The 60,948-nt window shown below is 51.3% G+C and overlaps 4 protein-coding genes across 13 annotated transcripts; 2 read left to right on the forward strand and 2 right to left on the reverse strand.

Moving 5' to 3' along the window:
* Positions 1-5,399: 5,399 nt before the first annotated feature.
* Positions 5,400-12,495, reverse strand: FBXO2 (F-box protein 2). Its single transcript, XM_050931896.1, has 6 exons — positions 12,423-12,495; positions 10,388-10,663; positions 9,090-9,216; positions 8,902-8,997; positions 8,328-8,463; positions 5,400-7,875 (listed from the first exon to the last, which is right to left on the reverse strand). Exons 1-6 carry the CDS (start codon positions 12,433-12,435, stop codon positions 7,741-7,743), a joined length of 783 nt encoding a protein of 260 aa, XP_050787853.1. The 5' UTR covers positions 12,436-12,495; the 3' UTR covers positions 5,400-7,740.
* A 2,485-nt stretch (positions 12,496-14,980) lies between these two features.
* On the forward strand, positions 14,981-24,602 carry FBXO44 (F-box protein 44). 8 transcript variants are annotated; one of them, XM_050931890.1, is made up of 7 exons: positions 15,020-15,114; positions 17,022-17,308; positions 18,140-18,266; positions 18,963-19,058; positions 19,594-19,729; positions 22,794-22,977; positions 23,203-24,602. In XM_050931890.1, the coding sequence occupies exons 2-6, from the start codon at positions 17,050-17,052 to the stop codon at positions 22,974-22,976; spliced, it is 801 nt and encodes a 266-aa protein (XP_050787847.1). In that variant the 5' UTR covers positions 15,020-15,114; positions 17,022-17,049; the 3' UTR covers position 22,977; positions 23,203-24,602. The 8 variants fall into 8 exon arrangements, with proteins under 8 accessions (XP_050787849.1, XP_050787851.1, XP_050787850.1 ...); XM_050931891.1 differs by lacking the exon at positions 23,203-24,602 and adding an exon at positions 23,058-23,120; XM_050931892.1 differs by lacking the exon at positions 22,794-22,977 and having other exon boundaries at positions 14,981-15,114; positions 23,058-24,602.
* A 1,024-nt stretch (positions 24,603-25,626) lies between these two features.
* MAD2L2 (mitotic arrest deficient 2 like 2) lies at positions 25,627-35,141 on the reverse strand. Its single transcript, XM_050931895.1, has 9 exons — positions 35,042-35,141; positions 32,974-33,025; positions 32,162-32,280; positions 31,446-31,517; positions 29,882-29,982; positions 29,645-29,739; positions 28,674-28,747; positions 27,001-27,093; positions 25,627-26,225 (listed from the first exon to the last, which is right to left on the reverse strand). The coding sequence occupies exons 2-9, from the start codon at positions 33,011-33,013 to the stop codon at positions 26,184-26,186; spliced, it is 636 nt and encodes a 211-aa protein (XP_050787852.1). The 5' UTR covers positions 33,014-33,025; positions 35,042-35,141; the 3' UTR covers positions 25,627-26,183.
* A 3,876-nt stretch (positions 35,142-39,017) lies between these two features.
* Positions 39,018-58,516, forward strand: DRAXIN (dorsal inhibitory axon guidance protein). Of its 3 annotated transcripts, none has more exons than XM_050931882.1 (7): positions 39,018-39,031; positions 49,536-50,017; positions 52,092-52,279; positions 53,022-53,133; positions 54,258-54,347; positions 54,672-54,761; positions 56,726-58,516. In XM_050931882.1, exons 2-7 carry the CDS (start codon positions 49,558-49,560, stop codon positions 56,836-56,838), a joined length of 1,053 nt encoding a protein of 350 aa, XP_050787839.1. In that variant the 5' UTR covers positions 39,018-39,031; positions 49,536-49,557; the 3' UTR covers positions 56,839-58,516. The 3 variants fall into 3 exon arrangements, with proteins under 3 accessions (XP_050787839.1, XP_050787837.1, XP_050787838.1); XM_050931880.1 differs by lacking the exon at positions 39,018-39,031 and adding an exon at positions 39,342-39,894; XM_050931881.1 differs by lacking the exon at positions 39,018-39,031 and adding an exon at positions 39,342-39,513.
* The last annotated feature ends 2,432 nt before the right edge of the window (positions 58,517-60,948 follow it).

A 60,948-nucleotide genomic window follows, 5' to 3' on the forward strand; every position in this document is an offset into this window, starting at 1 on the left:
GGTGGGGAAAGCAGCATTAGCCTCACTTCACAAATAGGGAAACTGAGGCACAGAGCGGGAAAAGTGACTTGCCCAATATTACAGGGAAAATCTGAGGCAGGGCTAGGGACAGAATCCAGGTCTCTTGACTCCCAGTACCCTGCTCTAACCAGCAGGCTACACAGTCCCCTTAAATGTCTTCATAAGAGATCCCCAGAAAGGACAGCAGGGGATGGACATGTCAGGGCTAGGGTGCGGAGGTCGGGGTAGCTTGGCATCGGAGCGGAAGCATATCCTGGCTAGCTGGGTGTGCTGATGCCCTGCTGCGGCCTCAGAAAGCCATTCCATTTAAAGGGAATCAATCTCCTCAGGAAACTGACTGAAGCAATTGAGCTCGAGAAATACCAGATCAATTTCCCCTCTCCTCCTCCTGTTTCTCCCCCCCACACACAGACAACCCGCCCAATCCTGAATCCAGGCAGGGGAGCAAACTCCTCCATCTGGCCACAGAACTCCCCTGTGGATGATAATAGCTGCTTCATGTAGGAAATTCAATTAGGCCCAACAAAGAGATGAATGTTAGTGCTTCCTTGGCATACCCCATCCGGTTCTGTTCTGTTCCTCTGCAAGTGACTAACTGCAGGGGCTGTTATGAAAGAACCCTTTCAATTCTCGTGGCATTTATAGCTAGGGCTGGCTGGAGAGGGCTTTTCAGAAAGGAAAACGACAGTGGGGCTCTAGCCTGGTGATTGGCCATTGTGTGCATCAGATACCACTTAGAGATGGGACACCAGCTGTTGTGGCTGGCTAGGGGTTGAATATAGGCTGTGTCTAGTGCTTTTCTCCTGGCATCTCCCTGAGCTGTTGATGGGTTCGTTAAAGATGAACTTTCTTGTCAGAGAAAGAAGGGGGTTAGTGCTGGTTTCCTGGCCACGTTTGGGGAAATGTTATTCTGCTTTCATAAAATTGCCCCCTCATTCATCCCCTTCTCCCACAGGTTCCAGCTAGAGACAGTAGATTTCTCCATTTCCTGACATTGTTGCTGAGGGCTTGTTCAATAGCAACCACGTTCCACCCCAGCGGTGGCTGCAGTGTAATTTGTGGGTTAAAGGCACTGTGTGAGTGTGAGCTGCCATTACTCCCCTGGCTGCTCTTGGCCCGGGTACAAGCAGTAGGTCTGTTCCAGGAGGGCAGATGGTGGGGTGCAATCAAGGCTGGGGAGGAAGATGTCGGTGTTTCTGAGTGTTGATGTTCCAGTAATTACAGGATTTTGTATTTATTTTACTGGGCGGGGGGGGGGGGCTAGTTTGTTTAAGGGGGAAAAAGCAGAAGACTGAAAGAAAGCATAAAAGTAAAACTGCGACGTCTTTAATACAATCACCTTAATTTAAGCATCCTTAGTAGACACATCCTTAAGTGAGGGGTCTTTAATCCAGCCATCCTTAACGTGCATGTCCTTACCTGAAGCATCCTTAGCCCTTCCATTTGGAATCATCCACCAGCATTTATTCAGTGGAAAAGGTGGGAGGGAGTTGCTGGAGGGGGTGCATTGATTTCCCGGGAGGCAGGGGCACAGTGTAGCAGCTGTGTGTGTGCGTAGGGCGGGGGTTCTTGGACCATGGAGGGAGGGGAGCTGAAGCAGCAAGCGGCGGAGTGGGAGAGGTGGGCAGTGGAAGAGGATGCAGGCATAGAAGGATCTGGCTGAGAGGGACTCAGGGAGGATGTTTGCTGGCTAGCACACTTCACTGCACCAGCTGGTTGAGGGGAGTAACTGCCATTGGATAAGCACTTGGGGTGAGGAGGAACTTATCAAAGCTGACTCTGCTGTGGGCATTGGGTAAGGCAGTGTGGTTGAGTTGATAGGGCACTGGACTGGGACTCAGGACACCTGGGTTCCATTTTCAGCTGGGCCACTGACCTCCAGGATGCCCTTGGGGAAGTCGTCTCTGTGCCTCAGTTTCCTTGTCTGTAAAATGGGCATTGCAACGTGCTTTGAGAGCTGCTGATGGAAAGTGCTATTGTAAGTGTCACAGAGTCACCAGGCGATGCTCTGGAACTGCTCCCCACCAAGCCAGTCAGGACTTTGGGGAGCCTCCTCTCCCTTGGAGAAGACTTGTTCAGGGCAAGAAGCTCACACGTCTTCACCTCCTGGGTCTCTCCTTGGAGCATTCAGCATCCTCTGCCCCTCCGTGCGCTTCCCACAGCGAGTCGCCCCAGCGGGGTCCTGAGGAAGCCACAGGGTCCTGCACCCCCACTTTGCAGTCAGACGTGACTCTCAGCCAACCAGTAAAACAGAGGTTTATTCGATGATAGGAACAGGGTCTAAAACAGAGCTTGTAGGTACAGAGAACGGGACCCCTCGGCCGGGTCCATTCTGGGGGTCAGTGAGCCAGACCCCCAGGTCTCCACTTCATTCCTCGTCCCCAGCCAGCTCCAGACTCGCCACCCCCTCCAGCCCCTCCTCTCTGCTCAGCCCCTTACCCGGGCCAGGAGATCACCTGATCCCTTTGTCTCCAACACCTTCAGCTGGCACCTTTGCAGGGGGGGCCCAGGCCATCAGTTGCTAGGAGACAGAGTGCCAGGCATTTAGGTGCACTGGCCCTTTGCTCTCCCAGATACTTAGGAACTGCCTAGGGGACACTGAGGCACCAGCACAGTATTCAGAGAAAACATTAAGAACATTCCTAGTTCATCACAGTAAGCTCTTTGGGGGCAGGGCCTGTCTTTGTATAACACTCAGCACCGTGGGGCCATGGCCCGTGACTGGGACAGCTGGCACTATGGTAATACAAGGAATAGGTAAATGCTAGAGGTGATGCTGCTATTTACAGAAAGGGGCAGGAGACCCTTTGGTTCACTGAAGCTGTCCATGATTCAGCACTTCAGTGGCACAGTGGTGTTTAAGGGTGAAGGCTCCTCTGTCATGGGTACATTAACTCCCAGTGGGTCCCATGTATGACACCGACGGTGGTCTGTTAGCACAAGGAAGTACACTGAAGTCTGTTACATGGGGCAGCCCAAGGCTCCAGCCATGCTCCATTGGCCTAGTAGATGTGAGTTGCGAACTGGGGGATACTTGGCTCTCTGAAGAGAGGGGTGGGGAGGGTCCTTGGGGCAGATTTCATTGTTGGCTGCAGGAGCAGGTGCGTGGGCTGGCTGCAAAGCAGTGGTGCTGGAACACTTCGTAGAGTGGGGGTGCTGCACCCCCCCCTTAGCCTTGTCTGGGCCCCATCCCCTCCCCGCCGCACCTTAGAGCTGGAGCCAGGAGCAGGGCCATGGCTCTGGGGGGCAGATGCGGACAAGGCTGGGGGGGGCAAGGCTGAGGTAATAGCTGGGGGTAGGGGCAGAGCCCTGGGCATAGGGCTGGCAGCCGGGACCCCGCATGCAGGGTCGGGAGCAGAGCCCCCAGGTGCAGGGCCAGCAGCCAGAGCCCTGCATAGAACCTGAGGGTGCTGCAGCACCCCCTGCCCCCCTGTTTCCTGCACCTGTGCTGCAAAGGAGGGGAGGTGCGTAGCATTTAGAACAGACACATGGGGCAGGATTTTCAAAAGTGCCTAAGGCCACGTTGGCGCCCACAGTGGCACTGCTCCGGTGAAGGGTGGGCACTCCTATATCGACAGATGGGTTTTCTCCGCCGATTCAGTTAACCACCTCGCCGAGAGACGGGAGCTGGGTCACTGGAAGATTTCTTCCATCGGCCTCGCTACGTCTATGCCTGGGCTCAGGTTGGCGTCACTACCTCGTGCAGGGTGTGAAATCGTTCCTAGTCCTGAGCGATGTAGCTAGGTTGATCTAATTTTTCAGTATGGATCAGGCCTAAGGGAGTCAGGCACGCAACTTCCATTGCCTTTCCATAGGAGTTAGGTGCCTAACGGGTGGCGGTGCTTTCGTACCCCCCCGCCCAGCAGCCTGGCCCTGGCAGACTGACGGGTGAGTTGCATTCCTACCCACCAAACCCGGATGTGTGGCGTGAGCAGCTAGAAAGACACCGGAGAGCAGCGGGGACAGCAGGTCATGGTGCTGTTGGGCACAGCGCTGGCAAAGCAGCTGCTGGGGTGTGTCCTGCAAGGGGCCCAGCTGTTGTTTACAGGCATTGGGGCTAGCTCAGAATATCCACATCATGGGCCTGTTGTGGTAGCACAGAGCCATCTGCTGGGCACAGGAGCTGCCTGCCAGCCAGCCAGTTATGGAAGGTGGGCCCCCTTCAGCTGATCCTTCTCCCTCAGAGCAGGAGACGCCTGGGCCTTTGTCTGAGCTCTTACACCAGGTGTAAATCAGGAGTGGCTCCCCGCTCTTCAGTGGCATGACACAGAGGTCAAGCTAGTGAGGGGGGAAATCCAGCCCCCTGTTTAAAGATGGCAGGGGGCTCTGGAGTGCAGGCATAAAGAATAGGCAGGACCCCACTGGGACGAGGTACTGCCAGGGTAACCCCCAACCTCGGATACAGGCCCAGGGCAGGCATGGTGGTGGCACAAGAATCCCACCCAGTGACTTCTCTGCTGTAGACATGCACTGTCACCCGGTGGAGAGATGGGGACACCCCATGCCTGAGGAGGTGAAGCTCAGGCCTGCACACGTTACGTGGGATGGGTGCCACGGGAATTGTATTGTGGCTGGTTGCACGGATCCCTCTGCCGCCTGTATCAATTCCCTAGGGATATTCCAGGCTCTTGTCTCTCTTCCCAGGGGGCAGGCAGCTGGCATGGAGCTGGATATGAATGAGCACCATGTGGAGCAGCTGTGAGAGCCTGGGTGTGCAGTAGGGATGGGTACTGCAAGCAGGGAGTTAACTCCAGGCTTCAGTCCCCCAACTAGGGCAGCATTGTGAAGCAAGGGAGGGGACTCAAGGGCCAGCCGGGGGCTCCAGGAAAGCCTGGGTTCCTGGGAGGCAGCAGCGAGAGGTCTCGGACTCTGAGCAGGCAGAGCCTCATCTCCCATTCGGCAGGGGGCGGCTCACAGCCCGCGTTGAGCTTTCCTACGACTGTGTCTCTTAGATCTTAGAGCCCCAAGTGAGGGGAGGGGACACGCGCTGGGTGAAAAGCTCTTGCTGGCGCTGACCTGGCTCCTGTGCTCTCCCAGCTCCCCAGGGATGCCTGCAAGAGGTCCCCAGATTTACTTCCGCCTCTTTGTACATTTGATTGGTGGGGCTGCCACCCTTGGTCTGCAGAGTAGGGGCAATGTGCCCCTTGGCCCAAGCATAGCCTGCTTGGCTCCGTAAGGAGATGAGTACAGCTGGGATGTTGGCGTGTGCCCTCCCCACAAGGGATCCAGCCCTGAGGAAGGAATCTTGGCCATGCACCCTTTGCCTGGAGGCAGCTGGCATAGCCCACCCACTCATGTATGGCAGGAGGAAAGCGAGCTGAGCCCAGAGAGACACAGACAGATCCTCCAGGCGGGGCTTGTACACACAGTGCTTTTATTTGTGGTCTTCAGCCAGTGAGACCCTCCGGCTTGGACAGTGGCTTAGAATTCAAGAGGGGCCCACGTGTCCCGGTGCAGCGACTCGCAGAGAGCCCGACAGAAGGCCAGACAAAGGCAGTGCGGCTCAGAAGCGCTTGCCCAGGGCTTCGTTTGTAATGACAGAGGGACCAGGGCTCAAGCAATGGTTTTACTTCCATAACTGACGCGGCAAGGCCAGAAGTGCTGGGGCTCTGAGCTGCCCCCGGTGCCTCTGGGCTCTGAGCTGCCAAGGCTAGAGGTGCCATCCTGTCACAAATTAAGCACTACTTTTGCCTTTTGCAAAAGAAACACGAGCATGTTGCATTGGGTAATGGCACAATTTGGTGTAAGGGGTTAAATTGGGTGCCCTACCCTGACAGCAGAGGCAAAGAGGACACTGACACTCACACTCTCTCTCTCAGCTCAGCCATGCAGTCAGCCTGTTTAAGGGCAGGGGTCGCCTAGGCTCTTTCACTAGGATTGGTTGCTGGGCGGTGGCGGGGGGTTAGTCTTGCTCAGCTAAGTTTAGGACGTTCTGTTCGGCGTTGTGGGCGTAGCCCTAAGCTGCGTCAAGGGGCATTAAGGGGGAGTCTGCACGTGTTTTCTGGCATATAGGCATGTGCGTTCATGGTGGATCTGTGGTTTCCAGAGGCCCTGTGTAAACAGCCAGGTATCCTTGGGCAGGTGACGCTTAGCAGTAGCTTCTCTAGGCTCCAAAAGCCTGACTAGCACAGGGCTAGCTGCAGGCCCTGGGCACATCCCTGGAGCATGTGGCTTTCTGTGTTGCCCGGCCTTCCCTTCCGCCTGTAGCATGCGACGTAAGAGCCTGAGCTACATCCCACAGATACAGTCCCCAGGAGCTTCAAGCCCAAGAAACGCTGGAGGCATCAAAGTCGGGAGTCCAAGAGAACGTCCCCCAGAAGAGGGGAGCGAGGGTGCTTGGGAAGGAAGCACTGGGGCTAACATGAAAAGCGGAGCAAGCAGAGCGGAGAGATGGGGAGGATGAAGGGGAGCAGGAAGAGATGGAGGTGGGGCAGAGGCTGATTTGCAGAAGATGTGAAGCTGTTACAGTCCTCCCCACCCAGGATCCCTGGGGCTATAGCTCAAGCAGGTAGCAGGTCACACCTTGAGCTCTGGAGGTCCCTGGATCAGTCCCTGGTGTGTCAGCCGAGAAGCGGCTCTCGTGCACGCCCTTCCCTGGTATGTGGGGTACAGCATGCAGAGGCGATTCAGAGGGAGAGCCACGGTTCCCAAGGGATGATGCAGAAGATGCTCTTTAGAAGAGGGTTTCTCTAAGGACCTCCCCCTTTCCTGCCTACAAAAAGCCACAGCTTGAGGTCAGGATTTAGCCCAGTCTAGAGGTCCATTGGGGCTGCTGGATCTGGTTCCATTCACTCTCTTTTTCTCTCCCATCTGGATTATTTCCAGCTGATTTGCCTGGGCCCAGGTCCTGGTTTCTCTCCAGACTTTGGCTTATACTAGCTAAGCTGCTTCATCTTTAACAAAACTAGACCAGGTTCCAGGGCAGACTCCACCTTTATCTTTTTGTTCCTTTCCTGGGCCCAGCCTAAGATGAAAGGCGCCCTCCTCTCCCTGATGCTTTGCATGATTATTAATAATAAAGAAACCAGCCACTTAGCACAGCAAACTTCAATGAGCTCTGTCCCCCAGGAGGCAGGCAACTGTTGTTATAGATGGGGAGAGAAGATAAGTGACTTGCTCCAGAGGGGCTCAGGGGCTCTGGGACTTGGGGCTTCCAGGTCCTGTGTTGAGACCATAGGACCATGCCTCTCTCTCAAAGCATCGAACAGACGAAGCCTGAAACCCTCTCTAAGTGGACTGTATCTGATGCTGGTAAGCGGCACTGTGAGAGTCACTGTTCAGCATGGCTGCTAGGGAGGGAGGTTTAGGGTCTGAGGTGACGTCAGCCCAAAGGAGAGGGAAGGTCCTGGAATTATTTATAGCCAGCTCTCTCGTTCCCCCTACTCCAGCCTTGGCACCATTCCAAAGTGACGCTGCAGCTGGCTGAAAGGGTGTTGGGCGAGTGGGGCAGGGGAGAGCGCTGAGATTTTTAAAAGCTTTCTAAGGGTTGGTGCATGAATGGACCTCAAACCAGCTAGTCCCAGGCTCTGCGTAACTCAGTGAGGAAAGATGGGCAGCTGCGCACATACACACACACACTCTCTCTCTCTCTCTCTGCCTGGAGCTCCCACCTCGTCTCTGGAAGCAGAACCACGCAGAAACTATCCGAAGCCCATGGAGGACCCAAGGGGTCAGCTGCGGTGAATGGGACCCGGTCTGGCTTGAGGGACCATGACCCAGCTAGGGCTCCACCGTCACGCTGCTGTTGGTCACGCGGACCCCATACCATCCCTTCCAGAAGAGCGTGTCCTGGCCACCATGTTCAAAGCGCACAAAGCGAGCCCCGGGGCCGTAGTTGGAGAAGGTGTGGGAGAGCTGAGGGGGGCAAAGAGAGAAAGAGAGAGAATGGCTTCCTGGAAGTCACAAGCCGTCCCTGAATTTCCCCTCCGGGGAGCGAGGCTTTGAACCCCGGCGTGCGGAGCTGGGGTCATCAGCCGCTGGTGGGAGATGGGCTAGCCGATGGTCTTCGGGCCCCACTACTACGCTGGAGCCATCAGCAACTTTCTCCTTCCATGCCACTTCCCTCTCCCCCACCCACTCACGAACTGCATGGAACCCAGCTTCATGGTCCTAGCTGCAGAAGAGGAGAGAGACATGATCCCAGGGTAAAGATCTCCCTCACCACCCAGCCTTCACCCCATCCTGCTCCTTTGGCAGCTGAGCTCACCAAGGGAAGTCCCTTCCCATCAGGCTTTGCTTGCAGCCCCAAGGCATGCGCTGCCCTGTCCTGTCACCCTGACTCTGCCCAGCTGTTCACCGTAACTCACCTCAGTCCAGTCGGTGGCGTTGTCCTGTGGAATGGCGATGGTGTCGCTCTGGTACTCGGCCAGGACGTCCTCGTGCTCCGACAGCAGCTTCACGTGCAGCTGGTAGAGGCAGCCGGCGTCGCTGCGACCTGCGTACCTGCAAAGAGACCCAAGCTGCCAGCCTTGCCCCTCGCGGCCGCTCAGCAAACAAGCCCGGTGCTGAGAGCAGTGCAGCTGGGCCCGGACTGGGCACCGTCCTACACCAAGCCATGTCCAGAAAGTAAAGCCCCCACGGCCTGGATTACAGTGAGCTTGTTCGAGTCTCCCACCGCTGCTGGCTGTGGGGGAGCGTTAGTGCAGAGCCAGGGCTGGTGTTCTCCCCAGTATGTCTGCAAGAGGCACGGAGCAGTGACCTGCTGCCTCTGCTCCCATTGATGGACCCCTGCCCACATAAGCAATGGTGGGAAATTATAGGGGTCAAAGAAGCCCAGTGTAGACACAACTCCAGCCTTTCCTCATCTCCCTCTCTCTGCTTCCCTTGGCCTTTTTCCTCTCTCCCTGCCAGCACAGCACAACCCCTCCCCCCGAAACTTACCAGTCCTTTACCACAATTTTAGGCTGGGTTGTGTCCAGCAATTCCTCCCAGTATCCCTCAGCCCTGAGGTCGATGACCTGAGACTTGCGGCACCACCTGGAAGACGAGAAGATACCAGTTGAGCGCGTCCTTGTTTCCTCACATGCCAGTGTAGGGTAGAACCCAGCCAGAGAAGAGGGCAGCCTTACTCGTAGGAAGTGACAAAATATTTGTGGACTCCATCGCTGGGAAATTCTTTTCCAAAGTCTCCCGGCAGGTCCTCAATCTTCCAGCCATCGCCTCCGTTCTCCACTTCCCCCCAGTGCTCTAAATCCTCTGCAGGTAGCAGAACAAGAGAGAGGCTCTGGGTTATAGTCACGTGGCTTCAAGCATCTTTCACCTTCCTCCGTGGAGATTTCTTTAATAGATCTAGGCAGGGAGTTCGATTTGAGTTATGCTTGACTTCGCAAGCGAGCCACTATGTGCAGTGCAAGGGACTGGTTGGTAGGACTATTGTAATCTGGCCCTCGATTCTCATCACCAACATTCTGATCATTGTCTTAGCAGCTTCCCTTCACTAGAGAGCCCTGCCCAGCATTTCAGCCTGGTCTAGGTACATATTGCAACAAATTAAATATCTGTTAAACTGATGTTAAATTGCTGTGACTTTATGTGTGGACAAGGCTTTAGAGAGCTGCTTTTGGGGTCAAATTTAGAGCAAAAGTGTCCGGTTGGTAAAAACAAGCTTTTACAAACCCCACCATTGATTGCAGTGGTTCCGTGATCATTTAAACAAGTCCAGAATTATATTGGAAAGTTGGAAGCAAAGCACTGTTGGTGAGTGATACAGCCAGAAGCAGCATGATCCAGTGGTCTATAGGCAGAGCAGGAACCAGGGGTTCTTGAGCTCTAAACTCTGCCACAAGCTCACCACATAGCCTTGGGTACATCATTTAAAAGCAGATTTTCAAACAAGTACTGCCCATGTTCTTCTTTGAAAATTCCCCTTGTTTTTTTGTTTTGTTGTGAGACCCCAGTAGTAGCCAAACTCTCTGCAGAATCCTGGCCCAACAGAGACCCTTTGAAACCAACCCTGTAAGTGAATTGCCACTGAATCCGTAGCAGAGCCAAAAGGTACCCAAATCTCAGGCCTTGCAGTCCTGTGCCTTGACCAGCACACAGTCCTTCCTCCTCTTTGGAAGCTGGAGCTGAAGCCCCCCAGGTTGTAGGGGAGGGTAGCCACTACCAACGTGGACCTGAGCACGTACCCCCCTCCTGGAAATCCCAGCAGGTGCTTGTGTAAAGAGGATCCAACACCTGGCCACCACCCCTGCTAATGGAACCCCAAGGCCAGCTGCTGTTGATTTAGTCTCACACACAGTGAGACGGGTGCTGCATCTCTTCCCCAACCCAGGGCCTCTTAAAGTGATCGGAGATGCACAATCCTCAGTAACCAGCCCGGTCCTCCCCCTGCCAGGCGAAGGTGTTATAAAGTTCAGTCACTTGCCTTCGCCGCAGGGGTTCTTGATTAAATTCCTCTTCCTCTTACTCAGGAAGTAGAACGTTTGCCAGTTCTCGGCCTCCTCTTTAGGCTCTGTCCCGGTGAAGCCCTCCTGCTGGCACTTCAGGATCCAGAGAGCTGCTCCATCCACAAGGTTCTTCCACTGGCAGCAGACCAGGCGGCACACCAGCACCAGCTCCACTGCAGGGATGGAGGCCAGGATCTGGATCAGGACAGCTTCAGGGAGAGTATCCATCCTCCGGCCAGGCTGGATGGAGCTTTCTGAGAACAAGGGGAGAGGATTTACACCCCTTGAGCAGGCAATTGGTCCATCGGAGCTGGTATCCCACCTCTGGCAGTAGCCAATGACTGCAGTCTGAGAGGAAGGGAAAAAAGACAACCCAGCCCATGTTGCACCAGGCTGTTGGGCACCAGTGTTCGAAGCGGAATTAAGTCCTCCTGACCCCTGGACACTTCATACGCGGAAACATGAGAGTAGGTTATTCCTATATTAAGTTATTACAGAACTGCAAGAACTTTCTTACTGAAGCCTCTGACTTCCGGTGGCAGTGAGGTAAGACAATTAAAATGTAACAGCCCAAGGGTGAAGCTTGAGGTTGGGCATTTTCACTAGCCAGCCTGTGCCTCTGGAATGCAATCCTTCCAGAAATGTGCTTATGCAGGAACCTGGCTGTTTGTAGCAAGAGCTACTGACACCTGGCCTTGCTATTGGATTCACTTCCAGATAAAAAGCTGCAGGCAGGGTGTTGGGTTTCCCTTAATAAGATGACTAATGTCTTGGTGTATGCCCTGTAATGGTGTCCAGATACCATGGTGATCGGCACCCTGTAAATCCTTGACAATGCGTCAGATTTAGTTGGGTGTGTTTGAAATTTGCAAGCCCTTCATATCACAGAGTGGCCCCTTTGCTCTCATGTGACAGGACAGTACAGAATGATGCACTTTGTGCAATGGCAAATATCTCAGTCGAGTCTCCTCTGACTCTCCTCCCTCCAAGGCCTAGGAATCCTGGCAACAGGGTCAGACGTGTCCCTTAGCACTTGCCCTACTTGAGTGTGCAGACTCAGAAACCTTCTGTGGCACTGAGCCAAGCCCACCCGCACCAGCCCAGCCTTTGGAGCCAACTGCGATGGAGTAACCGGAGCTGAGAGTGCAGATTCCAAACTGCACGTCATTAATATGGGATGCACCATGACAGTGCTTTTATCCCATCCGACTCCTGCTGTTGAGAAGCTGCTGAGGCTACACTAAGATGCAGTCTGGAGGGGACCTGACCAGACTCGCCAGGAGCCAATCATAGCTTTCATCTAGCACTAGGCTCTATTCGGTCCATCTTCTGTGTGCTGCCGGGAGCGAATGGAACCAAGTGGGCAAACCTGACATGCCAGTTGGAGAAACCTTGGCAGCATTAATACAGCCAGGCCAACAGGCAGGGCAGGATGCAGAGGTCACTGCTGTTGGTATTCTGAACCCAAAAGCTCTGAGCTCCAGGTGTCTCCCATCTGCCCTGCACTGGCATCAGGTGGCAAAATTCCACAGCTATGAGGGGTGGTATTAGCATCCTCCCACCCAACCAAGTTACAAGCTCAGTGTTTAATATGAAGGAAATTCCTGAAGGGCAGAACAGGCCAGACTCCGATCACGCAGGCTGCAGTCCCTGCTGACTTCATCGTCTGCAGCAGCTTTGCTGCACCTTCACCGACAAACTCACTGCGTCTCCAGACTAGCCAGACTCATCGGTCCTCCTTCAATTTCACCGCCTTGCCCGAGACTTGGCCCCCAGCCCTGCTTTCATGTCCTCCCCTGTCCCCTTCTGAAGAGTCTCCCCTTAACTTAACCTGAGCCCACAATGAACTGAACAACTTCTGATTCCAGCTCTTTCTCTATTTGGGGGCACACTCTGGTCTCCTCTCCCAGGTGCCCTGCCCTTCCCAAACCTTTCCTGTGCCCTGTTCCCCTATCTGCCCAAGCCTTAAAGGTGCACTCCTGCCTTGCAGGGAGCGCTGCAGGGTTAAAGCACCTGTCCTAACCATGCCCGTAATGCACCAAGGATGCTGCAGCGCAAGCAGAGGCTGCTGTGCAAAAGGCCTGCCTCTCTAGCAGCATCCCAGCCCGGCAGTGAGAGAGGAACAGGAGACACTGAGAAGCTCCTACCTCACTTGCTGCTCCTGAGACAGTGGCACCGTTCTGGATTGGTCTGTCGCAGGCAAGTAACTAATGCTGGCAGGGCTCTGCTAGAGCGGAGAGCAGGCAGAATGGGTTCCCTCTTAAAGGGACAGCGCCTCATCTGCTGCAATCCAGGAGGCGCTCGTGTATTGGCTCTTGTGATATTGCTGACCTGGCTAGAGAGTTACCTGGGGGGAGGGTGCGTGAGTCTGGGAGCCAGGGACTCCTGGTTTCTAATTCAGGCTCTGTGTGAGCTCGGGTAAGTCACTTGCTCCTCTCTGCCTCCTGCCCAGTCAAAGGAGGGAGGGGGCTGTTGACACTTACCTCCCAGGGTGTTGGGAGGATGAATGTGCCCTTTGCCACCCACTCTATATTTCCCCGGCTTTAGGAACTTGTGCCTGTTTCATGCAAGAGCCCCGAGCAAGGGAAGACCAAACTGTACATTAATGTGAGGGACCGAATAGGGCCTGCTGTGCAGGGCTCACTCCAGCTGTGTCCCGTATCTATCCCTGACGCGCTGCTCTCCACCTCTGGGTGGCGCTGCAGCATTGGAGGTGCCTGCCCACTCTGAGCACTGGCTGAGGGGCACCCAGTGGCCGTGAGATGCAGGTTCTTATGTACCACACTGGTGAGGGTGGTACAAACAGCTAGAAGGAGGATCCCGGAGGGGCTGGCTCCCCAGGGCCAAAGAGAAATCTCAGCTGGGGTGTAGGCTGATGCCACCTTCCATACTCAGCTAGGGAATGGGAGAGGCTAAGACCTGACAGCTCATCCTCACAAACTATGATGTTTTGTGTTCACAATGAAGTGCATGGGTAAATTCAGTCTTTAAGTGCAATTGACATTCCCTTCTCGAATCTGCCCCTGCCTTACTGTCATCTTCTACATCAGTTCTGGGGTTCTCCTCATCCCCTGGAGATCTGCATAACCATGCCTCTACTCCTGTTTCCTCCTCCTCCTACCGTCTCACGCCCATCTCTCCTCCCCAGCTACAGGCAGGCAGCTGCATTTTCAAAAGCGGCCTCTAACTTGTGGGCACCTCCACTTTTTGGATGCCCAAGTTGAGACACCTTGGGCCCGATTTTCAGAAAGTTCAGGTGCCTGCAACCCTCGTGAGCAGCTCTGACTGCAGAAAGAGCTTGCAGGAGCTGACCCTGAACTAGTTTTGTGGTCCGAGTAGAGTGACGTGCCAAAAGGGAACAGGCCCCATAAGGGTGGTAGTTCTGTATGCAGGGCTCGGGAAGGTGCTCGGCGCTTTGCAGAGTAAAGCCAGTGACAAGTGACAGTAATTATCCCCAGGGACACAGGAAGGACAAAGCTTACAGTAAGTGTATCATGTGGCTATTCAGTTTTGTTAGGAGCTGTAAAGATTTGCTCTTATGTACTTAGCATTTTGACTGGTTTTGGTATCGACAGTGAAAAGTACGGTTTGTAAAATGATTTCACTCCTAATCATCCAAGTGGGGAGGGAGAGGGGTTTGTTTATAAGGTGATTATTATTATTTTCCTAGACATCCCCTTACCCTCATTCTCTAAATCACATTTCTTGTTATTCAGTTGTGTGAATGCCCACTCTCTGCTTGGCGCTTTCCAAACACTTCTGCTCCAAGGAGCTCTCACTCCATGACAGAGGCTTGGGCAGGAACAGTAATTACTTGCCTGCATAATTCACGAAAATAGTTCCCTCTTTCTGAAGGTTTTTTTTTTTTTAACAATGAAACTTTTTCCTTTTCCTCAACTCGGTTTATTCTTCTGCCTCTTGTAACTTTAATTCCTCCCTGGTTCAGTACATTTTCCCTTAAGATGAAGCAGATTCCTAGAACAGAATAGTCAGATGCAAGTGATAACAGAAGCTGCGGTTAACATGAAGGGTGCCCCCCTCCGGCTGTCCACCCAGCTCAGGCCACGTCTACACAAGGAGTGATGTGCACCATGGTACAGCAATACTGGCAAAGCACTTGTTGTGCGGCTACAGCTTATACCAGCAACACTCCACTTCTGTCTGCAGAGCCGCCTCCGGTCAGCTCCCACTGCCCTGCAGGCCCCCTAACCTGTACCAGCAAATGTTAGCCAGTGTACCTGTAGCTACAGGAGAGGCTTTTGATGGAAGACAGGCTGGCCACTGCTCACACCTCATGGCTCCCTTGTCCTACCCAGCCAGAATGCCATGGTTCCTAGGGTGGCTGCAGCCTGGGTGCTCCTATGCTGTGCTTGTCCCTGGAGTACTCACCACCTATCCCCCTTTCTCACTCTTCAGTTTTATTATTTACTGGGGCTCTGGTAGCGCCCAGGCACCCCCGCCGTGGCCCTCGCCCCGGTGCGCTAGGCGCTGTACAAAGACCAGCCCCTGCCTCAGCGAGGTGACTGGGAGTAGAAACGAGCGCCCAGAGGTGGCTGCAGACCTGGCAGCAGGGGGAGCTCAGGGCTGGCGTGACGCTCCGCCCAGCTGGGTCAGTTTCCTTTTCCTTCTCTGCGGCCGCCCTGGGCAGCTGTCCCCGGCTCCGGGCGGTGAGCGGGGCTCCGGGCTGGGGAGCCAGGGGGCTGGGGTGAGCTCTGGGCCCCGGGGAGGGAGGGGCCGGTTCGCACTTCCTGGCCCTGCCCCGGGGGAGGAGAGGCAGGCGGCAGCGGGCCGAGCTGGCAGCCCGGGCTCGGCGGCCTGGATCTCGGCTGCAAGCGGCCGGGGCAGCCTCCCCGCGCCGGGGGCCAGGCCGGATTCCTCGGCCTGGTGGATTGGAAGGAGCCGCGGGGGGGCTTTGCATGGCAGGAGGGGGCCCATTGGGGTTGGCACTTCTCGGGTACATCCGGGGTGCAGCTGGCAGCGTCTGCTGGGCACCCTGACACATTTCCCAGGCCAGGACCGTCCTGGGAAAACCTTTGGCCGGGTGGCAACTAGTGTTACCAGCTTGGAAATGCAAAAACAAACAAAACAACAACAACAAAACAGATCTGCACCCTGGGTGACCAGACAGCAAGTGTGAAAAATCGGGATGGGGGTTGGGGGTAATAGGAGCCTATATAAGAAAAAGACCCAAAATCAGGACTGTCCGTATAAAATCGGGACATCTGGTCACGTTATCTGCACCCATCCCTAAGGCAAGCCTGCCACAGCCCCAACCACAAGGCAGCTTTGCACCCCCACCCTTCAGTAGCTCCCTATAGTGTCTGGAGAGAGATCCCATATAGATAACGTTGGATGTCTCCGTATGACGCAAACCCGCTTGCATGTTGGAGGGCAGACAGTTGCTGTATTTCAGTTGTTATCGCTTACTGCAGCATTCCCGCTCCTGCAAGTTATCGTCAGTTGGACGCAGAAACTTTTAACATTGGTGATCTCAGTGTGTTGTGAGAGTAATGCAAATCTTTAGACCCACATCAAAAAACCCCACAATGGCAGATTATTTTTCTGGCAACTGGCAAGTCCATTTGAAAAAAACATGGCCAGGCTGGTCAAATACCCACTAGGTGGTAACCTCAGTGGCAATCGTAGGGCCCATGCATGTGTAGATGGGGTGCAGGATCTCCTGTCTGGGCTGGGGAAATAAGCAGGATTTGTGGCATGGGAAAGGACAAAGTGAATCTGTTTGACTGGAGGATGTGGGTGGCTGGCATTGCGTATTGACTGATGCCCACACATGGGTGGGGCTAGCATGCCCCACGGGTAGGCAGAGGCAGCCCAGCTCAGGACCCATTTGCACAAAGTTTCTCCTGCACAGCTGTAAATCCCATCAGGGAAATGCCTGGCAATGTGTCTTGGGATGAGCTAGGCCCTGTCAACCTGCAGTTGGCCAACAGAAATTGGAAACGTGTTTGAATGGATCTGTGTCTGAATGGAGTTTAGCTTTCGCTTTAGCTAGGGTGACCAGATGTCCTGATTGTATAAGGACAGTCCTACTATTTGGGGCTTTGTTTTATATAGGTGCCTATTACCCCCCACCCTGTCCTGATTTTTCACACTTGCTGTCTGGTCGCCCTGGCTTTAGCACATGGCTCAAAATCCAATGGAAAGGTGGCCTAAGGGCCAGATTTTCAGAAATATTTAGGAGCCTAAAGATGTAAATAGATGCCTAGGTGGATTTTCAGAATCGCCTACGCAGGTTAGGTGCCTGACTCCCACAGGGACTCATGCATCCAGCTAAGCCTCATCTGCATTTTATACACGTAAACGTCTGGCTTTAAGAGCCTTGAATAAATGGGACCATAATTCACCCTTGGTGAGAGACATTGGTGGCTGTCGGGTCCCATTTTTGCCAGTGTAGCCACAGAGTGCTGCACTGAGGTGTCTCTCTAGTGCAGTGCTTTATAAATCTGACTTCCATGTCCTAACTCCCTTTCCTTCTCCTTCCATTCCCTCCCCTCCCACCACAATTCAATGGGAGACCTGCTTTGCGTATTGTGTTCCCACCCTTTCTGGGCAGAATGTGCCTGCTGAGTCTCTCCCTGGCCTGCATTACAGGCTGCTGGAGCCCTGGGCCCACAGAAAGATGGCAAACATCGGCGACCTTCCCGAAGATGTCCTGGTGGAACTCTTTTCCCTGGTCCCCGCCCGGGAGCTGATTTGTAACTGCCAGCTGGTCTGTGTCCTGTGGCGGGATGTGGTCAACTTAGCCACTGTGTGGAAACGCAAGTGTCAGCGGGAGGGCTTTAATCATGAGAAGTGGGACAAGACTATCCAGGACTGGAAGATCTTCTATTTCCTCTGCAGCCTGAAGAAGAACTTACTCAAAAATCCTTGTGCTGAAGGTTTGTTCCTTTTTATTGGAAAGTGGCAGCGGGAGGGAAGTTTCCCAGCAGCTAGGAGGATGGTCAGTTCATAGCCTTGCCCAGGGTCTAATCTTTCAGGCCTCGCCTACGCTGTGGATTTGCCCTGGATACAGTCATCTCTGTTTGGCTACTGATTTAGCTGTGCTGGCGCAACCATTGGCGTAGGCTGGTAAAGCTGCACCCATGGAGCCTTAAGGTAGCACTGGTGCAGCTACACCTATGGATGTAACCAGAACAAATCTCCAGCATCGGCAGGGCCTCGGCAGCATGAAAGTGTGTAGCCAGTTTAAATGACATGGTGATAAAATCACCAGCTGCTGCAGCCTGATGCACCCTTGGCCCCTCCATTCCCTACCCCCCAACTGCGGTGGCCCCGGTGCAGCTGAGCAGTGGGGAATTGTTACCTAGGTCGCCCTAGGGTAGGCAAGAGAGGTTGGGCACACGAGTTTGCTGGGGTGCTTGGTCTGTGCTGAATGCTGCTATGAAAGATAGTGCTGGCTGACAGCCAGGCTCACCCAGGGGAGAAATGGGTAGCGTAGATTAAGCCTGAGGAGACTCTGCAGTAGGGAAACTAGATACACCTTGAAATCACTGGGAATGGATTCCCAGGCTGCTGCAATTATCCCTGGACAAAGCTGCCACCTCCCATCCCGCAACTCACTTTTTAAAGTGAAAACTAGATTCTTGCGGAAAATTGAGGTGAGGGCTGAAAACTTCAGGTTCTCAGACCCTTCTGCTCTCCCTTTTGGGGATTAGCCCTCTGTGTGCTGGTTGAGTGGCCTCACTGTCCCCTTCATGATTTCTTCCTAGAGAGCTTTCAGTTCTGGACTCTGAAATCGAACAAGGGAGATAAATGGAAAGTCGAGGATCTGCCTGGGCAACATGGGAGAGACTTTCCCAGCCCACACGTGTGCAAATACTTTGTCACCTCTTACGGGTAAGAATCAGATTCTCGTGCTCTGAAGCTGGGCCTGGAGGGAAGAGGGCACCCTGGCTGTTTGAGAACACACCGGACTCCATGCAGGCGGGTGGAGCTGGGTCCAGGAATAGAAAAGAAGAAGTAACTAGTTACCTTGTGGAGATACAGAGGGAGCGTCCTCTCTGCCCTCTTATGGGACATACTGCCACCCAGGCAACGTCTCCAGGGCACCCAATGGCCACAAAACCAGTAGAGCTTTTTAGCGGAGACAGGAAGCTCCTCACAGCTCAGATTTGTTTCTCTTCTAATATAAAGCAGTGGCCAAACAGCTTGTGTAAAGGTTTGGTAAATGGGGTATAACCTACACAGAAGCTTTTCTCGCGGTCCTTTGCCAGTAAAGCTGAACAGAGTTTGTTCCAAACCTGTGGGATAGTCAGATTCAAGCTCTAAGTGTGTGTGTCTGGTTCCAGTGACCCACAATGAAAGCAGCTGAGTAGGGGTCAAAGGTGAGGATTAGCTGCTGCTGCAGCATCCCTGACACCATGTGCTGTCTGGGATAGTGGCATGTGCCGCACAGCACCGGGGTGTTACTAATCTAGGGAGGAGCCCTTGGCTTTAACTAAAAGGAACCACTAAACTCCAGTGGAGAGATGAGGAAATAGGCACATATACATGTTGCATGTGATGCGAAAAACTTATGTGATCTGTTCCCAGGCAGTGTCTAAAGTTTCAGCTCATTGACCTAAAGAAAGAGGGTTACTGGGACCAGCTGATGGATGAAATACGGCCTGATATTGTAGTCAAGGACTGGTGAGCATGCACATTAAAAACTAGACTCTCTGCATATGCGAGGATGACTGGATTTCAGCTGGGACTACATCAGTGGAGTTCTCTGACTCTGGCGACTGTGATGATTTAATAAGGAACAAGTCAGACTTGGGTTCTGTTCCTGAGTCCGGAAGGGATCATGATCTAGTGTTGAAAGTCACAGAGCTGGGACTCCAGAATTCTGTCACTGGCTCACGAGTCAGTTTCCCCGCCAGGGCATGATGATACTCCCCATCTATCCAGCTCTTTGAGGTACTCTGAAGAAGAATGCTAGGTAATAGTAATACCACCTTTGGGTTACGACAGAACTGGAGATGCCATTACAGATAAGAGGCGCAAGCTGGCTTTCCCATCCCACTGGCAGGCTTCAGCTTAGCTCCGGTTCCATTTCCGAGCCCCTGTATAAAATGACAAGAGCAGGGATGGCTTGTCTCTGGCAACAGGCATCCCCAGAACAGTGACTGTCCCGGCAGGTGTGTGCATCGTCCCAGTGCCTGACCTCTCGCTGTCTCTCCAGGTACGCTGCCAGGTTTGACTGTGGGTGCCGTTATGAACTCTGTGTGCAGCTGCTCTCTGCAGACTACATCGTCCTTCACAAGTTCTGTCCCGAACCAGTGATCATAGAGCAGTGGAGTGATGCAGAGTGGAGACAGGTGAGGAATCCAGAGACTAGCTGTGAGGGCAGCAGCTTCAGATCAGTGCCATGGTTTTAACACATGACTCTAATCTGAACAATGGCTGGATAACAACGGGTCCTCCTTCCCCAGCACATCTGCTCTCTTTGGGCCTCCAGCGCTAAAGGTATTCCTTAGTGGCCCTGCAGAAGCAGCACAGCTGTGAGAGGGTGAGCTGGGTTCAGCAGGGGTCGCAGATGCTCAGCATGTCCCACATCTATTTCAACATGGAGGGTTGAAATAAATGCAAAGCGAATGGAGAACATGACCCAGTCAGGTCCCTTGTGCTCTGTATGGACATTCTTTTGATTGAGACTGGAGCAAAGTTACTTCTGAAACCTGAACCAACTTTATCGTGAGGTTTCAAGGGACTTGTCTAAACAAGAAAGTTGCACCGATATAATTTTGAATTGGCTCTTAAACTGTTATAATTAAACTGCTGCAGGACACTGTGTAGACACTATTTTGGTTTCTTTCAAACCTGTTCCTAATCTAATTAAACCAAACAGATAAGCCACTCTTAAACCAGAGGAAGAGCACACCTCTGTAACCCAGCACCTCAAGTTATACTGGACCGATTGTCTTGTGTAGATAAACCCCAAATTTAAGGGATACTGGCCGTGTCTGTTCTGTGTATTAGCCCTGACTTTACAGCTTTTCTTGTGTAGAGGAGGGTTTGCTCTTGAGCATGTAGGCTGACTGCCGGCCACAACTGACTGAAATCAGGGTAATTCCCGGTGTAGACAATGCCCTTGTCAGAGGAATCATTTTTATTTTTTGTTTTATTTTATGTCCTACCTGTTGCTAACCCCAGTATTAAAACCTGAGTGCTTTAAAAACTGAATGTGCCTATTCCAGATCTAGTTTGTTTATTCTTCAGCATGGCGAAAGTGAAGCTAGAGGGGCAGCGTTTCACTTCAGCCTCCTGCTTTAGCAACACTTCTTGTTTGGTTTGCAAGGCCTAAAGGAGAAAATTTAAAATCCCAATATTTTCAAATAAACCTGCCGCTACAGGGATTTAGCTTAACAGTAATCACACTGTAAACAGTTTTCTCTAGGTCTGGCACCAAATATGAAACTGAAAAGCTTTGAAAATTGATCTGTATTCCCCTCCTCTGTAACATCATTTGTTTTCTACACTGTACCAGCTGAGAATCAAGTTTAGTTTCACTTTCAGGTTCAGTTCTTCCTGTTTGGGTTGCTATTGCTGCTGGGAGCTGTTGGCTAACAACCAGCTGTTGCACTGGCATTTCCAAATCCTCCCTGGCCATATTGCAAAAGTTTTTTGTCAAAGCAATTTTTTATTTGTATCGAAAAGCCAAGCTGAGTCAAATGCCAGTAGTTTCTCTTTTTAATGCGTCTTTAATTTGGCATCCGAGTTCCCTGCACCCTTTGTTTTAAGGCCTGTGATGTTCCTCTTTCCTGAAAGTATTTTCAAGTGCCTGCTGTGGGCCTCAACATTACTTAATATGGGAGAGGCGGCAGCCAGAGGAGTCATTGCTAAGCAGCAGCTGGCCCTGAGCGAGAGGGGAAGCTGATCTGTCAGAAAAAGAAGGGAAGTTTGATTGGTGACCTGAAAAGGATTTAGAAATTGGGTGTGTGCTTTGTGTGACTTAGCTAAAGTGCTGAAGAGGTAAAGAGGGTGGAGGGGCGTGTCTCTGCTTGCTTTTTTTAACTTCAGACATAGCAGGAAGATTGATTTTCCTGGCAGAATAGCCAGAGGAGAGGTGGGTGCTCACTCTATTTCAGTGTTTTCTCAACATGGCAGGGGGAGGGAGGATAAACCTTCTAAACGTGAAGCCAGTGTAACTGGTGCAGTGACATTAGCCTCAGGCCTTATCTACCCTAGAATGGTTTATCAGCAAAGGGGGGCAGGCGTCCAGTCACCACTACGTACAACACGTAGAGCAGGGCGGTTGCTGCCGCAGCGACAGTAGCATCATGGGCCTGTTGCTTGAGGACTCTTTGTTCCAGTGTAGGTAATACAGCATCCACACAGTTCAGGTGGAGGGACTCGTGTCACTTCGCTGGCAGGAGTTCAGGTTTGTGCTGGCAGGACTCGGATCTGAGTGTAGACGTGTGCACGGCTATGCTGCCAGAAGCTGAGTTTTGCTAGTAAACCATCATCATCATTAGTTGTTGCAATAGTGCCTCAGAGCCCAAGTCAAGGACCAGGACTTTTGCATTAGGTGTGATGCAAACTCAGAACAAGACGACAGGCCTTGCCCCAAAGAGCAGGCAATCTAATATAAGACAGACAACAGAGGGATACAGAGGGGCAGCACAGGGAAACAATGAGATGATATTGGCCAGCATGATAGGCAGTGGTTTGTGCACACCATAAGCCTAAACCTAGTAGCATAGACCAGGCCTCGGTGATTTAATGGAAGATGTCAAAATCCCTGCAACTGGTTTGAAATCAAGTGAGTGGATGCTCAAGGTCCTGATTTAGCAAGGTGCTTACATCCTTTCCAGTGCCGTGGGTAGGATAACACAGTGGTTAAACGCCCCAGGCCCGTCTGCACCATGTAGCCACTGCCACGGTGAACTGAATGTGGGAGAACTTGGGGCATCTAGTATCCGACTATAGATATCAAGGAGGCTTCCAGGCTAGACAGAGCCTGGATTTTTAACTTTATTTTAACCTTTTCTGGCCTTCCATATAGAGCAACGCAAGCCTCTGTCTCTAACCCTCTTCCAGCTCAGAGAGGATGTTCATGAGATAACTTCTTCACAAGGCCAGAGCTCTTACTTTACTTTACCATAGGGGATGCCTACGCTGTTTAAAACACAAACGAAACCCCACTCTATAGCAGCACATCAACTGACCCAGGCTCGTGCTACAAGGCTAAAAATAGCCCACTTGGGCTGGAGTCCGGGCTCTGACACCCACCCGCTTGCCGGGCCAATCTGCCTCTTGAGACCGGCTGCCTTGGCTTAGCGTTGAGATTTTTGCAGTACAGACACACTCACAATCACAGGACAGGGGCTGAGTCCATCAGGCAAAATGGAAGACTTTTTTCCTCCCTTTCTTACCCCTCAGATCTCTTACACCTTCCACAACTACAAGGCTGGAGTTCGTCACATCTTGTTCGAACATGGAGGACAGGACACCCAGTTCTGGGCAGGATGGTACGGGTGCAGAGTGACAAACAGCAGCATCACCATTGAGCCGGGAGGTCACTGTAGAGAGGCCACGGGCCAGACTCCAGCTCTTAGCACTTGAGGTAATCTGCGTGAGCTCTTCCAGGTCAGACTTGGGGTGGTGTCAGACTTTTTTTTTTTTTTTTTTTTGCTCTGTCCCCAGCCTCTCCATGACTGTATTTTCATACCCTGGCTGGAATCTGCAGAGCAAGTGCTCCTGGTTGACACCAAGCCGCCTACAAGCTCTGCCCTCTGAAATGACTTGTCTTCTCTGGGACTCCATTTTAACCTCATGCATCTCGCACCAGGGACATCAGCCAGGCCAAGCAGCCGAGTGTCTTTCCCACAGGAGGGAGTATGCTCCGGGGCTATGGTCCGCTAAGAAATCAGCCTCTTCTAAAAGGCCTGGCCTTGGCTGCAGCACAGGCAGCCAGAGACCCCGGCAGCACCTCTTTAAAGGAGACCTTCAAAGGGGGCAGGGACTGAGGGTTGTGCCTGTGGGTTTCTATAGAACATCTGACAGGTTGAAGAGCTTGGCAGGGGAGGCAGAACTGGCTGCTACTACTATTGTACCCTGACCCAGAGCAAAGGGGGATGCTGCCGGCTCCCTGTAAACCAGAAGTGGGCACCATCTTTGGCCTGAGGGCCATATCGGGGTATGGAAATTATAGGGCAGGCCCTGAATGCTCACGAAATTGGGGGTAGGGGTGTGGGCTCTGGAGTGGGGCCTGAAATGAGAAGTTCAGGGTGTGGGAGGGGGCTCCAGGGTGGGGTGCGGGGGGGGGGGGGCAGTGAGGGGATTGAGAGCGCTGGAGTGGGGCAAACCCCCAAGCCCGCTCCCCGGCAGGAGCTGAGGGCCGGATTAAATGGTCTGCTGGGCCGTAGTTTGCCCACCCCTGCTGTAAACATAAAATACAATAAACCAGGGTGGTGATAAAGGAAACCTGGAGTGGTCATGATCTGTGGTTAAGGCCTGAAAGGACTCACAGGGGACCAGCTGGGGACAGGGACCTTTGTTGTTTTCCCTACGTTAGTGTCAGAATTTTCAAGTCTCTCTTGGAGCACTTTGCTTTGGAACATGAGCGCTCTCCTCCCCCTCACGTAGGAGTTAGGGTTGTTTTGAATCTTAGATGCAAAGCTCTTCAAACTGTTCATTGGGCAGTGGCGTTAAAGATGTAAATAGTCTGAATTAAATTGCTTTCTTGGTATCTCTAATCAAACAGCTGGGTTCTCCAGGCAGCCACAGAAGCTTCCCTGGAGAATAAGGTGAGACTCCACCGTGTAGTGTGTAAAGCAACAACAACAACAAGTGCCAGGCCTCGTTGTATGCTGAAAACAAAAACAACCCACTGGACCTAAGCCCTCTTTCCCCTGTATGTCACTTTGCCATATTTCCCACAGCTTGGAAAGAAACTAGACCCTGATTTCAGCCTTGGGTGGTCCTGAGTGCTGCAGATTGACTAAGTAAAATGAAGCTGATGGAAGCAGGTTGTAGCTCTAGAGAACTCTCTCCCTGTGCACTAGTCCTGGGCATTATTGCTTTTGTGTGTGGATAGAGGGAAGGTGCAGGGTGATCCTAGGAGCAAGGAAAGGGATTTGGGGTGGGGAAGAGAGGGGTTATTTTTATCTTCATAAACTGTCTCTTACCCCTGAAGTGCTGATGCTACTGGCTGGCCAATAGGCGTGAATAAAGTGATATGTATAATCCCAGTCAATTTCTTTACTCTCCTTTGTCTAATGGAGTTCTGCTCTCTGACCCTGGGAGTAGGGCAGCAGGTGATTCCATGCTGGCCAGCTCACTGATTCGTCATGGAGGGTGTTTCTGTGCCAGCCTCGCCACCACAGTCTAGGAGCCAATAGTCAAACGATGTTCTTCCCTTTTCCACCCTCACCAGTACTACGAGATTCTGAAGGCCCCTTTGAGGGCTTCTGCAACCCTGTTTTTTCTAAAGGGTGTTTTGTAGACTTAAGTGAAACCCCCCACCCCACTCTTAAGACGGCTCCCAGAAAAGTCAGTGGGAGTTTTGCCATAAATTTCAGTGGTAACAGAGTTGAGCAACTTCAAGTGCTTTTTGCAAAACCCCTCCCTCAAACAAATCTTGTAGGAGCACAGACAAGGAACAGACTCCAGCTCTCGCCTCAGCTTGCAGAATAACAGCACTGCACATCAAAGAGGGCCCTGACCAGGGCAGGAGGCTGAGCAGGAGATGGGCCTATCCTACATGGACAATGCTCCTGCCTATTGTTTCTCCCACAGGATGGAGTGGAGACCCTTCATTGAGAGGCAAGAGGCTGGTGCTGTATTATCTTGGCCATGGGAACCTCCTCTCCTTGAGAAAAGCCTGAGTGGTGGCAGCAAGTCACCACAGTAGCTGTGATGGAGACAGGGTGGGGGAGAGGTAGGCCCAGCACCTTGTGCATACAGCTCTAGTTTCCTGGGGATCCAGGGGATTGGAGGGCTGAATCCCTCTCCTTCTGGAGGTGTATGTGTACAGGGGCAGACTGGGATGCCAAAGGAATCCCGCAGACGTTCTCCACCCTTCCTAGATCTTTCCCATGGAAACATGGGGCCATCACTTGTGTCTAACACTGAACATGAAGAGAGAGCAAGGCCAGTAGGAGCAATGGTGCCAGTTATACTTGGTCACAGAAATAGTTCTGAATAGTACAGGCCTGTGCATCTACCACACTGGGGGAAGCTGCCTTTGACACAATGCAGCCTACCTCCACGATGGCAGAACTCACTCAGTATTTATTGATAACACTACAGCTCACTCACAGTGGACACACATTGTAGATAAGGCCCCACTCATCCCTGCTGTAAGTCTGGCAAGTTCGGTGGAGTCACACGAGCTAGGTTTCCAACAGAACACGGCCAAGTTATCCAGCTGGATGCTCAGAGGTACGTACACAAAATAGACATTCACATAAAGTACCAATATGCAACTGAGCTGCCCGCTAAAGGCTTAAATTAGGATCAGAAAGAGCAAGAGAGAAGTACTGATTCCCACTTGCAGTTTACATTACATCCCTCACACCATGCATCTGAGGATTTGCTGTAACAATCTACACACACACACACACACACACACTATGTATAGCGGTAAGAGCACTTTAAATCCATAGGCAGCATGGCCATCGGGAGCTGCTTAATGGACATTAAGTCGCTCAGGAGGCCAACTGAAGAAGCACCCGTTAACAGGATACGCTGCGTCCCCCTAGAAGACACTGGATTCTTCTGGAAGATCTGAGCCTTGGACACGGTTGAAGTTGATGGGAAGAGTCGGCATCAGGTACCTTTGTGAGCTCTTTCTTCTACATAAAGCTGCATCTAGAAAAGAGTAACAGAAGGGATTCAGACAGGTAACCCTGCAGTACTGGCTTAATACCTTCTTAGGGGAATGTACTGTAGACAGGGGAAACCAGACTTAATCAGCTTGGGTCTTCTCCGTAGGTTGCACCTGTGATCAGAGTCTATTTGCATGAGGTGATGTAAACTGGTGCTGTGGAGCAGCACCAAAAAGCTAAGGATTCAGTCCAGGGATATATTCTTGCTCTAGGGCCCAGTCCTTTAAGAGCACAGTTCCCAAGGGGAATTCAGGGTGCTTGGCACACTTCCACGAGGTGCTCAGCCGCTCACAATCAGACTGTTAGTGGGCAGCGGTTACAATCCAACAGCTCTGACAGATGGGAGCTACAACCCAGCCCTCCAGCAGTGGCTGTGCTGTGGCGCCTCTCGCCTCTGACGAGCAGAGTGGGGTGTTCTTTGGCTTGCCCGTTGGGCACTTCACTCCCCAGCCCCTGTAACACGTAGATGGTCTGAGCCAGGCTGAACTTACTGGTGATGGGATAATAGGGCCAGTGCATCCTGCCTCAGACAGGTTTCATACTTGAGATGAGGAAGGTCCTTCCCTCCCAAGCTTGCCTGGGCTCAGTGCACTCATTAGTACCCGCCTCCTGTGTCAGCAGCTCCTGCTGGGGTAAGATACTTCACAGCAGTGTTAAGCCGTTGCCCGTAGATGAAGTGGGAGCCAGATTTCCCTCACTCTGGGGAATCTGCATAGATTGAAGTACCATGCCAGCCTGGGCTGAAGCGCTCTTCTCACCTTTAAGATATCCGAGGTCATGGTCTTCAGGGGGATTAGCCGGGGGTCATGCATGTGCACATCCTGCTCATCTGCCAGGATCCATGGGAAATCCTGGCGGCAGGAATAGAGGCTTCCTCAGAACAGGAGGAATGAACTGCAGAAAGCACCCTCCCTTTCTTGGCTCAGAGGGCTGGAAATGGGAGCAGCATTGGGTGGAGGTGGCAGGGACCCACTACTGCCCCTCCCTCCGGCCTTCTGCACCCCACAAGTGCTCCCCCCACCCCTTCCCAGTCATTGGGTCTATGGCAAAGGAGTAAGGAGGGAATGGGGATGGGGCCGTGAACATGAGGATTTGAGGGGGACCATAGATCAGGCTAGGGGAGGAGTAGAGGCAGAGCACATGCCTGGCTGGGAAGTTAGCAGGGAGCTCCCAGCTTTAAAGAGTGGTTTATACCAGAAAGTCTTGCTAATCCACACACTGACAATGCCCACCCCGCCCATCCCTCAGCCAGGGTTTACCAGCAGAGCCTGAGCCAAGGTCTTTGATTACTAAGGGCTCATTACCCTATGCACCCAGAGACCTCAATCTCCTCCTCCAATTCCCTCCCCTGACCTCCACTTGCAGACCTTACCTCTGCCCTGGGGCTAAGCAGAAGAACTCAAAGTGGGTTACGTATCCCATAGGGGAAAGGGGGCTCAGCACCTCACAAGATTAGTGACTTGCCCATCTGGAAGACAGGTAAGCCATCTCCCCAGGGGGATGTTGTGAGTATGTACTGGCTAACATGCACATAGGCTGCTGGCCTGTCCACTCAGCCTGCTGTCTGGTTCAGGCCCTTCTTCGCAGGGTTTCAGCTTGAGTTGTCTCATGTAAAACTAATATCAAATTCCACATTGCAAACTAGTCCCTTCCCCTGACCCAGGGGCTGCCAGTCTGGCCTCGCTCCTGGCGGCTCTTCCCCAATCTTCCTACAGGCCATCTGCCTGGGATCTAGCTTGCTCTAGGGCAGCGGTTCTCAAACTAGGGGGTCGGCAGGGCTACTTTAGATTTGCTGGGGCCAGGGGCCAAAGCCTACGCCCCACTGTCTGGGGCCCAAGCCTGAGGGTTCAGCCTTGGGCAGTGGGGCTGAGATTACAGGCTCCCTGCCTGGGGCTGAAGCCTTTGGCCCCCAAATCCATGGTGGCAGGGATGGGGCAGGCTCAGCCTTCAGTCCCCCCTCCTGGGGCCATGTAGTAATTTTTGTTGTCAAAAGGGGGTCGCAGTGTAATGAAGTTTGAGAACCTCTGCTCTAGGTCCCACCTCAGGAGCCAAATTGCTTTCTAGCCCTAGTCCAAGGATCTCCAAAAGGAGCCTTCCTGCTCTCTGCAGCTCTCCCAGCTGGGCTACTTGTTAGCTTTTATAATCACCTGATCAGTCGCAGGCGAGGCTGGGCCCAATGCCCCTCAAAGGGCCAGACACCTGCAACACTGCATGTACATTCCCAGTGCAAAACTTCACACCCTCCTTGTTAAGGAGAGGTCTTTGGAGAGCTCTTCGAGACATCAGGAATTTCTGTGGCCCAGTCCTTCCAGGGAATGATAATAAAATCCCACTGATGAAAGGAGAATCCAAAGCTGCAGCACCTTAATTCACTTCCATCCTTTACCATGCAGCTCACTGCAAGCAACAAGCAGACAGAGGCATCACCTACCTTTATCACCTGGATCTTCTCCATGTTTCGCGTGGCAGCCTCCCGTGTATGAACCAGGACAGTGAAGGTGCAGCCTAGAAGGGATGGGGCAGGGATGAGAGGAAGGCACTGTAATCAGATGGCCAGAGGGAACAGGGATCAGGGTATGATCTGGGCAGTGCCCGGACAGAGCTAGCTTCTCTGCATGTTTCATCCACAGCTAAGTAAATACCAAGACATGTTCCTTTCCAAAAGGGACTGGGGAAGTAATCTGTCATTTTCTGATCTCTCTGACTTTGCTAGCGCTCTCCTTAGCACCACTTCAGAAACTGTGGACTTCTCCACGGTCTCCACCTTCCCCTCTCCTGTAAACCTGTCGCCAACTCCAGGCCCCTGATGCAACTGGCCCAGGGCACCTTTTATTTGATTTGGATTCTGCTCCAGTGCTCATGATCAACATTTTATTTCTACCTTCACCTCTTGAGCGAGATGCTCTTTACCTGTTGGCTGCTGCCTTCCACCTCAGAGATGGTTGCACTTCAGTGATGCTGCATACGTCTAATATGCACCATGCCCTGTGATCGTTTGGGGATTAAATCCCCTGTACTTTTTTTTAATCTCCATTTTTGCCTGTCTGAGTGACAGTGAGCCCAGCTGTGCAAAACAAACTCTCTCTAGTGTCAAGGATCAGAGGTGTAGCTGTGTTAGTCTGGATCTGTAAAAAGCAAGAGAGAGTCCTGTGGCACCTTGTAGACTAACAGATGTATTGGAGCGACGAAGTGGATATTCACCCACGAAAGCTCATGCTCCAATTCATCTATTAGTCTATAAGGTGCCACAGGACTCTTTATTACTTCTCTCTAGTGTGTTTGTCCAGGAAGGACATTTTACGACCCCTTACACAAAGAGCAGTATGTAAAATCAGGCAGTGAGGCTGTCACTGGAGCAGCAGTTAGAGCCCAACCTGTAGAAGAGGAGGCTTTCAGTCCTACCAGGGGGGTTGTTGTCTAGCACGGCATCACACACGCTAATCTTCAGGATGAAGGCACGGAGCAACTGCTCCACGTGGGACAGCAGCGAGTCTGAGCTGGGGAGGAGACAGAGATCATTAGGGGAACTCCCTGGCCCAGAGGGAAGGGTAGTTGTATCCAATATCAGCTCCCAAAGTCGAACACAAGGAGAGGGAAGCAGGCACTGGCTGCACTGGGCTGGGAGGAGGGAACCTTTACCTGATGGAAAGTAGAGGTGGCTGAGTGATCTCAAAGACAAATCTCTCCACTGGATGGTGCTCTTTATCCAGGATTACTACCACCACCTTCTCCACGTCATTCTGCAAGCACAGACACCCAGTCAGGAGCTCTCTGCCAGATCACCCCTTTTCCTCTGCTCCCCCTGTCTCTGATGCTCCCTATGAATCAGGAACATGCTTATCTGCTCTAGCCCCACATCACTTCAGTGTTTTCCCAGTGCTTTAGAAAGGCTGCTGGATTGCTCTAGCTACAATCAATGCCCTACCAGTTTATTATTGGATACGAGATCCCTGTTGGGGGAATACCTCCAAGACTTGTAGGGAGCTGCAGTCCACCACAACGGACATTTCCCTCTCTAGCTACTGCTACATGGAGAGGCAACGTGCAGCCATCATAGGCTTCCACCTCCCCAAGGATTAGACACGAGGCTCACAATATATACTCCCAACCCAGGGACAATACAAGGCAGAGGACAGTTCACACTCACAGCACCAGTAAGGCAAGTTTGGTTCCACAATTTAGATTATATAAAAATAAGCGTTTAAAAATCCTAAAGCCAACAGACTATTATCTATTGAGTTACAGTGGAAAGAGTGCTGAAAAATAATAAACCATGTGGTGTTGGCAACCAACCACTGCAGCTTTATGGCTAATGCTCAGAAGTGAAATTGATGAAAATTAACTAGCAAGTGAAACTGCCCTTTCAATCCTCCAAACGGAGAGCAATGCCAAACTGCGAAGAGTAATAAACAGCCTACGGCAATGAGCTCTGCACAGCCAGACCTCACTGCCGGATTGGAGCCGTAAGCGGGTGTCTAATTTTGCTTGCATTAATAGTCTCCCTGACTTCCATAAGGCTGCTCACGTGAGTAAAGTTACTAGTGACTCAGTGTCTTCAGGATTTATAAGCCTTATTTTTAAGTGTTTCAATTTTAATCATTTGTAACATACCATAGTTAAGGACACATATATATTAGTTAGCAGTCTGCTGGTGTCCTTTTACCTGTTTCAATGTGAATAAATGACCACCACCAAACCTGGACCCTGGTTGTGGGGAAACTGATTAGGTCACTAACTCTATACCAGTGGTCCTCAAACTGTGGGGTGCATCCCTTCTAGGGGGGTGCAGAGGAACTGGGGGGAGGGGGAAAGAATAGCAGACCTGGGCAAGCCCACATGGGGGGCAGGAAGAGAATGCCACCCAGCCCTGCTCTGCCCCCAGCTCCGCTGCGGCCCTGCCCCCCGTCCCGCTCCCAGCCATGGTTTCGGCCCCAGCCCTCACCCCAACCTCGGCCCCTGGCTGTGGCTCCATTCCCAGCCCCAGCTTTGGACCCCTTATCGCCTTTCCCCACTTCCCCCAGGAGCTGTGGCTCCAGCCGCTGGGGCGGGGGGAGGGAGGTGCGGACACGGTTAGGGGGAGTGTGATCCTGAAAATTTTGAGGACCACTGCTCTATACAAATCTCTGTAAAAGTTCTCTATTTGTGACTAGCACAGTTGGGGCAGGGGGTATGCCCCATACGAGGGTCTCTGGCATGGCCTCACCTTCTCTAGCAGTGGCTTCACACAATGCAACGTGTCCTGGATGTACTGATTCAGCTCTGGATGACAGGACATCTGTGCAAACAGAATGAGAACTCAGATCAAATAGCAGAAGGGCTGGTGGGCTGCAGGGCCTCAGGGGGTTGCTACTGTAATGGAATATTTTACCACTAGGTTGCCAGTTCAAATCCAGCAGAGGTAAGTAGTGATTGGAAGTTGCTGGCATCTGATAACTGTGCAGTGGCTTATGGGAAATAGGCTAGTTGTCAGCAGACACCACTAAACTTAACCAGTGTCTACCTCACAACTGGTCTTTCTTAGAGACAGTCTCTCCCAGCCAGGATTACAGCACATTGTGGGGGCAGCATGGGGGAAATCTGTACTGCTGTTGCCTGTGATCTGTCTGTTCTGTGCATAAGTGTAACATTTCAAACTCTAGAGTTGTTAATTCATCCCTTTTCAGGACCACTCAATTCACTTTGAAAATAATTAAGGGTTTGCATTTGTTCAAATATAAACAATTCAGCTGGGCACCAGCCAGAACAAACGCACCTCCAATATCTCATTGATGGCCACAAATGCCATTCTAGTAGCACCTCCCTGAGCCTAAGCATTCATAATAATACTTACCTCTTCTGTAGTGCTTTTGAACATACAGCATGCTCCCTGCTTAACTGTGTATTTCCTCATAGCCACAGAGCTACAGGAGACACACCTACCTGGACTGGTACGTTGTATTTTTTCCTCTTCTGAAAGATCCCAATGGGGTAAACTTCTCTAACATAAAGGATGAGATGAACAGCCACTTCAAGAAACTCAGAGAGCACATCTGCAACCACTGGAGAATAGAAGAAAGAGGAAGTGGAGGAAAGCAGGTAAAGAAAAACAAACCCAGCAAATATGTCCTGGCTGCAGGAATCTCCTGGTTAACTGTTGCCCATGATCATAATCTTATCCGTACACTGCTTGTTTTATGAACTGTGGTGACATGACGGTCCTCCCAAAGCGTTTTACCCTTGAGATCACTGCATTCACCACTGAGATACAACCACCTCTAGGGTGGAATGTGCTAACTATTTAACACCAAAGCAACACTATACAACCATTTATGACCGGAAGTAAAGAAAAATCCTGTATCCAATTGAAACTGCAGGTGAACTGGAGGAAGGCAGAATTTCATGATATACCCATGTAAAAATATAATTATGCAAGTTGACCAGGATTATAAACGCTCCTTACAGGTCTCACTTCCAAGTATGACCAGAGCTACCCCAGCTTAGCTTGTGAGCTCCAAAGCTCATAACAGAGCGGTGCAGTGGTCATCATAACCTCTGACCTGCAATACTACAACCCACCAGCAAGGCATAAAGGTGTCCCATTTTCCCTGTACAGTACATGTTTCACCCCATTCGCAGCAGTAGCTGAGGGGTAGAAGACCAACACACCAAGGCAGAGCCAGCTCTATCTCCACAGGACTCCCTGTGCCAGCAAGAAGCCTCATGAGCTTCTGGAGAGCAGCACGCTATGCTACCTTGTCCAAAGTTGAGATCCTGCCGGGTGAGGGTGGTCATCTTTCCAGTAACCTGGGAAGGAATTGGGAAAGGAGTTTTCCTCTCAGCTCATGGCACCATTCAGATCCCTCTCCCCCATTACCTCCATACCCGCAGCAAAATTCCACACTCTAGGTATTTGCGCACACACTAACTGCTATTACACAAACCAATGAAGGGTTCTGATTTTCAAATGCCGCATAGCCCCATCTACTTGAATTGCCATCGGGGTTGCTCACAGATCGGCTCTCAGGAGCCCAGTTAAAGGGATAGTGGGTAACAAATCATATTTTGCGTAAGATGACATCTGTCCTTGTGTTCTTGATAACACCTCAAATTGCAAATCTGAATGTACTGGTTTCTGCTGTTTGTGGGAGTGTTTCTTGTTTGTTAATGTTTTGGGATATGTGATTTTGTTTTGTGTTTGTTTGTTGGGGGGGTGTTTTTGTTTGATTTTTGCATTAGCCTGGGCAGTGAAAATAAGCTAGTCACTTTCACAATTTTGTCTATTTCCCTTTCTGGTTCCCCTGCCCTAACAAAATGCAGCAGTGTTTGAGTTGCAGACACTACAGGGGAAGGATTAAAGCCAAACAACAAAATTATATTGATGTGGAAAAAAGTGTTTTATAAAACCAAACTCCCCTCCCATATGAGGTACTTATATGGCCTCTGTTAGACAGTAGCTGAGCACCTCACAGTTATTAATGTACTTATCTTCACAACACCCTGTGAGGTAGGGAAGTGCCATTATCTGGGGAACTGAGGCACAGAAAGACTAAGGCCATAGATTTTGAAGGTATTTAGGCAGGGCTGCCCTCGGTGTTGAAATGCCTAACTGATTTAGAAGCCTAAATGTCATTTCCAAAAGGGATTTAGGTACTTCAGAACCTAAATTCCACTGACTGTCACTGAGTGCAGCAACACCTAAATACCTTTAAAAAAAAAATAAAATCTAGGCCTCCACCCCAGGACATACAGGAAATCTGTGGCAAAGCAGGGAATTGAACTCAGCTCTCCAGTGTCTCCTGCTTTTACCTTCAACCTCAGACCATCCTTCCTCTCACAAAGACCCTAATCCTGCAGATGAATCTACACAGAGACACCTGCACCCACCTGAGCACAATTGCAGGACAAGACCACTGTTTTTAATAGCTAATCCTCCCACTGCCCCAGGATATGGCTTACTATGGTGAGGACGGGGGACCGTGGGTCTGACCCAGAACCCACTAAGATCAGTCCTTCCATCCATTACAGTGGGGTTTGCATCAGGCCCCAGGTGTGTACCCGGATTACAGCAGATAGGATAGAAAATGTACTGATCCACTCAGCAGGGCTCTTGTCAATGGGTCTGGGAGGCCCCAATGGATTGAGGTTGTGTATATTGGTAATGATGCTCTTTGGAAGCTGGGGAAAGCCTGAGCATCTTGTCAATGGAGACACTCTTATTACTTTATTTTGGTACCATCCGATATTTCTTTTTACATTTTCAGGGCAATTGGCCAGACAGGATCCTGAGCAAGCCTGGATTTGGCAATCGGTGGCAGGCACTCGTGAATCCAGCAGGGCACCCCCCTCTCACCCGTGGTGATCGGTTCACTCCCACGGCACAAGCCCACCCCCAGTAGGGCTTCTCCAGGGCAGCAGGTGGCTGCTTCACCCCCCAGACCCACCCTGCTCTGGCACCTTGCGGCGGGGGGGGGGGGAGGTTCTGTGAGAAATTTGGCACCTTCCAGGAACAGGGTCTCATGTGGGCACCCGCCACCCCGGTCTCATTTCAGGGCAGACGCAGGACTGATCTCACCAACACCCCCTCCCAGTCTAGGGCGCACTCAGGGCCCCCCTCCCCTATGCCTCCAGCCCCGCCTTTCGGGGCACGCGCGGGGCCACCATCCCCAGCCCCCCCTTTTCGGGGCACGCGCGGGGCCACCCCTATTCCAGCCCCGCCTTTCGGGGTATGCGCGGGGCCACCATCCCCAGCCCCCCCTTTTCGGGGCACGCGCGGGGCCACCCCCCCTCGGGGCACGCGACGCCCCCCGTGCCCCCCCTTACCGCGGGGCGGTGGCCGCTCCCCACCCGGGCCCCGGTTGCCAGGCTTGGGGGTGTCCGCTCGGCGCGGCCCTTTGACGTGCCTCGCCGCCCGCTGCCTTCCGCCGGGTCCTAGCGCCCCGCGGGTTGCGCCAGCCGCGCACAGCTGGAGGGCGGGGCGCAGCGCCCAGGCGCTGGGGGGAGCCGGGGCCTCTGACGATCTTGGTGTGGGGATCTCCGGGTGGGGGTCCCGCGGGGGCGGGAGGCCACGCAGTGTCCCTGCTTCCTCTTCAGAGAAAGGGTCTCCGCAGTGTGTGTTCCCACGGGACAGGCAGGGCCTGAACCAAAGCCAGTGGGACTGGGAGCCTGTCATGGAGCTTTGAATCAGGCCTTCGAAGGGGAGTCGGGGGGAGGACGATGTGGGGATCAAAAATCACTTCAAAAACAAACACCTTTCTGAGCCCTTTCCTCAGTAACACGCTCAAAATTGAGTTTAGCGCTAATATGTTTCTCTTCATCGGATGGTCTCATTTTACAGGTAGGGAAACTGAGGCAGAAAGCAGTGAGTGACTTGATCAAGGGCTTTCAGTGAGTTCCTCTGAGATTTGGTTCTTCTCATTTTAAGCACCATACCTATGTGTAATGCTGCACTCAGAGAGGGGGACATAGTCTGGAATTTAGGGTTGGGGTGCTTTAAGGGGCTTTGGGTTTGGGGGGTTCAGGGCTGGGGGAGGGATTGGGGCATGGGCTTACCTCCGGCATCTCCCTGTCAACGGCACAGCTGGGGTGCAGAGCCAGGCTTAATGCTTGTCCTGGCACCGCGGACTACGCTGCACCCTGGAAGTGGCCAGCAGGACTGGCTCCTAGGCAGAGGTACGCGGGCGGCTCTGCGTGGCTCTCGCCCGCAGGCACCATCTCCCCCCCCCTTCCCCCCAGCTCCCACTGGCCAGTTCCCAGCCAATGGGAGCACGGAGCCGGTGCTCAGGGTGGGGGCAGCCCCTGGAGTCCATGGTGCCCCCTGCCTACCAGCCGGACCTGCTGCTGGCAGCTTCCGGGGCACAGCACGATGTCAGAACAGGTAGGGACCACTCGTTTTTACTGACCGGCCGCCAGGGTCCCTGGGTGCTGAGCAAGGTGACCCAGTGCCTTGCATTCTGCGACCCAGTACTTGAAAACCACTGATCTAGATGCAGGCTTTGTTGTGTCTAAACCAGCAGTTCTCAAACTGGGGGTCGGGACCTCAAAGTGGGTCATGACCCCACGATGCCAGAGCTAGTGTTAGACTTGCTAGGTCCTGGGGCTAAAGCCCAGGCCCCACTGCCCGGGGCTGAAGCCCAAGAGCTTCAACCCTGGGCGGTAGCACTCAGGTTACAAGTCCCCCCACCTAGTGCTGAAGCCCTTGGGCTTAGGCCCTCCCTGCCTGGAGCATCAGTGCTCACGTTTCAGTCCCCTCCTCCTGGGGTCATGTAGTAATTTTTTTTGTCAGAAGAGGATCGCGGTGCAATGAAGTTTGAGAATTCCTGGTCAAGACAGATAGCTATCCAGCCTCCTTTTGAAAGTCTCCCTCTTAGAGGGACACTTTTAGATCAAAGTTGGCCCCAAATTCTGCTTCTTTAAGTCAAAAACTCTCAGACCAGTTTGAAAAAAGACGGTAACCAACAAAAATATCTCCAGGCATTTATAGTAATTCCACTATGTTTTTAAAAAAACCAAGTAAACATTCCCTTTGGTGTTTACAGCCCACACTGGGCATCATTGTGCCGTTCCTTGACAGCCAGAAAGCAAAATTCTCTATATACACATAATAAATAAAGACAAAGAAACTGACTTCAGTGATTTTCATTGTCCAAATGTACATGCAAACATTAAAAAAAGCTTTTTTCAGATTCTGTCATTCTTAATAATCTAAAGTGATATGAGTAACGCAGGTATGGAGAATTAAAAATTATATATATATTTACACACCCACACACACACAATGAATTTGGTGGTGTCAGAGTCCAATCACCCTAGGATGGTCCAGTGGTTAGTGCAGCAGCCTGAGCACAAGACTGGCACAGCTGCACTGCAGTAGTTGTGCCGCCGTAGCAACTGTAGTAGCTCTGTGCCTCAGTTTCCCATCTGTAAAGTGGAGATAATAGCACTTCCCTAGCTCATAGTGGTGTTATGAGAATAAATGCATTAAAGATTGTGAGGTGTTTAGATACCACCAGTGCCGCCCGGGGGGAGGGCAAATGGGGCAATTTGCAGAGTTTTGGGGGCCTGTGGAGCAGGATCCTTCACTCGTTCCAGGGGCCCTGGAAAACTCTCGTGGGGCCCAGGCCCCTGGAGTTTCTTCCGCTCCAGGTCTCCAGCAGCAATTCGGCAGCAAGGGGTCCTTCCGCTGAAGTGCTGGGTCTTTGGCGGCAATTCTGCGGCGGGCGCCCCCAGCCGCCAAAGACCCCAGGCCCTCTGAATCCTCTGGGCAGCCCGGGATACTACCGTGTAGAAGTACCTTAGATAGATTGATTCTCCTATCTCACTCAGTCATTCCACCTTCTAAATTTTCTCTACCATATTTAGTTTGATGGGAGCATTAAATTTCACAGTCACTTCAAATTTCATATACTCCACATCTGTGCACTGGACCCTTTTTCTACAGCACTGATGGTGCAGAAGCCTAGGAGGAAAGCTTCGAGATCTAGTGGGACTTTTCTGATGCTGTTTTAAAATGTGTGCATTGGGGGACACAGCCCTGGTAAAATCTAAAGTCTTTTGCAATAGGCCTTTGCAGTACCAGTGTCAGATTCTGCATGCCAAGCTTCAGCTCTCCCAGTGCACACATTTTGGACCCTGTCCTGCTCCTAGCGAAGCCAATAGCAAAACATCTCTTGATTTTAACAGGATTAGAACTGAACCCTTTGAAATGAATGAATGCAAAAAACCCAGCTGTGCACTGAACGTTGTGGCTAAGATTTGAATCACAAAAACAATGAGGACGTTGCAGATCAGGGTTGCCACACAACCCAGGTGCACTTTCCTTTGTGGCACTGCTCAGCTACCTTAACTCCTGTGAGTAGTTGTGAAGAAGTCAGCGAGATTGCTTCCCTGAGTAAGGAATATTCATGAATGAATGGGCAGGACCAGGGTTTACATGAGCTCCACAGAGCCCCCATGTTCTAGTAAAGGCCTCAGCACAGCGGGAAGGATGGCAGGATTGGGCCATGAATGGGCACATTTAGAGCCCTGCGGAATAGTGTGTGTGCCCCAGAGGGCCGAGTTAAGGATGCTGTAGTTGGACAGCAGGCCTTCGCATCTCTGATGCATTTATATGTTCAACAGTAACACTCTGTGGTAGATTCCCTACATGAGACATGTGGGTACATACCATGGTGCACACATACGTCATCTCTGAGGAGAGATCAGTGCAGTAAGAATTATGCCAAGCCACTAAGATTGACTGATTTTTTTTAATACAGCCAGAAATAGAGACTGTGGCAAAGGAAGGAGGGAAAGGATGTGGGGGAGACCATTTGAACTGCCAACCCTCTCTTGGGAATTAAAAAAATCTGTTGTGAGAGAAGCAGGGAAGTGAAACCCCAGGTGCGTCCTGGCTTGAAGAGACCCGTGTACATGATGTTGATGACTTTATCTTTTCTTTGCCCTGCTAACACAGATGTCCCCAAATCAGGAGCTGGGGAGGGGGGGAGGTTTCCCCACCTTTACACCACTCTCTAGTATGATGCGTGTGGGGGGGGTTATCATCAAACAACCTAACAACTCCCACCCCCCAGTATTTGTTCCATCCCATTTGACAGCAATGGAGACTAATCTCTTTGGGGACTGAGCCCAGGGCTCGCGGACGCGGGCAGACGCTCCACCAGCTGAGCAGAGCCTTGATCTCATTGTGTCCTGCGGTCACCGCGCCACTCGCTGCCCCGGGACTCCAGAGGGCCCCAATCCGCTTTGAAGCGCTGCGGGTGTGTGTGAACGGAGGCGGAAGCGGAGCCCCGGGCCGGCAGCAGCTGCAGGCAGGTGAGGCTTGGAGCTGTGCAGCTCCCCCCACACCTGATTCCTGTGACTAGGGGGGGAGGGAACTTTCCTTCTCACTCTCGCAGCCTGGCATTAACTTCTCCCCCCGGGGGCTCCCTCCCGCCTTTGTCTCCTGCCTTTGTCTCCTTCTCTCTCTGGGGACCACCAGCTGGGGGAGCAGCCCCGCGGGGGCGCGCCTGGGCTCGGGAACGCGCACTCTCCCTTTCCTCCTATTGCAACACCTCCGCCCCCCAGCTCTATTACTAGCAGCTCCATCTGATCCCCCCCACCCCTCTCCCCTGGGCTTCCCAGCTCCTCGGCCGGCTCTGCACATTCCCCCACTGCCTCTCGCCCTCCCCTGTCTCCTCCTCCTCTCGGGTGTGGACAGCCCCCCCCCGCGCCAGGCAGATCGGCGGTTCCCCTCCCTGCCCTCCCAGCTGCCTCTGCCGTCCGGGCTGACTCCAGAGCCGAGGAGCTGCAGACAGGTAGGCAGCGGATCTCTCCCTCCCTGCACCTCTGACCTTGCAGCTGGGCTTAGCCCTCTTCTCTGGGGAGGGGGCAGGTTCTCTCGTCCTCTGGCGGGACGCCCCCCCTTCCCCCGCCCACACACCTTTCCTGCCCATCCCTCCCTCCCAGCCCGGCGGAGAGCTGTGAGATGCTGAGGGTGCCTGACTGCGCCGCGGCCCAAAGACCTCCACTTCCTTAGGCTGCCCCGATCCCTTCCCCCTCTGGGGTTCACAGCCCCTCTGGAGATCCCGCTCCCCCATGCCACTCTCTGCACACACCTGGGCAGCTCGAGATCCCGCTCCCCCATGCCACTCTCTGCAGTCCTGAGCTTTGGTCCAGTTCGCCTTTGCTGATTTCAGGTACAGCTGCTGATTCTTGGGGAAAGTGTGCGGGAGGGGTGGGGGGTGACGCCTTTACATCATGGTCCTGCTTAGAATCCCCCGGACTGGGAGTGGGGGGCTCATGCTGCTGATCCCATGTTCCTGGTTGGTGCCAGTCTAAAGTCACTTTTAGCCAGCGATGGCTAAGCTAGGGGGGAGGTAGCCAGCCAGCCTTCCACTTTCATTGTTATGACATGGTCCCTCCCATTAGTGCATTGTTTGAGTTGTTCTACCTCCTTATGCCTGATTTCCCCCCCTTCCCTCCTGTATTATTCACTGTTATTAGTCACTGTGCTTGCGGGAAGGGCTGTGGTAGGGATGCAGTTTAATCCATTCAAAGGCACCTCAGGCACTGTCTGTTCTGAGTCTGGTCTCTCCCAGGGTTTTATTAGTTATTTTATTGCTTATTTCACATGCAGGCCCATTGCCAACAGGGTTCATTATTTCGGTTGTGGCGGGTTCCTCGGAGTCAGACCTGATACAGTCACTTCTAACTATCATCTGCACAACAGATGCCAGTGATGTTTCTTAATGCCTGGCAGAAAGGTGGGGGGACTTAATAACCTGAAATATTTATAGAGCATCCCACTGATTAGGCCTGTCTAGCGATCTGATCTAGTACAGATATTTGGAGATGGGGCCATGAGTACTGGGGTCAGTGAGTCCTTATGATTAATCTCTGCTCGCCCTCTTCTCCATTCATGCTGAGAATCAGACACGGTTGCTGTTTCCCGGCTACTTTAAATCTTTGTCACTTTGGATACTATTAGAGGCTCTGGGTCACTTTAAGATCCTGTATCAGAGGGGTAGCCGTGTTAGTCTGGATCTGTAAAAGCAGAAAAGAGTCCTGTGACACCTTATAGACTAATACATATTGGAGAATGAGCTTTCGTGGGTGAATACCCACTTCGACGGATGCATGTATCCAACGAAGTGGGTATTCACCCATGAAAGCTCATGCTCCTATATGTCTGTTGGTCTATAAGGTGCCACAGGACTCTCTGCTGCTTTTAAGATCCTGGTTCTCCATTCATGTTGTCTTCCTGAGTTTGCTTGTTTGCACTTTCTACCATTTGTTTTTCTCCATTCAGTTGTCTAGCTCCTTTTGCACCTAAGAGTAACCACACTGTCCCATTGATCCTAGACGTCTCCTCAGCCTGCACTTGCTCCATTGGGAAAAGTTACCATGATGAAAAGCTTCTATTTTCCTGGTTTGTTTTTTTTTAAAGCTAATAATTGTATTCACAGAGAAACACATGCACACACCTCTCTCAATTGCTCCCTGATTGTCCTCTAATCATCTTCTGCTGGTGAAAGTGGGGTTGTGATTCTGAATTAAATGATTTTGGCATCAGCTAATGGCTTATTACAGCTGGTAATTCATCATATAGCATTTATGTGACATTCATCCAATTCACACGTGAAGTCTTCCATCAGCACAGAGTTTGGATGGAAATTGGTTTGCATTTTCATTACATTTGCCTTTTATAAAACTGTGCATTTCTCTTGTGAATGTTGATTTTTTAAAATCAGATCTTATCTCACAAGGAATAATGTCAGTATCTTGCTTTGTGAGCTGATACATAGGGACAAATTCACCCCTTGAAATGATCAAGCATATTGGGTCAAATCCCCCCCGGTGTAACTCCACTGGGTGTTTTTTATCAGTTGGCTGAATGCTTTTCAGTGGCGTGTGCAGTGTCCTTTCCTATTGATCGTCCTCCATTTGTCCCTCTGCTTTGTGCATGAAATTAGAGATTCTTCAGTGCCGTGGTGACAGCAAGTGACTGTATCGTGGATGCTAATCTCAGACTCATTGCCATTTTAATCTCATTATTGGGAAGAAGAGACCTCGTTTGATAGCAGGTCACACGTCTCTCACCAATGATGGCTGTGTCAGCCGTTTTGTGAAGCTCCAGGGGGAAAGCAGAGCAGAGGGTACTGCATATTCATCCAGGTGCCCCTCTTCCATTTCCATACTGTGTCCTATCTGTCTGTTCCACCTTCTAGGACATTGGAGGCCCAGCCCTGCAACCCTCTTGCCATAGTGCTACTGAAGTCAATAGAGCTTGAGGAAGAGTTATTCCCAAGGGTACAGGTTGAGGATTGAGGCTCAAGATAATAGGAAGGCAAGGCCCATCTCTTGGGAGATGAGAGATTTGCAAGGTGTCCAGCACCGCTCAGAGCCAAAGTGTAAAACCCTGGAAGCAAGTGGTGACCTGATGGCAAATGTATACATGCAAACCTCCCACTGTATGTGAGCTGCTGAAGATGGGATTTCTTGAGTAGCATTACGCATGTGACACTATGTTTCTCAACAGGAGGGCATCCCAGCTCTACCATTGATCATCAAAGCCAACGTTTTCCACTGATCACTGATTTTCAGTGCTCCGCTTGAGACACCAAGGGCCTGACTTGCAGAGGGGATGAGGCCATCACAACCGCAGTGGGGCCTGCTTTGCCACCGCCTGCAGCTTGTGCAGTCATTCCTGCCAGTGCAAAGTGAGCTTGACATGGATGTAAAACCCTGCCCATTTGGAATGGTAGCATTGTACGCTCACTTTGCATGGGGGTTCGTGACAACCCAGGGTGCAGGACAATGGAGAATCAGGCCCCTTTAAGGTGTCTTGGGTTGAGCATGCAAAAATGGAGATACTCAGAATTAGATGGCACTTTTGAAAATGTGGGTCTTACCCCTCTGTGCTTCTCTCCATCCATTAATAAAACGGGTAATCCTAAGGCGCTGCCTCTCAAGTGCATTGTGTGGCTAAGGTCTGTAAAGCACTCTGAGATCCTTGGATGAAAGGGGCCATGGCAGTGCAAAGCATTTACATTAGACAGTATGGGTCAGGCAGCAGGGACCGACCATCTCTGCCATCTAGGCTTAGCAAGAGGCTGCACAGTGGTGGGGGCGGATTTTCAGGTGTTACTGAATCAGATGCCGGGGGCCCTGAAATGGGACAGATGTGTATTTTCCCAAAGCCCATTCAGTCCTGTGTCAGAGTCACAACCCTTCCACAATCACAATATGGGCCAAACTCAGCCCTCATACAAATGAACTCAATTTCCCGCAAACCCAAGGGGGAGCCGTGAGCACTTAGGGCATTGCAAAATTTGGCCCTGGGACTTTCTTTTGTGTAGCAGCTTTTGCAGTAATTGTAAAATGCCACACCAAGTTAAATAACGACAGAGTGAGAAAGGAGCTGCAGAGAAGAAGGCTTTTTCAGCAAATTTGGTGACCAGGGACAAGGAGGACCCAGGGGTGGACAAATGAAGGGGGAGCAGGGTGGTGCTCAGAGAGGGGAGTGAGGAAAGCTGAAGCAAGTTCATGGACCATTCGGAAAAGGAGGAGGTGGATCCTGAAAGCAACAGAGTGCTTCTTTGTCTGCATGAGCTAGGTCTGAAAGAGGACGCCTGGGCTGGCAGCTCTGGCATGGAAGCTGTCCCAACAGAAAGCTCTTTACAAAATTGGTGACAGGAATATGCAAGAAATGCTCAAAGCCAGGGATGAGGCCATGTGCATTTCCTATATCTGGAGTGGCAATGTTTGAGATGAGTGCATATAAGTGAGGGATGCTGGTGAAGGGGAGAGAAACATGTGAAGTTCCCCAGCACTTGCCTGCAGAAATAGAAAAACAGATGGAGAGAGCCCCAGCAGGGAAGAGAAAGCTCATTTATCTGCACAATGCCATCCTCCTGACTCCAGCCCACTCGCTGTATGTCTGCTAGCCCAGACCAGAGCTCACCCATTCTATTCTCCTCCAGGCCCATCCGTCACCTCGTCACCCCCTGGATCCTTCTTTACTGTGAGCCCTGGCAGGGACGATTGGGATTCATTGGCCATCAGTCCTGCCATGTGAGCACACAACACACACAGATGATGAGAGACACACGTGTGTTTGTCTATCCCTGCAGATTATGTTCCTCTGTCTGGAGCCCCATGAGAGCTGTACACTGTAGCACTCCCACTGCGAATTTAATTCCTTAAAGCCAGGGATAAATCTGGCCCAGGTTTCTGTTCAATCCATTTTGATTCAGCCCTGGAGCTCACAAGCTGGTTTCCTCTGTCTGTCAAGAGTCTCAACATTCTTTGTTCATGGGCTCAGAGCTCCTGCTCCCCCCCACCCCCCCGATATGGAGTGGGAGGCAGGGGGATTATTAGATATTTGAATGAATTTAGTGTTGGTCTGATGTCTTTGCTCTATCCCTGAGGAACCACCTTTAAGTTGGGGGCAGGAGATGGCTGCATTTCAGTGGCACAGTAAGTCCCTGGTTTTTCTCTGTAGCAACTACAAATGACAGAGCACATTAGTGCCCATTACGTTGGTGGGTTTTGTGCTACAGATATCTGCCCACTAGGAACTGGCCTGAGCCCCAACAAACTCATGTCTTATATAAGCTACTGAACAGCCACTACTTACCCAAGTTGGATTCAAACTGGTGATTTAGAATTGGAAGGCTCTATAGCCCATTAATAATCCCCTGCACCATCCCCTACACCATCCTAGCTGCACTGAGGGTAGTTTTAGGACCATTAACAGTATTTGCTTGAGACCCTTCACTCTGTTAGCAGTGTTGATCCTGCTGGGAATGTTAAGTGGGTCCTGCTGACACACTGAGGGGGGTGACTCATTACCGTGCCTGCATAGGGGAGGCAGGAGTGGCTCTCTAGAGGAATGAGGATCTAGGGTGTGGGCCAAGCAGCACTGAGGGAGGAACCCTGGGAGCAGCCAAGCCTGGGGAAACTTTATAATCTTTGTTGATTAAGCCAGAACCCAGGAAGGAGGTGAACTTTTGTCTTTACACTATGTACAACTTTGTTTCAGAGCAGGCTGGCGAAGGCATCTCCTTGCAGGGGCAAATTCCACTCTGACTTAACACCTACTGAGGTGAACACAGAATCTATCCTGTTATGAAGAGAGGGGAGTGGAGGTGTCAGACTGATGCTGGCTGCTGTGTCTCTGAAATGCACAGCACAAGGGACTTGGTACAAGTGCTCTGCTCAATCAGGAGAGAGGCTATGCTGGAGCTTGGTTTGGAGGGAGGAGGATCAGGAGCCAGACTGGCTGCTGATGGGAAGAGCAGCAGCAGGAGGCCGGAGAAGATGCAGACCAGTGTCAGAAACGAATGGGTTTGTGTGTGTAAAGCAAAGGATGCCATAGATGAGAAGGGAGAACTTGCAGATTGTGCAGGGGAAGAGGATTGGGAAGTAGAGGTAGCAGCCGGATCTGGGCATATGACTGGCTGATGCAGAAGAGGATGCACTATCTGGAGGAGTCCCATGCTGACAAGGGGCATTGTAGGAGTTGCTCTTTAATGGAGCGGTGGTTCCATTAACTTAGGGCGGCCCGAATGTATGCTGTTGTCTTTGGAGTCACGCAGGCAGGACAGCAGCATAAACACTTCTTAGCTCCTCTGATGACAGGAGCTGTATATCACATATTTATTAACTGCATTATTATTGCAAACCTGGGCCCTCTTCCCCATGCCCACAGATCTAGTGCAGAGTGGAGGTAGCCCTCTGGCCCCTGCAAGATTCCAACCTGTATCATGCCCTCAGGGCAGCTCCTAAGGCCAGGGCCTGGGCGCTGCACTTTTCCAGTTGGGGAAGAGCTGCATTTAAGTTCACAGCAGCATTTAGCCCCGCAGGGGGGTTCTGCGTCTGATTCTTTGGCATCAGGTCCCCAGAAGAACACGTGGCTGGGGTAATGTTCAAGTGGAAAGCAAAGGGCTCGTGGCAGCACTAGTGATTGTGATGTGTGGCCCAGGCAAGAACCGCCTGTTTAATCCACTCTTGGCACCTGCTGTTCCTTCCGCTTGGTACCCTCCCATTTCTCCTGTGGATGAGAAGGTGAGACACTGTTCCCAGTCCTTAGAATTCAGAGTTGCCAAGATCCAACTGGTTTGCTCTAATTTAAAAAAAACAAGATGAAAATGTTCTGGACACAGAGATACTGTTTTTTGCTCAACACTATTTATTGTTTCACTGGCCTTGGACCGGGAACTGCAGATGCTTTGCTAGATGGATTCCAAGTTGTAACTCTAGATTTTGCATGAACCACAATGAAATGCTATTTTGTAGCATGACCTCCCTTGGCAAATAAGAGATTCCAGTGCCTCGCAAAGCAATGCTTAGACAAGCGGCTTTCCTCGTTCATTAGCAGCCCTAAATAAAGGCACGGGTGCTGTCTACACTAGCACTGCTTAGGCCTGAACTTCCAGGGAAGGGGGCTTTTCCTGATGGGAGTGGAAAAGTATGGAAGGGTTTGCCTCCTTCCACTCTCTAAAGACCCACAGGCAGTAACTGTAGGAAGGCTGTGACAGAGCATGCTGGGGTTAAATAAGCAGGGTTTTCACTAGAGGACTGAAGAATTCCTTCTTATGAGCACATCAGTTGCTCCTGACAGCCAGGGCTTCCCTTTCTTCCTCATGTGCTGGTGACAAATCCCCAGCAAAATGTGCCAATGGTAAAGATTCTATCAGTACCAAATAATGGGCATGTGGCGAGTCCTTTTAACTCATGTCTTTTATGTTTAATTAAAGTTTGATTCCTAAGACGCGCACACTGAATCTCCCTTACACAGCAGTCGTGCTTTCCTGGGAGCTAACCCTCAGAAAGCTGAGCTGGCCCATCGGCTCAGGGCTCCTTTATCCTGTCTCAGGGCCAGATTCTGCTCTCAGTCATGCAGGTATGAATGCAGAGGAGCTTTCACTGACCTCAGGGGAGACGCTCCGGATTTACACTGAATCTGTGTCATAGTTTGAAACTCAGGGAAAACATCTTAACTGTGGAAGAGAATCTCAGGCCTCCTATGGTCAGCTTCATGAAGCAGCGGTGGGGCTGGCATCAAAGGAGATGCTAGTTATTCCCCTTTCCTCTGCTTTCTTGTCATGCTGACTCTAGCCGGACAATCCATAGAAGCTGCCTGGAACCTGAAGGATTAATGGCTGCTGTGCAGTGGTCTGAGGTTTAGCCATTGCAGGCATGTACTTAGGAGGTGCTCACTGGGAGCTGGGCTGACCAGAGGACCTGATATCAGTGGCTTTGTTTTAAAAAGACAACCCCTCCCCCCCCCCCGGTGAAAAAAGTGTCCTGATTTTTCACATTTGCTATCTGGTCACTGTCCTAGGAGCAGGGAGAAATTAATCAGGAGTGAAGAGAATTGGTGGGAGGAAAGATCTTGGTGTGCCAAGCTCTGCACCCCTAAAGAGACACAGTTCTTCCTCTGTGATATAGTTTTTGTTACAATCTCATATTAAGCCCAGTCCACCAGTACCAGCGTCAGCCCCGGAAGTTTTTTTGTGGCCTAACCCAGCAGAGGAGGTGAAGAGCTGCAGTTAAATTCTAGAGATGGTCATTGCCTTTGGGGTTTCGGCTTCCCATTGCTCTATCCAAATGTGTATAGCCCAGACTCAGGGGGACCAGCCTCCTCTGTGCCATGCTAATAACGGTACCTCTGTCCCACGGCAATAGGTGCACTAGAACGGCTTAAGAAGTATTCTCAATGGGAAAAGATTGGTTTTGGAGGGGTGGGGGGAGGGATGAGAGAAGGTGTGTATGATCAGGGCAGTGAAGTCTATATATTGATTGTATGAGGGTCTGAAGACCCGTCTGAGAACAAAAACTCGAGCAGTTAAGAAACCATGTGAGAAATCTGAATACAAAGAGAAGTAAATAATATTATTTTGCCCTCACCATTCCATCTAAGGATCTCAGATGGTTTTACTGACCTAACAAGCCGCCTGACACCAGTAACCCCATTTCACAGATGGGGAAACTGAGGCAAGGAGTGGTGAAGTGACTTGTCCAAGGCCACAGGGTGGCAGAGCAGGGAACGGAACCCAAGAACAGCAGCTCAGAATTCCAGTCCCAATCCCCTATTCGGCACATGAGACAGCCCTCCCACCCTTGGCCGTCCAACAGAGGTGACTGGAAGCATTCGTCTGCCGCCTGGCTACCCTTCAAAGGAACCCTTCCAGGGTTTACTCAGACCCTGCTTTGCTTTAGCTTCCCTGGTGCAGCCCAGCCCCAAGCCAATCATCTGCCCTGCAAGGCCATCGGCTGCTTCCAGTTCTGACGTTTTCATTTCAAGCAAGCCAGCCGGGAGGAGGCCCAGAATGCCCACCTGCCTGGCAGGCAGCTCCAGCATGGCAGCTGGCGCTGGGCTGCCCCACCATTGCCCATAGGAGCCAGGATCCCATCTCTACATACTCAGCTGGCAGGAGGTAAAAGGGAAAGGTGGGGGGCTAGTCAGAAATCAAAGGGAGGCATCAGCCTTGATTAATGACCTTCATTTGCACATTAAACTGGAACCTCTCCTCCCCTGCAGGCCTTCCACATGCTGCTGTAACCAAGGCTGGAATAGGAGGAGGGACTCATTCATTGCCAGCCTTGAGCCTCTTCACGCTGTGTTCACATTCAGTCCTGAATCTTGGCCTGCCTCCCACTCCATACTGCTTCAGTCCAGGCCTCCCCCTGCTCTCCATGTGCATCCAGTCTCAAGGACCCTCCTCGTTTGCTGCGCTCCTTGGCCCTGCCTGCATGTTATAGTCATTGACCTCTGGCGTCCCAAGAGATGAGAGGTGGGGCTAAGCTGCCAACGTGGGTTCTGGACTCCAACTTCCCCTAGAGGTCAGGGCTCTTCCTAGCTGGTGAGGTTTGGTTAGACATGGGCCGACGCTCAGTTTGACTGAAATCAAAGAAACTGCCCATTTATGCCAGCTGAGGTGCTAGCCCAGGGGCCCTAGCCTGGAATGTCCCCTTTACTCACTGGTTCTCAAACGCACCCCTTATTCATGTTGAGTCAGCATTCCACAGACAGGAGACTCTTTGTATCGCAGACGCAACTGCAGGTACACGTAACAGGCTCATTTATCGAACTATGTCTTTCCTTTGGCTGTTTTCCTTGATGCAAGGTTTTGCTAAATGCAGGATCTGCAAGGATTGCATTCTCATTGCTAGGAGGAGACATGGGACGGGGTGAGTAAATTCAGCATGTGATGATACTGCCTTCTGGCCACTCTCCTTCTGCAGTGCTGCTCACCCTCTTAAGTCAGCAGTGTGGCACAGAGGGCAGGAGTGAGCGTCAGAGCACCTGGATTCTGTTCCCAGCTCTGCCAGTTGGTGATGTTGACCAAAGCACTTAATTTCTTGGTGTCTCCCCTGTTCCTCAAAAGGGGATCACAATACTTGGCAGTCTTTGTAAAGCATGTTGAGAGCCTCAGGTTAAAGCCATATTCAATGAAACTGAAAGGCAGAAGATTTCAAACTGATAAAAGGAGAGGCTTTTATTATTATTATTATTATTATTATTATTATTTTATTTTGCATAATGCTCGGTTGGCCTGTGGAACTCATTGCCACATGATATCATGGAGGCCAGGAGCCTAGCAGGATTCAGATCAGGATGAGACTTTTATATGGCTAACAAGAACATCCGGAGTGGTGCTATTAAGGGATAAAAACACAGTCCCACAAGGCTGGAGTGTAGCTGTGGGACCAGTGAGCGTGACGTGTTTAAAGGGCTGATCTCAATCCTGGTATGGTGCAGGGGGGTTTGTGGGCTCTACAAGGCCTGGATTCTTTGATGAGCTTGATGTTGATTATATGTTTACCTCAGGTGCGGCAAGGCGTCCAGGATTATGGCATCTTCCTCCTGCTCCTTGTCCCGTTTCTTTTTCTTCTGTGTCCTGGTTCTCTCTGACATCTGCTCAGTGGGCTCCCTGGACTCTGGCACCCAGGACAAAAACATCCCAGAGAATAACAACAACCTTCAAAATGAGGAGCTGTGGCAGCATCAGCCCAGAGCAGGGCACCACCGCAGGCATGGTGGAGCCAAGAAGGACAGGGCCCATGGCATGACTTCCAGAGGGCAGGTGTCTAGAGAGGAGGCCCTCAGGCTGGCAAGTGGGACTCCAGCGGGGGACGACCAGGGAGCAATCCAGCGGCCCGCTGCCCTGAAGCAGCAGAAGGACGTGTTTCTGGGCTTTGAGTTCCCATATCCTGAGAGAGAGAACCAGTCCCCGGGGTCGGAGAGGGGGAAGAAGCAGAACCGGGAGCACCGGCGGCACAGCCGCAGGGAAAGGCTGAAACAACACAGAGGTAGCAGAACCCTAAGGGACTCAAAGGGACCAAGGTCTCCTGGCCACTTCAGAGGGCAAAGTGTATGTGTGTGTGTGTGGGGGGGGAAGTGTGTGTGCAGAAGGTGTCTTGAGGGGGGTCAGTGTGGAGGGGAGACAGTGGCTGAGGAGGGGCAGTGTGGCGGGAGGGGCAGTGTGGGGGAAAGGTGGCTGGGGAGGGGCAGTGTGTGTGTGGCAGGGACAGTATGGGGGGAAAGGTGACTGGGGAGGGGCAGTGTGGGGGGGAGTGGCAATGTGTGAGGGGAAGGTGGCTAAGGAGGAGCAGTGTGGGGGGAAAGGGTAGTGTGTGGCGGGGAGGGGCAGTGTGGGGGGGAGTGGCAGTGTGTGGTGGGGAGGGGCAGTGTGTTTGTGAGGGGGAATGTGGCTGGGGAGGGACAGTGTGGGAGGGAAGGGCAGTGTGTATGGGGGAAGGTGGTTAGGGAAGGGCAGTGTGTCGGGGTTCTGGGGGTGAGGGAGGAGGGTGATTGGGAGTGAACAGTGTGTGTGTGCAGAGGTGTAGAGGAGCATGGGAGGGTGTTTGGGGGCAGTGTGTGTGGCTGGTGTGATCCGGTGGGTGGGCATATGTACAAAATATGCACATGAAAATGTTGAAATCTCAGGTTGTCACAATTCATTGCTGTTTTGTAAAAGTGATCTGATTTTGGGAAGGAAGGAAACCCTGAAATTTCATGAGGGTTGGGTTGTTTTGGCTTTCTTTGGGGGTTTTATTGTTGTTTCTTTTCCTCAACTGGTTCAGTTTACAAACACATTTCAGCAATGTTCAAAACTTCCAATCTTGACCTTGGAACATTACCAGAATTGGAAATTAATACATACATACATACATACATAAAACAATTTTCATCCACATTATTTTTATTTATTTATTTATTTTGCATCAAAACTTGAATTCTCACGATTTTCAGTCAAGTCAATTTAGCAAAGTTGTGTGAAACATGTAAATTTTGCAGGTGCCAAATTACACTAACAGAATTAAAAAGTTGCTTCAGTTTAACAAGGGGGCTGCTTTGCTTCCCAGTTCAAACTGTGTATATGCATGACTCTGGGGGCCAGTTACTCAGCTGGTGTAAATCAGCATAGCTCTATTAGCGCTAATGCAGCTATGCCAATTTACACCAACTGAGAATTTGGCCTCCGATATTTCCCAGGGCTCACCTCAATCTCTTTCTTCCCTCCCTAAAATAAAGAGCCCTTGGTTGCTTTCTTATGGGACTGACTGCTTCACACAAGGTCTACAGGGGGAAGAACAAAGAACGCTACTGCTGGTTTCAGGCAGACTGTTGCAATCTTCCCAGATTGTTGCAATCTTCCTGTGTAGACATAAATTTAGCTTAAGGTGTAAATTTAAACTGATTTAGTTAAACTAGTACAAAGGGCTGTGTGGACGCTCTTACTTCAGTTTATCTTAAACAGTCAACTAGGAACAGATGTACACGGAACCAAAATAAACTCCTCTCAAACTGAAATAAGTGTGTGCACACAGTGGTTTGTGGTGGCATAACTATATTGGTTTCAACCTGATTTAAATTAAAGAGTTACAGCTTACCAATTAAGGGTGGGTTACTCAAAAAGCACTCAGCCATACTCTACTTCTATTGACTCCAGCAAGCATTGGCTGAATCCCACAATATAGTTTTAAATCAGTGGCCATGCCCTGTTTTTCTATGGCATTCCCAGATAAGCTTTTCGGGGCAGAGATTATTTTGTTCTGTTTGAACAGCACCAAGCACCATCGGCTGCTGGGTTGGCACTTCCACAATGCAGATTAATAATAATAATAATTATTATTAATAATCAATAAAAGTCTGTGTCAGCCCCTTCGGAACTTTCCCTGGGAGAGATGGATTTGGAATGAGATGGATTTGAACTGCTTCCCCCACCCACACACCTTAAGGTCCAAGTGCATCTGATGTCCGGCTCCAGATTCAAAGGCTGCAGGTGGTGTTGCGGTGTAACTATCCCCAGGGGAAATTCGGTTGCCCCAGCAAGGAAAGGGATGAGGAAGATGAAGTTGTTGTCCTTGTCACCTTCTGTAGGCAAAGGCCCTGACCCCGTTCCAAGCTCGCTGTATAAGAAGCCTGAAAACTTTGAGGGGCAGTTTCAAAACCTGCAGGTGGAGGAATTCACAGGTCTGGCTCCCACGGTGCTCCTCTTCACCACGCTGGAGACAGCAGCTTCTACTGAGGAACCACCAGCTCTTCCAGCCGCATCCCTTCAGCCCCAGGTAAAGGTGCATCTGTTAAACGCACTGGAATCTCCACCACTGCCGCTTGCTGGAATTTTCAAAGTGACCTGAGGGAGTTAAGTGCTCGGCTGTCCTAAGTCAAGCTCAATGGTGGTATGGAGGCTGATGGCTGGCTATCCCCACCTGGAGACAGCAGAGTCCTGGGAGAGGAAACAGGTAGCTGCTTGGTGTCACCATCTCCCCTACAGTGATCAGCTCTCTACTGAAAAACACCTTCTCTCCACCCAGTGTGAGACCCCAAAACTTCCCCGTGAGCTACAATGCCCTCCTGCCCCTTTCAGGCATCCACTTTCCAGGTGTATTGTCTGACGCAAAAGCTCTCCTAAAAAGTTCCTCAGAGACAACCAGAGCATCTCCTCACTCAGGAAGATCACCTCCTTTGATTGAGACATCTCCAGCATGTCCCAGTGGACCAGGATGCACCTGGAAGCCAGGAACTCATGAGTCCTCGTCCTGGGCTCTGCCACTGACTTGCTTTATAGCCACAGGGTAGGATTTTCAGAAGTAAGCAGCATTGACCTAACTGCTCCTGTTGAGGTCTCCAGGAGTTTTATCCTTGGCTTCAATGGGAACAGTGAAGCCGATGCTGAACAATCTGTGAAATGGGAGTAAAAATCCCCACTTCTGGGGAGTTAGTGTCCTTAAAGTACCTGCTGAAATTTGCCTGCAGGGCCCTACAGAAGGGCATACTACTTACTGCCTTGCTTCTTGTCATCTGCAGGCCCGTGTCAGGCAAGATGGGGACGTGATGCCCACCCTGGATATGGCTCTGTTTGATTGGACAGATTATGAAGACCTCAAGCCAGAAATGTGGCCATCTGCCAAGAGGAAAGGTATCCATGGGACCCACTATTGCTACTTGTACCCTCCACCATCTCTCTAAGGCTTGGCGGTCCCAGCTATCCAGGAAACTGGAGGATAGAATTGGGGGTGAAGGAAGGAGTAGGAGAGACAGCCAAAAAGCTTAAGTTGTCTTATTGCATTGGTTAGATTGTGCAGTTGATTATATCTAACACACCCCTGCCATGGCTGTACCCAGACTCTGTGCTTGTCAAGATGAGGATGCTCATTTTAGCTTTATAAGCTTCCATGCAAATACCCAGGGGCAGCTCCAGGCCCAAGCACGCCAAGCGCGTGCTTGGGGCGGCAAGCCGCGGGGGATGCTCTGCCGGCGCCGCAAGGGCGTCAGGAAGGCTACCTTCAGCGGCTTGCCTGTGGAGGGTCCGCTGGTCCCGCGGCTTCGGTATTGAGCAAACCACATCTCTGCAGTATCAAGTGATTTATCTGGTATTGTCAAGTTCAGCTGGAAAGAGAACAGTGTTAGTGTCAACGGCTAAGGAATTTGTCATCATTTTTCAAGAGCTAATCCACGAATCTAGCTATGGAAAGTATTGTTTTTAGAACTATCTCCATTAGCTGGGGCTGATTCTTTTGACTCCCACTAAACCCTTCTTCTATCCACTTGTATTTCGTGTTCTGGAGCAATTTGCCCTGAGCTGGTCCAGAAGATGTGGTTTGGATTAGGTTCAGGCTGAGGGAGATTCCAATAAGCAACGAAGCCTGTGAGGAGCAGAGATGAGACTTGAACTGTAGAAGTTTGGATCCAGATCAGAACTTCTCTAAAGTTTGAGGCTCTTTGGATCTAGGGATGGTTTAATCCTGGGCCTACCTCTAGGAAGGAGTGCTGATCTCGGAAGCTTTCAAAGACCTTCTGTTCCCCTTGAGCAGTGGGAGTGCTGGTCATTTGGACTAGTGAGAGGGAACATGGGAGAAGGTCAAAGTAGCTTAGCACCTGCTAAAGAAATGCTGCTACTTCTAGTCTGGTCTAGCAGTTTGAGAGCCAGGACCCCTCAAAGTAAGGAAATTAATCCCTCCATACCAGGCCGCAGGAAGGTTCAGGCTGCTGGAAAACATACTGCCCCATTGAATTCCATCAGCTATTTGCTCTTCTCCCTAGAGAAACACCGTAGTAAGAGCCCCAGCAGTGGGAATGAAACCATGGCAGCTGAAGGAGAACCATGTGACCATCACCTTGACTGCCTCCCAGGTGAGCACCAGCCTCATAAAAACAAATTCATTCATTGCAGAGTTGGTTGCAGACTCTGGAGTGTTTGGAATTCAGGCCTGGATTCTGGGGCTGGGGTCGGGGGAGGGAGGGGTGACATCCCCCTGTAACTTATCCTTATTTTGAGAAATGAGTGGGGTGCTGAGGTGAATGTGGAGCCTGCTGTGAACATCCATGTTCTGACAATGCGCTGGGGCTGTGACCTGGAGGACTTCCTGCTCCAGGCAGGTGCCAGTGGGGAGATAATTCAACTGCATTTTCTTTCCTTTTGACCATCTCTTGATGGCTCACTCGCTGTGTTGGCAGGATCCTGCTGTGACTTGCGTGAGCACCTCTGCAAACCGCATAATCGGGGCCTTAATAACAAATGTTATGACGACTGCATGTGCACTCAAGGTGAGTTCAGCCCGTCGCTGGTGAGAGACCCCCAAGTCCTTGTTTTCTTCTTATCGCTGGTTCAGTGGCTGGCTACAGAGATTATAGAGGGGCAATGTGGTCTAGCAGTTTGAGAGCTGGGACCCCGAGTTCTAATCTTGTCTCTGCCATTAATTTACTGCATGTCAATGGTCAAGTCATTTAATCTCACTATTTCCTCACCTGCAAAGTAGGGAAATTAATCCCTCCATACCAGTCTCAGCAGAGGAGTGTGAGCAATAATCCATTAATGGCTGTAAGGGGCTTTGAAAATGCACTGTGCTATATACTTTCTAGGTAGATTTTTCTCAGAGGTGTACATTGTAGCAGGATGTTCTAGACCCAGGACCTTATTCAAACATGATGCTGTGATAGATTGGCCTGAGGAAGATGCTCCTATGGAAATCCCAGTGGGGCTGCCCCAAGCTCTGTTTCATGTTTAGGCTACTTAAGTTAATGACAAGTATGCATTCCTTATCGTATATTGATATCCCATGAGATACGGTGGTAGGATAAATTTAGAGTCGAGTGAAGCTCTGATCATGTGTGTTTTTCTTATGGGGGAACTGAATGGCGCGGGGGCATTGGTAATGAAATGCAGAACCTTTCCCCTCTTGGTAGACAGGTCTGAATGCAGCTCAGAGCAGTGGTATCCAAATCCAAATGCCATCTGCTCAGTGACCTGTGACATCGGTCCAGTGAACAACTGCCCACATCATAAAATCCATCCCTCAAAGGCAATTTTGTTGGCTGTCTCATTGCAGAAGCCAGGGAGACTGAAGCCTCCTCTCACCCCTGAAAGGGTCTCTCTCTAGGGGAAGCTTGCATTGCCCAGCCTGTGCAGTCCCTGCTCTGTGGAGCAAAAGAGAGCTCTTGTCTCCAGGGCTGTCCATGCAGCGCCTTCCAGCAATACCAAGGGCCAGCCGTACATCGTTGTCCTCAGTGGAGCTAACTGGATTTCTACTAGCTGGCCCAACGTTCTAAATACTTCCCATGATTCCCCAACCTTAGGCTAACTAAGAAGAGACACCAAAAAACAAATGTGCCAAGTCCCAGCACCAGATGAATTACCGGGGCAAATTCCCAGAGTGAAACACCCTCCTTAGGAAGGCTGTTCATTGGTATCTTTTTAAAACAGAGGCTGCTTTCCTAGTATACATATATTACTTCTTCACCAAAGGCTACATCTACCAGCATCACATGTTCCCTACACTTGAGGACCTGATCCAAACCCCATAGAAGTCAATGGAAAGACTCCTCTGGACTTCCGTGGGCTTTGGATCGGGCCTTCAGTCACCGCTGTCAGACGCTTCTGCCTCCTCTCGTGAAGTTTGAGAGAGAGAAGGTAGCAAGGGGAGCTCCCCGACTGTTGCTGCTCTCATAGCCACACATTACTGTAATTTCCCAGTGGCAGGATCGCTTAGACAGTAATAGGAAGTAATCAGGGGAGACCAAGCAAAACTTCCTATGGATTGTCCTTATTATTGTCAGTGGAATTTCTGAAGTGCCTGTGAAACGCACTGTCCGCACCAATGAGATCGCAGCGATAAATGAACAGACGTCACCTTTGAGCAGTGAGCTAAATAGCCTCTAATACAAGAGACAAGAAAACAATAAGCCCTGCATGGTCCAACACAGGTGATGGGACTTCTCTGCCATTCTGGTCCAAATGGCTCACCCAGCGTTCATGGGACAGTCCCCGTTGTGGTGGGTTCTGCCATTGACTCTGTGTGTCACCATGAGTCACATGTCCTCACTGCTGAGCTTGCCTCTGCTTCTCCTACTGTAAGATGAGGACCAGCCTAATTCCTTGAAAGCTCTATTCACCAGCACACATGCAGACTCCAGTACAATTCCGTGTGTGTGTGAGTGCGCACACGCACACCCAGATTACTCCCCAGAGCAGTTAGACCATCTCACACTCATCATCTGTGTCTTCTGTGCAGGGCTACGTTGCTACGCCAAATTTCACCGGAACCGAAGAGTGACCCGGAGGAAAGGGCGTTGTGTGGAGCCAGAGTCAGCTAGCGGTGATCAGGGATCGTTCATTAACGTGTAGAAGGGGGAAGAGATTCATTTCCAGCCTGGAGGGCCAGGGACGAGTTATTTATAACTAGCAGTGGGGAGGGGTGGGAAAATATCTACCAAATGATTGAAGCTGCAGGCTCTAACCGGGCAGGGCCCCAACAAGACTGATTCTGGTGATGAGATGAGGGTAATTTTTCTCCACCTTTTCTATCCAAGGACCACCCCCAATCTCTTCCATCTTGCTGGGACCCCCCTCTCCCATCTAGCAGAGTGATTGGGACCCTCTGACACCAGTTCATAACCCTTGAGTTGAGAACCTCTGAAACAGGGGAAAGGGGCCTTATATCCTCTCTGCTGAGAGGGAAAGAGAATTCAAGGCTCTCTTCTCACTGCAGCTAAAGTTGCCTCCTTTAGGTCGAATGGAAGCCAGGGCTTAAGTCTTTTGCCTTGGTTATTTCTTGTGAGAAGACTGGGAAGAGCTCCCCTAGGAATCCTGGGTTCTGGGACAGATGGGCGGGTGTCCTTGTTCTCGCCTGCTTGAAACCTATATGAGAGATCAGAGAAGATAACCAGGAAATTGGATACCCCAAACCGGACCATTGCATGGGACATGCCCATTCTCTGCAGACCTGAAATTCTTGCTTTCCCTGTGGCTCATCGCCCACAGCCAGTCGGATTCTTTCTTCTGTACCTAGGATTGTGGGGCAGTGATGCACGGCTAAGCAGTGCTTTAGTGATAGCCCGCACCACACACTAGACAAACAGCTGCCTTCACTGGTGACTCTGTCCAGAACTCACACCTCAGTGTCTGCGTGGGGTAATTTGGAAGATAAGAATCTGAACCTCAGCTGGTGTACGTGGCTGCTGCCCCATTGACTTCAAGGGAGTTGGGCCCATTTTACACCACCTGAGGATCTGGCCCTACATGTGTAGGTGATGAGTCACTGGATCTTAGTTCTGCTCTTGCTTTGCCAGAGACTCGCTGTGGGGCCAGGGTGAGTCACTCTACTGCTCTGTGCCTCTGTTTCCTCTTCTGTACAATGGAGATGTCTCCCTCCCTCCTTCAGTTCATTCATGTTGGTGACCCACTTTTCAGACCCTCTGGTGCACTGTGCTGTTGGCAGGGGGCGCCAGCCAGCACGCTCCCTTTCGGAGGACCAGCAGCTCAGCCCGCAATCTGATCTGAGTGACCAGGCAGATCTATGATGGGACTCTTGGCAAGAGGACTCGATTGAGGGCTGGTGCAGTTAGCCAGAGGGTCTGTCCCTGGGGTCAGCACATTGGGACATTGGGACAGGCGCAGATGCTGATTTTGCTTTTCTTCAACCAGCAGCCAAGGCTGGAACAAGGCTCACCTAGCCACAAGGCCATGCCCTGTTTTAGTTCCCACTGCAGTTTGTAGACTCTGAGTTCCTGAGCCTGTCCCTTCCCCATCCCTTCCTCTCTCTCCCATGGAGGACAAGCTGGTTGGGATGGGCTGAAGCTAAATGTCCCGGCCTGCAGCTCTCACTCATTTGGTTCTCCTTTGGAGTGTGGGTTTTTTAATGATTATTTTTAGTTTTCTGGGGAAATGCAGTTTTCCTAGAGAACAGACAATAAAGTTTCTGATGATGGAAGGTGGGGGAGGGCTGTTACCTTGTAGTACATCCTGTGACGTGTTGCATGTGCATTTGGTTGCAATGTAAATAAAGAGACGATAGTTATCCTTTGCCCCACTCTTTCTGCTTCCTTGCCTACCTCCATCCCTGGGACAGGAGCCCATCAGAGAGCCTGTGTGAGGCTAGGTCCGTGACCTCTGAGGAACACCTAGGTACTTCGGACAATAATGCATAGGAATTGCCCCACTCTGGGACTCCATCCAGTCCAGTATACCATCTCCAACATCAGCTGCTTCAGAAGATTGGAAAACAACCTGGCACTAGGCACCTATGGAATAACCTGCCCGCAGACAGAGGGTTCTTCCCAACTCCCAATAGCTGGAGGCTGTCTTATGCTCTGAAGTGTGAGGGCTTATAGTCCTTCTAATATTCGTTTTGTTGTTCTTGCCATTATAACTCTGGATATGCTTGTTAGGCATATACATGTCCCGTCCTTTTTTAATCCTGCTAAGTTCTTGATCTCCATAATATCTTGTGGGAATGAGTTGCACAGGCTAACTTCATTGTGTGATAAGTGGTGGTGGTTAGACACTATCATTCTCTCTGAGTCAGTGCTGAGTCAGAAGGGTGACCGTACATCCCGGGGCAGTCCCTTTTTAAAACTCTGTCCCTGCCGGCCCAACTTTTTTTTTCCCAAAAGGAGACGTTTGTCCCGTTTGCTCTTGCTGCGTTGGCAAGAGCAATGGGACAAATGCCCACTTTTGTCAAAAAAGCGGGGTGCAGTGTGGAGGAGCGTGTGGGGCAAGCAGAGATGTCAGGCTCCCCGCCCCCGCAGCGGGGGAGGCAAAGCTGGGGAGGGGAGGCAGCAGTCCAGCTTGGGGCAGGGGGCAGGGGGACAGCCTCATGAGGGCCCCCCTAAGGGTTCTAGCCATGGGCAACAGTCTTGTGGGGGGAGGGCTCAGGCAATTGGTTGGGGGTGTCCTGTTCTTCTTTGGGAAATATGGTCACTCACCCAGTGTGGCATGAAAAGGTTCTGTGTTGCTTGAGGTTATGTCTTTTGGAAGTAAACTCAAGATCTCAGCCCTTTTTGCAGGAGTGAGGGTATTACCCCTGGCGGTCTGGTCAGATTCCAGTTTGAATAATTATATTCTACCTCTCTAACTTCCCTCTGCTGTTTTATCGGGACATGTTGGTCTCCATTTTCTGCCCTAACTTCTTGTGTAATGTTGCCGTGCACTGTTATAGGAAAATTTGGAAGCGCACACGCAACAGTTCCCACTCCACAGCGTGAAGTCAGACTGAAGGCCCAATAACGACAAATTTATAAAGCTGTGTATATAATAAGAAATTGGACGCAAGCGCGCCGTCACTGCCAAAAGAGATTCTGAGGGAGGAATTTGTGAAGGAACCCTTAAGACAAAACCCACAGTTTGGGTAGGCAGTAGCTGCATTGTAGTATGACTTCTGTCCAAGACTTAGGACTAAAGCATGTGAATTTGGGTCCAACTCCAAGCAACAGGAGGACTGCAATTAGCTAGCACAGAGAGCAGGAGAAGCGTAGCCTCTCTGACAGGCCGGCTTCATAATAAAGGGTGGCACTGCCAATGTTATGCCAATAACTGGAGTTTAAAGGCAAAAGTTCTTAGCTGATCGGTCAGTTGCAGAGTTCTTCGATCTGGCCCACAGTTTGCTGACAACAACCATGTTCAAAACACAGCTGATAGGGCTCTGCCAGGACACACTTTCCGCCACGGTTGTTGCTAGTCTGATTGTGTGCAGGTGAAGCCCCGCCTCAGATAGTGGCGCTCTGTGTAGGGGAAGGGGTCTGCCCATGCGGAGCTCGCTGCAGGATCTGGGCCGTAGTGTGTATTAGCTAGTGGGAACAAATCATCATATCAAGCTGGAAGCAGCTTTAAACAGCGGCAAACGCAGTTACAAATCACTGCGCCGTTAGGATTTCCAAGGGAGCTCAGCCTAGCTGTTGTGTTCATAGCTGCAATTAACGGCGGGTACAAAGAGCAGCATTTAGACAACCAATTCCCTGGCTGGCAGGATTAGTTAGCTGTAAAGGATACATTAGTCCATTAATGCCTGCAGAAATGGCTGCTGCTGTTCTAAATCAAGGTATACTGCTAGATCTATCATTTGGCTGTGAGGACAGGGGGAACAAAGAATCCACTGCAAAAGTTAAAAGCTTTCCAAAGCAAGACATGCTGTTCAGGGGCTTGACTATAAAAGCTCTACGTAGAGGTGAGCTTCAGACTGCGTGTGCCCTGCTCTGCTAAATTAGCGTGAGATGGGAATGCAACCTCAGGATTTCTGCACCAGCTCGAAAACGGCCTTCTGAATTCCAGAGCAACTGAAGGAAAAGCTGTCAAGTCGCTAACACCCCAAGCTGTTGAATTTGAGCCCAGCGTCTCAGACCCCACCACAGAGCAGCCTGGCTCAGGCTGCAAGACCTGACTTACTGCTAAGGTGCTGCAAAGCTTTTTGGAGATAGCCCGTGCAATGGCTTGGAGAACGTGACAGCACTGGCAGAGAAA

Source organism: Gopherus flavomarginatus, chromosome 21, assembly GCF_025201925.1.
Source record: "Gopherus flavomarginatus isolate rGopFla2 chromosome 21, rGopFla2.mat.asm, whole genome shotgun sequence".
Lineage (NCBI taxonomy): Eukaryota > Metazoa > Chordata > Testudines > Testudinidae > Gopherus > Gopherus flavomarginatus.

What these genes read in the sequence shown, in the direction of transcription:
- FBXO2 (XM_050931896.1), bottom strand. An exon ending in TATTTTGTCACTTCCTACGA is followed by an intron (nt 8,998 to 9,089) that starts GTAAGGCTGCCC and finishes CTCGTCTTCCAG; the next exon opens with GTGGTGCCGCAAGTCTCAGG. An exon ending in ACGCCACCGACTGGACTGAG is followed by an intron (nt 7,876 to 8,327) that starts GTGAGTTACGGT and finishes TGCCCCCCTCAG; the next exon opens with CTCTCCCACACCTTCTCCAA.
- FBXO44 (XM_050931889.1), top strand. Translation starts at nt 17,050, where the DNA reads ATGGCAAACATCGGCGACCTTCCCGAAGATGTCCTGGTGGAACTCTTT. An exon ending in CAAAAATCCTTGTGCTGAAG is followed by an intron (nt 17,309 to 18,139) that starts GTTTGTTCCTTT and finishes ATTTCTTCCTAG; the next exon opens with AGAGCTTTCAGTTCTGGACT. An exon ending in GTGATGCAGAGTGGAGACAG is followed by an intron (nt 19,730 to 22,793) that starts GTGAGGAATCCA and finishes CTTACCCCTCAG; the next exon opens with ATCTCTTACACCTTCCACAA.
- MAD2L2 (XM_050931895.1), bottom strand. Translation starts at nt 33,013, where the DNA reads ATGACCACCCTCACCCGGCAGGATCTCAACTTTGGACAAG. An exon ending in TGAAGCCACTGCTAGAGAAG is followed by an intron (nt 29,983 to 31,445) that starts GTGAGGCCATGC and finishes CTGTGCTTGCAG; the next exon opens with AATGACGTGGAGAAGGTGGT. An exon ending in TGACCTCGGATATCTTAAAG is followed by an intron (nt 26,226 to 27,000) that starts GTGAGAAGAGCG and finishes ACTCTTTTCTAG; the next exon opens with ATGCAGCTTTATGTAGAAGA.
- DRAXIN (XM_050931882.1), top strand. Translation starts at nt 49,558, where the DNA reads ATGGCATCTTCCTCCTGCTCCTTGTCCCGTTTCTTTTTCTTCTGTGTC. An exon ending in GCCATCTGCCAAGAGGAAAG is followed by an intron (nt 53,134 to 54,257) that starts GTATCCATGGGA and finishes TCTTCTCCCTAG; the next exon opens with AGAAACACCGTAGTAAGAGC. An exon ending in CGACTGCATGTGCACTCAAG is followed by an intron (nt 54,762 to 56,725) that starts GTGAGTTCAGCC and finishes TCTTCTGTGCAG; the next exon opens with GGCTACGTTGCTACGCCAAA.